The sequence below is a fragment of the Carassius auratus genome, chromosome 1, assembly GCF_003368295.1.
Source record: "Carassius auratus strain Wakin chromosome 1, ASM336829v1, whole genome shotgun sequence".
Taxonomy (NCBI): Eukaryota; Metazoa; Chordata; class Actinopteri; order Cypriniformes; family Cyprinidae; genus Carassius; species Carassius auratus.
In genome coordinates this window covers 25,247,226-25,300,292 of record NC_039243.1, presented here as the reverse complement: position 1 = coordinate 25,300,292, position 53,067 = coordinate 25,247,226, and the positions used below count along the sequence as shown (strand labels likewise).

The 53,067-nt window shown below is 35.9% G+C and overlaps 3 protein-coding genes across 6 annotated transcripts; 2 read left to right on the top strand and 1 right to left on the bottom strand.

The window, feature by feature from the left end:
- The first annotated feature begins 592 nt into the window (after positions 1-592).
- LOC113105596 (caspase-3) lies at positions 593-4,642 on the top strand. Its single transcript, XM_026266756.1, has 8 exons — positions 593-711; positions 1,215-1,301; positions 1,386-1,449; positions 1,819-1,961; positions 2,675-2,803; positions 2,986-3,161; positions 3,297-3,405; positions 3,796-4,642. The coding sequence occupies exons 1-8, from the start codon at positions 687-689 to the stop codon at positions 4,023-4,025; spliced, it is 963 nt and encodes a 320-aa protein (XP_026122541.1). The 5' UTR covers positions 593-686; the 3' UTR covers positions 4,026-4,642.
- A 2,814-nt stretch (positions 4,643-7,456) lies between these two features.
- Positions 7,457-22,930, bottom strand: LOC113105582 (long-chain-fatty-acid--CoA ligase 1-like). 2 transcript variants are annotated; one of them, XM_026266743.1, is made up of 21 exons: positions 22,750-22,930; positions 21,654-21,875; positions 20,060-20,174; positions 19,893-19,957; positions 19,632-19,733; positions 19,077-19,176; positions 16,412-16,587; positions 15,220-15,252; positions 15,037-15,088; positions 14,545-14,618; positions 13,781-13,858; positions 13,134-13,268; positions 12,915-13,049; positions 11,658-11,753; positions 11,491-11,563; positions 11,306-11,394; positions 11,048-11,164; positions 9,276-9,419; positions 8,958-9,059; positions 8,699-8,770; positions 7,457-8,143 (listed from the first exon to the last, which is right to left on the bottom strand). In XM_026266743.1, exons 2-21 carry the CDS (start codon positions 21,846-21,848, stop codon positions 8,003-8,005), a joined length of 2,094 nt encoding a protein of 697 aa, XP_026122528.1. In that variant the 5' UTR covers positions 21,849-21,875; positions 22,750-22,930; the 3' UTR covers positions 7,457-8,002. The 2 variants fall into 2 exon arrangements, with proteins under 2 accessions (XP_026122528.1, XP_026122520.1); XM_026266735.1 differs by lacking the exon at positions 13,781-13,858 and adding an exon at positions 13,905-13,982 and having other exon boundaries at positions 22,750-22,928.
- A 3,248-nt stretch (positions 22,931-26,178) lies between these two features.
- LOC113059852 (hairy and enhancer of split-related protein helt) lies at positions 26,179-31,407 on the top strand. 3 transcript variants are annotated; one of them, XM_026230245.1, is made up of 5 exons: positions 26,179-26,210; positions 26,300-26,389; positions 30,396-30,500; positions 30,591-30,687; positions 30,874-31,407. In XM_026230245.1, the coding sequence occupies exons 3-5, from the start codon at positions 30,483-30,485 to the stop codon at positions 31,317-31,319; spliced, it is 561 nt and encodes a 186-aa protein (XP_026086030.1). In that variant the 5' UTR covers positions 26,179-26,210; positions 26,300-26,389; positions 30,396-30,482; the 3' UTR covers positions 31,320-31,407. The 3 variants fall into 3 exon arrangements, with proteins under 3 accessions (XP_026086030.1, XP_026085382.1, XP_026084684.1); XM_026229597.1 differs by having other exon boundaries at positions 26,300-26,459; XM_026228899.1 differs by lacking the exons at positions 26,179-26,210; positions 26,300-26,389 and adding an exon at positions 29,630-29,847.
- Positions 31,408-53,067: the final 21,660 nt, after the last annotated feature.

Genomic DNA, 53,067 nt, shown 5'->3' with positions numbered 1-53,067 from the left:
TTGGACCACTGTGCTACAGTCCAGTTCTTCTTCTCCTTAGCACAGGTAAGACGCCTCTGACGATGTCTGTGGTTCAGGAGTGGCTTAACAAGAAGAATATGACAACTGTAGCCAAATTCCTTAATACTTCTGTGTGTGGTGGCTCTTGATTCCTTGACCCCGGCCTCAGTCTATTCCTTGTGAAGTTTACTCAAATTCTTGATTTTGCTTGACAATCCTCATAAGGCTTTTTTACCACAGCCTTGTATATATATATATATATATATATATATATATATATATATATACAAATAAATAAATGAAAAATCAGGGTTGTGTTTTATGACATTTTATATTATTAAAAACAAAGATAGCTACAGTGAAGATTTTCAGAGTATGCACATGTTTCCTGAACCACATATTAATATTTTTTAAATGTAAACATTTAAAATGGTTGTTTAGCACATAGCTGATAAAGGCTTGTAACTGAGCTGACTCTTAGCGCAGAGGATCCTGAACCTTTTACTGTCTATGTCCTGAACGTGTGCAGAATGTTTGTGTAACAAGCCATCTATCCAGTAGATGGCGATATTGTAGCGCAAAGGCTTCTGGGAAGTGTAGTTCAATCCCACAGAGAAAGAGCTGTAGTCTGAGCGCACTTCCTAGATGCTGAGCAGCCGCTTGGTCGTCGGAATCTTCTATATTACATGCTCCAAATAACACTGGACTTTGGTAAGCGTCTTCTTGATTGTTTTCTTACATCTTAATTTTAGCTGTTGTGTTTTAGTCAATCTTCACTTGTTATCCGTTCAACATTGAAAAGCAGACAAAGAAACCCCATGCATACAAACACGCCTGCATATCTTTAATTTTTTTTGGGGGGGGGGGGGGGGGGGGGGGGTTCACTTGTGCAGCTGAGTAGTTTAAATTTATTAAACAGACATTGCAATTTCTCAAATGTATTGTTATGTTCACGATGCATTAGCAGGGCACACGGAACTTGACCTTCACCACAAAGGCAGTGTTTTAAAACCTAATGTTATAACGTTACAGTCCAGTTGGGCGCTTTGTGAACGCGCACGTTTGAAACACTAGAAAGACGGCTCACTAGGGTTTGGCACACAGCCATTGTGTGAATTATCTACCTCTGTAAGATAAATCTTGCTTGTTTTGACTTTGAAAGTTGATATTACGCTGCATTTTTTCCATGTGTTTTTTTTCTCCATCTCGCGCAGCTTCTCATTGGCTGGTCGTGCGAGTCAACAATCAACAAAGAAAATCCATCCGGCTTGAGAGTGCAGTGATCATTCTACCGAAGGCCGGTTAATAACTAACGCATTATACGCCTCCAGTTAGATTTCCATCCGCTTCCTCTGGAGAACAAACCTTTTTTTTATCCTTAAAAGTGATCTTTAAACGTTTGGAGATGAACGGAGACTGCGTGGACGCGCGGCGCGAGGATACTCAAGAGTAAGATGATCATGACGACTGTTGCTGGGCAGCTTTAGGAAGTGATTGACAGTTTAAAAACAGCATTGAATTCACTAACACTTGATTTTCTTTTTGTTACTATGGAGTTAAAATATATAGACTGACGTTTTGCTGCTTGCTTTATTATAGCATTTGTGTCTATTAACGTGAAGGGTTTAATTTAACCTATTTTATTTTTATGATCATTATTATTATTATTTATGTGTTTAGTCCATGATTTTTCATAAACATTACAGGTTCTAAATGAATCAAGTATAAATGGGACTAAAGAGAAGAGTCCTACATGATTCTGAGTAATGGCATTAACAGTATTAAATTATGTAGAGTTAAACAGTAATGTTTGTCCAGTGCTGCTGAGGTCGGGGCATCCGGACTGCAGAACATGGAGGTTGATGCTAAAGCTCAGTCACATGCCTTCAGATACAGCCTGAACTACCCCAGCATTGGCCACTGCATCATCATCAACAACAAGAACTTTGATCGCAGCACAGGTAACATATTGAAAATTTCACTGACAAATATGAAGGTGATTGTTTATTTTGATGTTATGGCCTATAATTGTTCAGTGGCCAGAAAAGCCCCGACCTAATTTGGTGTTCCTGCACAGGTTTTTATTTGTATTTTTTGGAACTGATTAGTGGTAGACCTCACTGATCTGATCTTATGCATCTAAGCATTTTCAGTTTTATACAAAAACCTGTGCTAACTGACAGTAAACAAGTTAATTAAACAAAGATTGCATTAAGATTTGTTAATAATGTAGCAGGAGAAATTGATACAGTTTTGTAGAATGGTCATTTTTGACAGTGTAGAGGGAAAAAGTACAAAGACGGTCAAAAAAGGTTATTATACCATATGTGAGTCAGTAAGTTTTAACATTACCTAGCATTTGTGGGTGCAAGAAAATCCTCTCTGGGTCAAAATGACAAGAAAACAATATGAGGTTAAACAAAATAAATAAAATCTATATTAATGCTACTGGTGACGTTAAACAGAATAATACTATATTACTCTTCTAAATATTATATATGTATATTATGATAGATATTATATATATATATATATATATAATATTAGTATTATAAATGTATATGATATATATGAAAATATTTAAATAATTTTGAAAAGAACCAAAAATAAAAATCATGCTTTGTACATTCATGTGTAATATAGCTGATGGTTATTTGTTCTTCACCTCTTTCAGGCATGAACCAACGCAATGGCACTGACGTAGATGCAGGAAATGTAATGAATGTGTTTGGAAAGCTCGGATACACTGTGAAAGTCTACAATGACCAGACAGTCGCGCAGATTAAACAGGTTTTAACAGCAGGTGTGACATATTACACTCAACACAGATTCTTCAAAAAAAAAAAATATTATATTCCATCTCTTAGCTCTCAGACCTGTTGGCATTGAAGCTGAAATATTACAAAATGACACTGAGTCAGTTATCTATACCCAGTTTTCATGCTAATTGATTTTTATTCATGGCTGTTTGTTATTTGATCACAGTTGCCCGTGGTGACCACAGCCAGTGTGCTTCATTAGTGTGTGTGATGCTCAGTCATGGAGATGAGGGGGTGTTTTTCGGCACTGATACGTCTGTGGAGCTCAAACAGTTAACTAGCCTGTTCAGAGGAGACCGCTGCCCATCACTAGTGGGAAAGCCTAAACTTTTCTTCATACAGGTACATCCCCAATGTCTGCTGTCCTCTTGTGTGTGTGTGTGTGTGTGTGTGTGTGAACAGATGTTAGTGTGAGGTTTGTTTACTTGGAGTACTTGTTTTCGCTCTCTAGATTTATGAAGGCTAGGTTTTTTCTAGGCTTGTAGAGGTACAGAACTGGATCCTGGTGTGGAGACTGACAGCGGGGATAAATCTATAAGGATCCCTGTGGAGGCGGACTTCCTCTATGCGTACTCTACTGTATCAGGTACAGACACAAACTAACCTGACAAACACTTCCTGTGAGCATCGGATACAATATTCACAAACAGTGAATGTACAAAAAGTAGGAAAAAAAAAAAAAAAAAATTCTTGAAAGCAATCAATTTTTTGATACAGTCAAGAACACATTAAAATCGTTCACTAAATGAAAGATGCTGAAAATTCAGCTTTGCATGAAAGGAATAAATTACATTTGAAATATCTGCTGACATAGAAAACTGTAATTTAAAATTGTAATAATATTGTTTTTATTATTAAATAAAATTAAATGTACAGGTGTATTTTTATGTATAAATGTGGCTACTGATAGTATTTATTTTTTAGGACTGTCAGTACATGGAGTCTTTTTCCTAATGGGGTTTCTTTTCTTTGTCAGGTTACTACTCCTGGAGAAACACCATGACTGGATCTTGGTTCATTCAGTCTCTTTGTGAAATGATAGCAAAGTATGGCAAAGAACTCGAGCTCATGCAGATCATGACCAGGGTCAATCATAAAGTGGCACTCGACTTTGAGTCGACCTCCAACCTGCCTGGCTTTGATGCCAAGAAACAAATCCCCTGCATTGTCTCAATGCTCACCAAAGAGATGTACTTCACTGCTTGAAGGGACAAGGGACCCGTTAGAGCTTTTCCAGCTTTTTATGGCAGTATCACAGCTATAATGTACGGATCTAGGTTTGAGTTTTTTTCACAGGAGCATTAGCTGGACATGCTCAGTCTCAGGACTGTTATTGCAGTTCTCATTGGCATTTTAAACATTATATGTGAATATAGGTACTCAGGTTTTTGTTATTGTGACTATATACTGTTTTTCTTGCCTTTTTCTCTGGGTTTCTAATCAAAATCTAATTAAGAACAATCACCAGTGGCAGTCCATTTGGGATTTTTTGAATTACAGTAATCAGGGACTTTTATAGGCTATTGCACTAGTCTGACTGTTGAAAGGGAATCAGAGTTGGGCATTAAATCGGTAAGATCTGAGATTCATCTAACTGAGGAAGAGCCAGTGTGCCTATTTAAATATGAAAAGCAAAAAACAACAATCAGAACTATGTTAACAGATTTTGATATCAATTCTGAAATGTCATGTGTTGGTTTTCATTAAGACAAAAAAAATGCATTTTTACAGACATACTTGGGGTTAAATCAAGTTAAACTGTGGATGGTATCAGTTACATCTGGTGCATTCCCACCGAAATAAAACCTTGTATATGCATTGACCGCTATGAGTTGAAGTTGAAGTCTGTGGGTTTAAAGGGGTCATATGATGCAAAGTTTTCCTTTCTCTTTGGAGTGTTACAATCTCTTGGTGCAAAATTAAGATCTGTATAGTTCCAAAGACTAAAGTCTCCAATCCAAAGAGATATTCTTTATAAAAGTTAAGACTCGTCCACACCTACCAAAACATCTCAATGTCCCTATGTGGGAAGATTTGCATAACACCGCCCAAATCAGTGGTTAAGTTGTATTTACAACACTGTTCCAGAACTACTGGGCAACAAAGTAGCCTTTTTATACAGCAACTCAAAATTTTCTTGTGAATTGTAGATTACTAATGTCTTTTGTATTTTCTTTTGAGTTTTTAACTTACAAACTCAACTTGATTTTATGCTGTTCTAACCCATTTCAAGATCACTCCCACTGTCTTGGCTATTCTGTGGTATATGAACAATAATTGTTTTTATTTGTTTGTGTGTGTGTGTGCATGTTTTTGTGACATATCAGGACACAACTCTGTATAATGACATGGGTATGACACAGGTATTACAAGGAGAGGGTGACTTATGAGGACATAACCCATGTCCCCATTTTTCAAAACACTTATAAATCATACAGAATTAGTTTTTTTGAGAAAGTAAAAATGCACAAAGTTTCCTGTGAGGGTTAGGTTTAGGGGTAGGGTTGGTGAAGGACGATAGAATATACAGTTTCTACATTATAAAAACCATTACACCTATGGGATGTCCCCACTTTTCACAAAAACAAACGTGTGTGTGTGTGTGTGTGTGTCAAGTGCAAGGTTGGGGGTTCGATTCCCCGGGATAAAAGTGTCTGCTAAATGCATACATTAAATTTGTTATTTTTTATATATATATATATATATATATATATATATATATATATACATACACACATATATATACACACACACACACGCATGACACTAGGATCATTAATGAATAGGAATACTATTAAAAGACAATGCCATCAGTTTATTTTTCTCTTCAACACCCACATGCTTACAAAAATTGCGTGCACAATTTAGTTGAATACATTAAAGATGTACAAACATAAATAGATAACCTATATACAAGCATTAATCTCCAGAAGAGAGGCACATTTGAGATGTACCAAGATTTCTAAATGCTGTTAGGAGAATCTGAGTATCAACAAGAACCAATTTATGATGTCATTCCCCTGTCAATTTCAGTGAAAATCAATTATTTAAATATAGAAAAGGCCAGATGTCAAACATAACCTTACCATTTGTATGTTATCATGACAAAAGCATCGTGACTCGCAATAAAGAATATAGATTTAAATAGTAAACACTGATAAATATTAGTGGTCGACTGATAAGTTTTTCTACTTGGCCGATGTGTTCAAGGACTTTTGGTTGTGGGAACGTTATTTTAAACATTCCAAAAATGTGGAAATGTCCAGTTTGTTTAACGTTCCCAGAACGTTATTTTATGGTCAGTATAACATTCTTACAACGTTCTTGAAACCAAAATTTTATTACAAATATAACGTTCTATGAATGTTTATTTAGAATGTTCCAAAAACATTTAAATTTCCAGTTTTCTTAATGTTCCCAGAACGTTATTTTATGGTCAGCATAATGTTCCTACAGCGTTCCTGAAACCTAATTTTAATAAAATAAATATACATATATAACGTTCTATGAATGTTTATTTAGAACGTTCCAAAAACATTGAAATGTCCAGTTGCTTAACATTCCCAGAATGTTAATTCATGGTCAGCATGACATTCCTACAACGTTCTTGAAACCTAAATTTCATAAAAAAAATAACATTCTATGAACGCATATTTAGAATGTTCCAATAACATTAAAATGTCCAGTTTGCTTAACGTTGCTAAAACGTTATTTTACAGTATGGTCAGCGTGACGTTCCAGCAACCTATTTGCATTGTTCCTACAATGTTCTTCTTCAAAGTCGTGGCCTAATGGTTAGAGAGTTTGACTCGCAATTGAAGGGTTGTGAGTTCGAGTCTTGGGCCGGCAGGAATTGTGGGTGGGAGGAGTGCATATGAACTTTTTATTATTGAAAACTTCTATATGAATTTGTGTGGGGGGGTGTGGGTGCTGAAAAACTAGCACTGTGGGAACTGTCCGATCTACAAATAACGTCCTAAAGATGTTCCAAGAAAGTTGTTCTAAGAACGTTTTCTATCAACTTTACAAGAACATTAACAACGTTATAAGAACGTTACAAAAACATTTTGTACTAACATTTACACAACTTTTAAAGAACGTTAGTGAATGTTCTGGGAACATTCCCTGTTAGCTGGGAAGCAAATTCGCAATTATATAATTTAACAAATCTTGAATGGCTTAATGAACATTAGAATTTCACAAACCTTGCAAACTTAGTCGAATCCAGCTGTGAGATCTTGTCAAGTGTGCATATTTATCCAGCATGATCGCGTGTTATCTGTGTGGTGATCGGTCCGTGTGAATCGAATGCTTTAAACTTTAAACTCATGATTTTAAATTATGCTGCGCTTTATGCATTTGCCCACTGTCATATTCATGACATTTTCTCTGTGTGATGCATGAGTGTTACCCTGGCTTTATTGGAAAAATATGATTCCCAATGCACAAAAACTTCCCAGAATACGGAGTGCCCTGTTGGTTACAGTGTTAACTTCCTTTTTAATTATATTGTTTTATTAAATATTTATGTATTTGTGGAAAATACTTTGTCATCTAAAGTACGTTTATATTACTCATTTATTTTTTTAATCCATTGTCAAATTATTACACATTTCTTAAATATTAATAAAAAATATATATTATATCGGCTTTATATCGGTCCCTCTGAATTGCAAGATACTGTATCGGCCTCAGGATCGGCTGTCAAAACCCAATATTGGTCGACCACTAACAAATATCCATTTACAGAAGTTAAATGAAAACCAAACTATTTCAAATAAGTGTTAAGGAAAATATCTGCACATGATTAACCTTTTTGGCATATTTCGTTTTGTTTTATATGATTTTGCAGGTTGTGTTCTGGGTTATTACACTCAAGGCATTCACTGGCCTAAGGCACTGGTGTGGTTCACTTCCAATTGTCAGCACAGATGAACAGCAGGGCTCATGAAATGTTTGGCATGTGCTTCACTGGTGAGACCGCACTTCACCTTGTCTGAGAGACTACGGTAGCACCTCCAAGTGATAGAAATGAAAAAAGTACCAGCCTTCTCTCCCCCAGCTCACCATGGAACAACATGACAGAACCGGAGTACGTCCTTCATAATCATCACCACACTGCATGTTTGGGGTGTTCTAGGTGTAGACAGGGTGTCTCTCTCTCACACTCTTTCTCTAGTTGATCACATTTTGATTTTAGAGTAGAGCTGGTCTAACTGCTGTCTGAAGTGTTTTCTCAGCTCGGTTCTCTTTGCTTTCAGTGTTGGCGTGAGGAGTCCATTCTGAACAGAGAACATTTCCACGTGCAGGGCAATGTCTCTCACCTACACACACACACACACACACACACACAGTCATTCTTGTACACGGGTCATCAAAATGTTCTGACAATTAACTTAATTTTATAGTCCAACAGAGAGATTTTAACATTAATATATTGTTATATTTACATACTAATATGTTTACATGTAACATTATTTTAATCATTATTTTTAAGAGTGCATAAGCTTGTTAATATCTCTTTTCGACAATAAAATTAATTTAATAAAGAAATTGGATGAACGGCAATAATTACATTACATAATGTACATAACTTATATTATGCTACTCTTATGTTTTTGATATTTGTATTCTGTATAGAAGTAATAAAAGTAAATAAATGACATGAAGGTTTTTATTTTTAATTTTTGGTAATATAATTATTTAAAAAGGTTATTGCAAAAACTATTTAGAAATTATTTCTTATTATTTAAATTTAGAAAATACATGATGAAATATGCTACATCAAAGATTGTGTGTGTTATTTGTGAATTAGCAGACAAACAGTATTTAATGGACAACCAAGGATCCTGATTAAGAATTGTGTTCTTTAGATTCACCTGTTCAAAGGACTTCAGTCCGGCTTCCTTGCCCAGCTGAATCATATCCTCTAGGATGGCATTTTTCAGTTCCTGTTTAAACACAAAATTAGACATCAGTTCTTCAAGGATGGCACAGGCTATTCAAACACTACAGATCATTCAAAGTCCTAATGCTTTCACCAAAAAAAAAAAAAAAAAAAAAAAAAAACATTGTCATCAACTATAAAACAGCTTGAATCCAGAGCTTTCACCTTTTTTTTCTGTGTAAGTGTTTTACCTTGCTTTTGCACATTTCAGTGTAGGAGCCCACAATGCCTCTTTTCTTTGCCCATCCTGGCAGAAAGTCTGGATCAGGAACCACAATACCCACTAAACATGCCTACGAAGACATAGGATGGGTTTACTCTCATTTATAACACATACCCACAAATATACTGTCCTCTGACCCACCAAACCACATCCACACGCTCTGATTCACTGCAGTGTAGAAGTGACAAAAGGCAAGAGTCCTGCAATATTTGACCCATTACATCTAATATTAATGGTATGGTTCACCCGTCCACGTGCAGGACTCTCATTCAGTCCTGTCTCTCACCTGCAGACTGTCTCCATGAACAAAGACCTGAGCCACAGGGTCACTGCGGATGTAGATGTTCTCAATCTTCTCTGGAGCAATGTATTCACCCTGAGCCAGCTTGAAGATGTGTTTCTTCCTGTCTATAATCTTCAGAGCCCCATTCTAAAACAATAAACACTCGACTTTACTAATTAAATAAAGAAGAAGGTGCAAGGGTTCTGTTATCTTAAAACACAAGCATTAACTTCAAAATATTAAAGGGGTTGTCGGATGCCCATTTTCTACAAGTTGATATGATTCTTTAGAGTCTTGATGAAGTCTGTCACATAGTTTGGTTAAAATTTCTCAATGGTAGTATAAAAAAACAAAACTTTTTTACCCTGTCGAAAACCGCTCTTTTCAGAGCAAGCCGTTTTGTAGACTTTTCCTTTAAATGTTAATGAGCTCTGCGGACCCCGCCCCTCTCTTACAAGCAGCTCTCTGAGGGACAGTTAACTTTAGCCGCATTCATTGTGAAACTTGCTAACTAGCACATTATTAGGAAAGGCGATTTACAAAGATAAAAAAAAAAAAAACGGTTATACTAACTTTTTGTCTGTTGGTGAAGCTGGTTCACAAATGATTTGCGTGAACATAAATGCTTTTAGGTAGATCGGGGACACATTCTCTTAAGAACATTGGGTGGATTTTTATTATAATAGGGTGATTGTGTACTAGGGGTGTGCCATATCATACCGTCCAAGATACTACTGGTATACATTTTTACATGATAACAAAAAAGTGTTATATCGTGACATCAATGATGTAGCGACGCAATGATGTATTTAGGCTACTAGGGATGCACCGAATATTCGGCAGCCGAAATTATTAGACCGAAAATAGCAACAACAACAAAAAACTATTTCGGTGTTCGGTCGAATAAGCAAAAAGACAGAATAAATTGTACTGAACAATGAAATGACGCGATCAAACAGAAGTGCGCACTAATGTAGAAACTTGTGGGCTGTGTGGAGGCATTTAAAACTGCCATAGAAAGACGCAAAAAGCATGACAAGCACCGAAAGTGAGGGACTGTTTAGTATTGCATCTCAAATACTTCAGGCAGATCTCAAATAAATCAGGCAGATTCTGATTGGCTGTCAGTGTGTTTATTGTTCATTAGCTGACAAAATCGTTTTGAAGATCATTCCAGTGATATTGTTCCTCTGTGTCATTATCCTCATAGCTGTGGTGTGTACTATTCTCGTAGAATTAGAATGATTATTAAAACTTTATAACTATAGTTATAATCCTTGAATGGGCCTTTAGACATGAAAATCTCTAACTTAGTTTTTTCAGTATTTCTGATTTTACAGTAGTTATGACCAAACAGCATTATTGAATGTCAAAATAATGTTGGCCAATCAAATCAAAGTAGGCGGGGATTAATGTCCACAGAAGCCGAACGCAAACGTTGAAAGAGAGCGAGATAAGATGGTAATTTGCAAGATGCAAATCATTTAATATGTCAACTAGTTTACGATGGAAATTTTAAATGACTGACAGTGATAAACAAGTAAAATTCAAAATGGCTCTTCATACCCAAAAGGTTTTCGAAGATTTACAGAAATAAGGACACTGATTAAATTAGAACTGAACTGGGAGACTTTATATATATATATATATATATATATATATATATATATATATATATATATATATATATATATATATATATATATATATATACACATACATAGGAAAGAGAGCATATAAGGCACAGAAGTGCTATGAGAAGATAAGGAATTTACCGGGAGCCATTTGCCGATGTCTCCAGTATGCAGCCAGCCATCTTTATCTAAGGCCTCTGAGGTCTGCTCTGGGTCCTTCAGGTAACCTTGAAACACATTTGAGCCTTTCACACACACCTGTGGAAGACACACACACCCCCACACCAGTCAACTGAGTGGTACAACATTAACATTCACCACAAATGCTGTCAATAGAGCTCAACATGTTTTAAACCCGGAACATTCCTTCAAAATTCAATAATGTAACTGGTGACACACCTCTCCCTCTCCATTTGCTGCAAAATAATTCATTTCAGGCACATCCAATAGTTTAACGAAGTTACAGGGCAGCGGTGCTCCCACATGACCTGAGAACAGAGACCAAGAGAGTTTGTGTTACAGAACGTTTATACATTAAGTCTTATCTGTTTGTTCTATGTGTTACCACTTGCACATCATCTTACCTGCTGTCCAATCTCCAGGAAGTGACAAAGTGCAGCCTGCCGTACACTCTGTCTGCCCATAACCCTCATAAAACTACCAAAAAATATATTATGAAAAACAGTACCCTTAAAACCAGTTACGCGAATACTGGCAGCAGTAGAACAGTGGTCTCTGTGTGTTTGTTTACCTGGCAGCCCAGCGCTGCTCGCAGGAATGTGAGGACGGTGGGAGAGACAGGAGCAGCTCCTGTGATCATGAACCTCACACGTCCACCCAAACTGGCCTGTAGGGGGAGTCACAGGAGTCACTGTAGTTATGTTATATAGCACTGAAGCAGTTTGAATGTTCATGCACAGTTTAGTTACAAAATGTTATAAAGTTCAATTAATTAATAGCTGCATTTTATATTAAATTAAATTAAATTTATGCATTTAGCAGAAGCTTTTATCCAAAGCGACTTACAGTGCATTCAGGCTATCAATTTTGACCTATCATGTGTTCCCGGGGAATCGAACGCCCAACCTTACGCTTGATAAGGCAATGCTCTACCAGTTGAGCTACAGGAACACATCAGTCTATTCATAACAAGGCTCAATATTGCGGAATTATTAAATGTATTTCAAATAAACGTTCTATTCAATCAATTCTATTCATCAAAGAATACTACAGAACAATGTATCAGTTTTCACAAAAATAATAAGCAGCACAATGGTTTTCAACATTTATAATATGAAATATTATTTGAGCACCATAGCATATTAAAATGATTTATGAAGGATCACGTGACACTGAATATATATACAGTTATTTTCACTTGTAATATTTCATAATATTACTTTATTCTTGATTAAATAAATGCAGCCTTGAGTATAAGAGCCTTTTTGAAAATCATGAAAAAACTGCAAAAATTAGTACCAATATTTATAAAGATAACTATAAAAAATATTACTTTTAATGCATTAATTATGATTTGTAATGTATCTTAAAATGAATGTATGATCTGATCAATAACTGTCACCACAGTTATAATACTTTATAATACTTATCTATTGATTATTTTTCATTGTTAGAAAGTATAATGTATTTAAACACATTATGCATTCAAACATTTTACTTAAAGCCTTTATGTATAATGCTTTCTAAAGGTATTCATAATGTGTGTTTTAATGCATTATAAATAAATGCTTTAAGTAAAATTTTTGCTAAAAATCATTCAAAATATCAGAATGATCATTAAAACTACAGTTATAGTTGTCGTCCTTGGTGTGAATAAGCCTATATGAGGCTTTTATTGTTTGCTGTATAAATGTTAGATAGCTGGATGCGGAGTATTTTTGAATTTGTGTGTTGCTAGGCAACAGAGTCTTTATAGGTTCTCTATGGTTTCATCTGATCGTTCTGTCCTTCAGCTCTACCACACTCTTTCTTTGTTTCATCTGGTTACCTGCACTTTGCTGAAGATCAATTTATCCCACATGCTATCCTTCCTCACAACTCCACTTTTAAGCTCCGCCTCTTTCCTACTGGTAGCAAAATCCAGCAGCCATCTTTTGAGAGGAGTGTTCGCCTGTCCAAAGATCTTAATGCAAACATGTATGAATGTAAATTTAAAGCTGAAACATAAATGCAAATAGTTTATGTGTGTGTAACTAAACAGAAGTACCTTATCAAACATGCGGTTGAGTAATCTGGGCACTACAGGGAATACAGTGGGCTTAAGAGTCTTCAAATCATCCATCAGTAGACGGATATCACCCTGAAAATATCCAATTCTGGCCCCCTGGACCAAAAGCACACCCTAAACACAAAACAAACACAATTATACAACAAGAATATAATGCAAATTAATATATATATTCTGTAGCCACTGTTCAGATGCAGTCGAGAAATCTATTCTGTGAATTTATTCACAATCAGGCCATTCAAATGTAGAGTTTTTCTCTTCTTTGGAACAGATTTGGAGAAAATTAGCATTAAACCACTTGCTCAGTAGATCATCTGCAGTGTATGGGTGCAGTTAGAATAAGAGGTCAAACAGCTGATAAAAACAGCACAATAATTTGCACTTGCTTATTATGGACTCTCGTTCTGACGGCACCCATTCACTGCAGCGGATCCACTGAGCAAACTCATCCACATCTTGAATGGCCTGAGGGTAAGATTTCAACCAATATTATTTTATGGGTGAACTATTCCTTTAACCAAAAAACTCAGTTAAAAATGAACTAAATCAGCTTTTTTACAAGCTGCATAGAAACTATATTAAACTATTTTTTAAAGACTGTGAAAGTGTGCATGCATAATACATACCTCAATCACTCTCTCAAACATGTGTGCTAGTGGTAGGTAAGAAATGTGAATGTCTGTCTGGTTAAACATGCAGTGTACCTGTAAAACACACACACACACACGTGCAGTGTGAAATACAGCGTACCTCTACTACCCTTTGAAACATGTGTGCTAGCGGTAAGAAGGAGATTAGAACATCTTGAGGACCAAGTTTCAGCATCCCCTAACCACACACATATACAAACACATCAATACACAGGACACAAGGGAGGAAGGAACAGGAAACAGACACTTCAATGAGAAAATGAGGCACAAGAAGAGGTGAACATAACAGAAAGACAAAAAGAAAGAATTTCACTTAATTAACTGGCAAAATGAAGGTACATGCTCCTAAACACTGCACAGATCTGATCTGCCATTTACAATCTCACTGGCTGTGATTTTTGTTTACCAAGAAATGTACATAAACCATTATAGCTACACACTATATATATAATATATATATATATATATATATATATATATATATATATATATACATATATATATATATATATATATATACATATATATATATATATATATACATATATATATATATATATATATATACATATATATATATATATATATATATACATATATATATATATATATATATATATATATATATATATATATATATATATATATATATTAATTTAGCAAATGCTTTTATCCAAAGTGGCCTACAAACGAGAACAATACATTTTAAAGGATGCATAAGTAAAAATCTCTTGGCTTACCTCAGTAACTTTAATGAAAGCGGAACAATTGGAAACAACGTTTCCATGTGTGATCATTGCTCCCTTTGGACATCCTGTTGAAAAAAAAGAATCAAAATTATACATTTATTCTCTGAGTTGGACATCTGAAAGAAAGTAAAAAAAAAAATAAAAATAATCAGGACTATGGTTGTCAAACTCCAAAATTAGAAAAAAAGTATCATAAAAGATGTTCTGTACGACTAATTTGCTAAAAATTCATCTAAAGCATTCTATTTCTTATAAAGGAATAGTAGTTATTCACAAAAAATCTTGAAATTCACCCTAGTTTTTCTTGGCACATTCAGTTGATCAAGTTTATGAAACCAGTCTGAATGGTTTGTTCATGAATCAAACTTATACATTTCTCGAAAACAAATCAAACACATTTGTGCATAGTTTTGTTTTTTCATTAAGAAGGATTAGAATGCATTAATGTGTTAACTACAAAATAGTTCTGAGATTCACTTTTACCTGTAGTTCCACTTGTGAAACAAATCAGTGCCAGGTCCTCTGGCTTAGGAGGCTAGAAATAAAAAGTCAAAATGAGGACTTGTCGCTATGAAGCAGAAAATTAGTAATAAAGCATTCAAATAAAATTATTCATTATTCACAGTTATAAGTCTGTAAATCAATACACTGTTGAGTTTTACTCACAATGGGAGTCTTGTGGTTAGCTTTCCCAATAGCCTGCCAAAACAACGTGATTTAGTGCAGCACAAATACAAGATTAATGGGATCACTGCTTACCAAGGGTGTCTAAGGCCCAATCCCAATTCTACCCCTTAGTCTCGATTCTCTTTTGGTTGGAGGGGAAGGGGTAAGGGAAAGGGCCAGATAGCCCTTCAAACAAAGATTTTTCAGGACAACACTTCAAACGAAGGGGTATGAATTATCTCTGCAACATGGCTGCTACAGCGAACAAAAAGACACAATACCGTATTTTTCGGACTATAAGTCGCACCTGAGTATTAGTCGCATCAGTCCAAAAATACGTCATGATGAAGAAAAAAAGTCGCAGGACAAAGCAAACTATGAAAAAAAGTGCGACTTATAGTATACATTTTTTAATGCTTTTTTGGTATAAATAAAGATTTTAATGAAAAGTAATCATTTGTTTTATGTTACATTCAATTGTGAGTTCATATTAATGGTCATGTTACTCAAAGACATGTTTTAAAAAAATCCCCAATATTTGCTAACGTCGTATCATTACAGACTGCATGATAGCACAGCATATGTCTGATCAGGGCGATAACTGCTGTAGACATTGATGGGGGCTAATTCCCCCAATAATTCGAAATCGCTAAACCATTTTCTCAAATATTGCCTAATCGAGAGAGAGAGAGAGAGAGAGAGAGAAATGGAAGTTGCGTGTGTATCTTTTTAGAGTGAGTTTACTTAAAAACAGTAAAGTCGTTGCTGGAAAATATAATGTAGCGATTCAGTATTTAAACTGTATTTAATAAAAGTCGTGAGGCAGCGTTGACAAGTTTATTTTCTCCTGCATATGTGAGCTGCGTGATTTCCGATGTGTGTGTGTGTGTGTGTGTGTGTGTGTGTGTCAGTAAGCAGCTCATTAATACAGAACGATAATTAAAGGCTCTAATGCACACTAGCACACCAGTATATGTGTGTATTGTAAGAGCTAGATGACGAATGATGGCGTGTGACGTCATGGTAGTGGTGTCCAAATCCTTAGGGGAATATTTTCTCCCCTACCCCTTGATCCTTTGTTTCAAGGGACAAGGGGAAGGGGTGGGCGGAGGGGTAGGGGAAGGGGAAGGGGTATAAAATAGAATTGGGATTGGGCCTAAGTGTGTGTTTGTGTGTGTGTGTAAAATCAAACCTCCAGCTCCTTGAGGCTTAGGACCTCAATGCCTTTCTGTTGTGCTTGTGCTGTCAATTCACTGTCAAAGTTCCCCATGATCACTATGGTTGTGACACTGTGCTTGCGGCCAGACACACAGTCCAGGATCAGACGAGCCTTCTCCGGGAGGTCACAGATCACAGTGGAGATGGTGGCTTCAACAGAGGATGTTACTCATAACAAATTTCTCATAATTTCAACAACACAAATGTCAATACAATTTCCAACTTCATTCAAATCTTCAAGTGAAATGAAAAATAGCTTTGGTAATTAATTAATTAATGTGATTTATTATGAAATATTGTACAATAATTTAATTTTATTCCATTTTTTTTTACATTTAATTGTAATAAATATAAAGTTCAGCCTAAATAGTGCAGACTTAAACGTCCTTTACATGCAAATGGCTTGCATTCACGTTATGTATTGATTGTACATTTCAAGCTGATTGGCCTTTGCTGATTCTGAAATCAGATCACTTAAAGTGCCCCATTATGCCTTTTCGAATATTACCTTTCATGAAGTGTGTCATGTAGCTTTATGTGAACATAAAATATCTGCAAAGTTGTGAAGCCGACATCACGTGCACAATAAATAAAGTTATCGTCCATCAAAAAAAAAAAAAAGGTCTGCTCGCAATTGCCTAAACAGGTCGTCAGGAATTCTGATTCTGTTACGTACGTCACTTTTTCTTATTATTACCACAAAATTATTAACACTTGACCCTTACCACTGAGAAACATCCTGCTCAAGTCGTGCTTGCGAATCAGTCTCTTGTCGATCAGCCATTTCAACCGTTTCATCATCAGACTCCGGCTCGAAGTGGTAAGGTACCATCGATACCATCTTTTCTATGTATTGACAAGTCTCCATTCCGTCATGGCAATGAGCGTTTCATATCCGACATGCACTGTACCCGGTAGACCAATCACAAAAGACTGCGCCATCTGACCAGCAGTGAGGGCTCACAGAAAGGAAGGTTTTAGGGAGACTGATTCTTTAAACTGCTTCGCACAAGTCGTTTACAAATAATTTAGAAATTAGGTAAAATTAAATGTTTTTGATAAACTAACGTTTTTTTTTACCTTGCATGCATGAAAACCAGTTTTAGGAGATTGATAAAACAATATAAACAACCTTAAAAATGACATAATAGGGGCACTTTAAACAGGTCCGGTTCAGTGTTCGCTGATAGCTGGTCCTGCAGCATGCTAGTTCCTCTGAAACCCTCCACCTCCCTCAGCTCAACCTGTCTAGATCTGCTATGGGCAGCATATCATACATGCTATTGGCAAAGTCCATACTTGATGTACAGCAGCAGCAGCAGCGTGCAGTTAACCTAGCCCACCAAGACCAGGAACAATGAGACATATGCCGGTATTCGTTAATGCAATATATCACGATAATGAATATGGACAATATTGTTATTGTGGGCACTTCTAAATACTGTGAATAATTATATATTACAAATTATTCAGAATTTAGAATACATTTTAAGAATACTTTTTTGTACCACTGTATGCTGAAGAAGTGTGTGCACTCTGATGTAAACAAGCACGCATGTGAGATGCGCTGAATGAAAGCACGTTCACTCTCTGACAGCAGACGGTGCTAAATTGCAGAAAATTTAGCCATTTCCCTGCAAACCCCATAAATAAAGCAGCTACGCTACGTTCTAAAATGTATTTAAATAACCATTCATATTTGAGGATTTACAGTGTTTTTCATCACAGTGCCAAATACATAGATATTTAGACTTAGACTTTAGGCTATTTATTTTCAAAACAAATGTTTTACATTTCAGTCTGGACAACAACATACCCTAGATATTGTTTGAAAGTGTTTTGATTCTTTATTGTTCATTCACACTTTAAATTAGGCCTTCATTAGTTAACATTAGTTAATTCATTAGTTGACATACACTGCAAATGAAAAATTCCCTCTAATCTTAGGTATTACAATATTTAATAACACGTTGTTAAAATTAAAAGTAGCCGCTGTGTTATTTAATGAGCTAACTTGAACTAAGAGTTGTTGTTTTTTTTAACAAAGATGAATAACTTCTGTAGCAAATGTAACTACTTCTCATTGTGAATATTAATGCATTAACTAAGGTTAACTAATGATATCTTATTGTAAAGTGATACCTATTGGTCTTTATAGTTCTTTTGCACTTTAATCTGTGTAAAACTTTTAACTTTATATATGTTTATGTATTGTTATTTTATATATATATTACTTATGTTATTTTTGTTATAAGAAAAAAGTTATTAAACCTGTTATACTGTATTATGACCTCTTTTTTTAAAACTAAATTTCAATACCATATACCGAGATAAAAGCATTAGCAATTAAATCGCAACATGAAAATGTTATACCAGCATATCCCTAGGTACAATAACATTGTCATAATGATTAAAATGCTATAAAACTATTACAAGAGTTCTCACGATTTAAATATGATTACTAATGATCTAACTAATTGGATTTTAGTTCAGTGAACAAAACACTTTTCTTGTAAAGTACACAAACAATTTTGTAAGTCCTCAAAAAAAAAAAAATTGCAGAAATAAAAACTGAATAGAAAGAAGTATATCATAAAAGTATTGCAAAGAATCTTAAAAAATGCTGTGCGCTTGCTCACCTTTATCAATGATATGGCTGATGGCCTCTGTACCAAGTGTATCATACAGCGGCACTGCCACCAGTGAATATGTGTAACACGCCAGCTCTGAAATCATCCACTACAAAAATGGTTCACACAATATACATACTGTATGCACAAATAAGATGATCTTACACAGAAATAATATAGAATAAACAAAACAGAATTAAGAAGTTGCCACACCTGCTGTATAATAAGCAAATAAATTAATGTAGGACGTAGGGCTGTCAATTAATATGCAACCTAAGTAATTGCATGATACTTAAATATATTATCGCATATATTGATATTGCTTACAAAGCACCTCAAATTAAGATAATTCAGAAGTTACTATATAATTGTGGCAGACAAATAAAGCCCTGAAAAGTCCAATTTCAAAGTCAATATATTACTTGTTTTATTTTTATATGAGTGGACATAAGCCTGTCATTCACCTACAGTCCACACCTCAATACTGTGTTTACCAAAACCATCATGTTTGAGGTTGAAGGTTTAAGTAGGAATCTGTGTAGGGGTCTGTGTGCTTGTGATTACCTCTGGCCTGTTCTGTGAAAAGATGCCAATGTATTTGTCTCCTGTTTGACTGTGTCCTCTGTGGAGTAATGCTGAACCTGCGAACTCTGCCCTGTCTGCTACCTACAAACATGAACATCATATGAATATACACAAATTACTTAAATGCACAGGACAATCAATAAAACATATAGAGAAAAAAAGGCTACAATAGTTTTGGAATAAGGATTCAAATTAATATATTAAATTAATATTAAATTAATATCAGACAAGCAATCTTACCTCTTTATACAAAAGCCATTTATATGACTTGCCCGGTTTTCGTGATCCCAAACAAGGACCATTATCTATATACAATAAACAATGTGAAGGTCTCACACATGATGACGGGCTTCTTTTTTGGGTGAACTATTGGGTGATTTTAATGCTATTCATACTAGTTGACTTACTTGATACTCGTAGTCCTCTTAAGAAAAACTCATACATTGTCTGAGCGTCTTTATAGAAGTATGTCATGTATGTGTCACTGTCCTGCAGAACGGACCGACGAGCATATCTACAGCCCTGAAAAACAAACCAGATAATCTATTATGTTCTATACCAAAAAAAATCTAATAACTCCCTACTCCAGGCAAATCCTCTCTCACTTCGCTTTCACACCAGACAGATAATCTGGCCTGTGGATTTTTTTTTTTATATTTTGACAATCAAATTTGAGGACCAGCAACATTAATTTGTAAAAAAAAAAAAAAAAAAAAAAAAAAGACTGACAGCAGGAAGAAAATACAAATAATTTTTTCTACATTAGGGGTTTGATTTAAAAAAGACAGGCCATTAACAGCAGAAGAAAGTAAGACTTTATCCTTAAGCAATTTACAGATGGTCCATGTCCAGAAAGGTAAGAAAAACAACATCAAAGTAGTCCATGTGACATCAGAAGGTCAGTTAGAATTTTTTGAATGGTAAGTGGTAAATCCAAAAATAGCAAAAACTAGGACTTTATTCAGCATTGTCTTCTCTTCCGTGTCTGCTGTGAGAGAGTTCAAAACACTGCAGTTTAGTGATATCCGGTTCGCGAACGAATCATTCGATGTAACCGAATCTTTTTCAACCAGTTCACCGAATCAAACTGAATCATTTTAAACGGTTCGCGTCACCAAAACGCATTAATCCACAAATGACTTAAGCTGTTAACTTTTTTAATGTTTAACACTCCCTCTGAGTTCAAACAAACTAATATCCCAGAGTAATTCATGTACTCAAATCTAAAATATCTTAAACTGTTTTCCAAAGATAAACAGAGGTCTCACGGGTTTGGAACAACATGAGGGTGAGTTATGGCATAATTTAGATTTTTGGGTGAACTATCCATTTAATTACCACTAGTAAAGTATTGAGTGCCTCCAGTCGGTCCTCTGCTATTTTCAATATACATGTTGCCCCTTGGTAAAATTATGTTGTCAGTTTTTGATGCAGAAAAGCTAGTTCATGCATTCATGACCTCTAGACTGGGCCATTATAATGCACTGCTAGGTGGTTGTCCTGCACCTTCATTATACAAGCTACAGGTGGTCCAAAATGCAGTGGCTATGGTCTTTAACAGGTCAAGAAAATATTATCATATTACCCCAATTTTACGGTATCTGCACTGGATACCTATTAAGTACTTTATCAATTCCAAAACATTATTACTTACTTTTACGATTACCTTACAAGATATCGTCAAGTGCAAGTGTATATTCTGCTTTCTGTACCAAATTATGGCGTAATAGTTAATAATCTCAAAATTAAAAAGTCACCACATTGCTGCATGCAAGAGTATTAAAGTGTCATCATCTAAACAGTAGTTGGTTGTTTTGCATGTAGGTCATATGGGTCCCTGTTCATATGGACTGAAAAATACTAATGTAGACTACCCAACGTTTACGTTTTACACATAGACTGACTTTGTAAGACTTTTCTACCTGAACCATTTCACCTCACCATTGCTCTTCAAATTGGTTTTGTGAAATAATATATTTATTGAAGCATTTTGACACCTACCTGTACCTCCACAGACTGCATGTCGAGGTCACAGGGTGGTTTAAGTGCTTTTGGACGGGTGGCCAGCCAGTATGTGGTGATGGCAGCGAATGCGCCCATGCCCATGAGGGTGTTGGTGGGTAAACTGCGCACATACTGCCTCAAATCATCCAGCTCAGGTATCCGCAGGTGCCGGATCAGATCCTGGGCCTGCATTGCTCTACCAGTTCTGCTTGTTCAAGTCTATAAAAAGAAAACAGACAGGGACGACTTTAGTGAGACGAAAAGCCTGATTGCGTGCTAAAAATCAGTTTGAAATTCATCCATTTAAGTAAATGCTTTATTTGTAAAAAATTGGGGTGAATATCTGACATTACTTTTATGTATGTGTTAAGCCATACTGAGTGAATGACAAAGAAAAATACATTTTGTACAAAAATAAATAAAGCAGGAGATTGTAGTCAGAGAATAATTTAAAAAATTAACTATAAATGTACAATAGTCCTTCAATATTCGTACAATATTCTATATCTACTGTAATATATATATATATATATATATATATATATATATATATATATATATATATATATATATACACACACACACATACATATATCAAAAGGTTATTTAAAAATGTCATGTTTAATTCAGTAAGTTACTTGAAAATCACTTCTACAAAATGTACAATAATAGACGACAGTAATGAACAGGTCAGTTTCACTACTAAACTTCAGTTGTACTCACTCTGACATAGGGTTTATCAAAACAAGAATATATTTCACAGAGTAAAAATAAACCAATAAAAAATAAAAAAGCCACTATCAGCTGATAGCAGTAGCCAATGTCTAGTTTCCATTCTACTAAAGTCCCAGTGCCTCTGACCTTGAACTAACCCAAACTAAAGATCAAATACACTTATAAATGAGAACATTCAGTAAAGATTTTTTGCTTTATTTATGAATGGATTGTCCCACGGAGGATGCCGAATTTCACTTACATTTCCCTTACCTCTGGGACAATATTACACCCAAAGTATTACACGCAAACACACACAGAGCTTGACATTGTCCCCTTTTCTGATGGAATCAAAACTGAAGGACAGAAAAATACTTACCCTGCAGCTCTAGTTGTTAAGTTTCTTCTGTGTGTGGGTGAGTATTAGCTGTAATTTAATATTCTGTTTTTTAATGGACACTTCAGTGTGTCTGTTATTGTAGTTAAACTGAGCTAAGCAGTACTGAAGGAAACCATTGGCTATGAATAGCAGAATGACCCTCACGTACAGCAATACCACCACGTGGGTCTCTCTCTCTCTCTCTCTCTCTTTCACTCTAAACTTTCAGTGAATTTTCCCTCTCGATTTCTCCCTTTATTTTTCTCATGCATCTCCCATGCACCTTTCATTTCAGACTGATTGTTTTTAGCCATTGGCTCCGGTTTTTAAGCCCTGTAGTCTGTTTTAGAAGATGCAATCGTGTGTGTGTGTGTGTGTGAGAATGAAGTAGTTCTTCTGAAATGCTCCAAAACACACAGAGATTCTGGCATCCCACACATCAATACAAAGTGTACTGATGCTCTTCTTATCTCCGAAACAGAAGCACACAAATCCAGTCAGATGTGAGAGCTGACACTGCTGTGTGTTTGTGAAATTCCTGCTGAACAGCACAGTAGCTGATAGTCGTGTAGCACATCTGCTCTGTAATACAAGAACGAGAGATGTGCGGCAGCTCAAACACAGTCCTGCTCAAACACAATACAGTAATTCACAAAGATAAAGAGAAAGAAAATAAGGACAGCATTCCACATGTGCCAGAAAGCATAAGCTCTCTTACAAATCTCACTGAGCTTGTCAAGAGCATGTGTGGGTCACATTTCACACTAATAATCAAAAGTAGTCAAACTATTTGTGACAGGCTGACAGATGAGTGTTGTTAAAGTTGACACTATAACTATAAAAAATAATTTTCATTAATTGAAATAAAGCTTAAACAAAAATCGATGAAACTAATTAAAATAAATTTAAGTTGGATTTACTCAAATTACAATAACTTAAAAATAAAAGCTAATTTAAAATATGAATAAATACTATAATAGTATATAAATAACACTAAATTAATGCTTGAATTGACCATTACGATTTTTTACAATATTATTTTTTAAAACGCTCATTTACTCCCAAACGATAATTTTCACTCATTACTTTGAAGTAATAATGATTTTATTTAATTTTAAAAGTATTTAGCGATACACAATATATCACCATCATATTAGCTCATGGTTGATACGAGTGATTTTTTTTCTTTAATTTTTTTTGGTGGTTGTACAGTTTATATAGAATATTTATGTGCATGCTCAATAAATTTTTTTGAAACATTTTTTTTATATAATTAAAGGTTTAAATATTTGTGTATTGCTGCACAGTGTTATTATATAAGAGAATTATTCCTAAAATATGTACACATGAATGCTTCTGAGAGGGTGAAACTGACTGTGTCTGTGTGTAAATGTTCATGTCAGCAGCTGTGTGTATCTGGCTCACAGATGGGTAAAGTCATGCTGATCACATGGCAGATTGGCAGTGCTCGTCCGCCGAATGAAAGCTGACCTCTCTCCATACTTGGGCTGCAGATAGCACAAACCAATGACAGAGCTACACTCACTATCAGCCCACTGAGAGAGAGACAGTGAGAGTGAGACAGACAGACAGACAGACACACAGCAGGAGCCAGAGGAACATTGCATGGCTCACACGACTAAATAAAGTTTAATTTGAGTATCAGTATCAATAATTGCAAATAGATACAAACCAAGACACTCATTTTCTCAGGAAAAACATCAGGAAACTCTACCAAGGTTTTCTGCAAAGCTCTCCATTTACTCTTGAAGCTGAATGAGAGAAACAACTGAGATATTGAAAAGAGACTGAGAAAGTTCTATAAAGCTCTATGTCACATAAATGGAACCCCATGAAAAGAGAGAGAGAGAGAGAGAGAGAGAGAGAGAGCGAGAGAGTAGAACAAACAGCTGTTATAACAAATGGTACTTGGGATACCAAACTCATGACACAACACACACACACACACACACACACACAGAGAGACCACACTGTAGCTCTGGAAAAGCTTCCTCCGCTGGAACATTTCAAGGTGAATGAAGGCTTTCTTTAAAAACCTTCAGATTAACAGAGTCCACTTAATACCACAGATTCACATGCTGTCATGTATATTTGGTGGGTTTTTTCTTTCTTTCATTAAATCACTTGACATGAACTAAGACTGTTTCTGAAATACCCAATGGTTTATCAATGGTATTGAACTGTTGGCTTTGTGGCCTCCAATTTTACCTTTAATCTCTTGTTAGCACATTATTGAATCAACACAGATTACTTGACCAATAATGTGTGCATATGCCACAAAAAAATCACGATGGCACATAAATAAAAAATAACCTTCCTGCAAAAAGAACCAAAATATTGATGAAAACTCTGTCCAGTAGTACGCTTTCTGGTGTCAGAAAGTCCACCCCCATTCCACCTACCTTTGCAATTAAAAAAAAAAAAAAGGATTTTTGGTCATAGTGCAACATAAATCAAAAACAATTTTCCTTACACAAATATCTGACTTATCTATCTCTGAGTTACTGACCCAATTCAGTCCGGAACTGAGAATGATTTGTTTGGGTAATGGGTAAAGAAAGAAGAGAGACCAAGGCAAATTGCAGACAGTGACCCTGCTGCAAAGTTATCACGTACACATACGTTAACTGACAAGAAGCAAAAGGACAAGGGACAGTAACTATTTAAAACACTAAATGATTTGTGGAAATGACTAGTGCTGTTACTCATTAAAGGAATAGTGAAAATAAAAAATGAAAAATTGATGAAAATTATTCACCAACAGGCCTTCCAAGATTTAGAGGAGTTTGTTTCTTCTTCTGAACAGAGCCCCATTTCAGAAAGGAGGTTGAGTGAAAACTGAGTATGTTAACCCTTGTCACAGTCTTCAGCTGGTGTGCCCAGGATGGCCACCAGATGACACTGTGTTTTTCTGAGAGCACATGGCTTGTGTTGTGTTTGTTTGGTGTCATGTGCTCTCTCCTGTCCCTCTTGATAGTCATTATTGTTTTAGTTGCTCCATTATCCTCCTGTCTGCAGTCCTGAGCTGATTCATTGTCCAATGTTATATATATATATATATACACTATTAATGAATGCCCTTATCTTCCTGCATTTGAGTCCTCACCTCATCCCTTCACCTGACCCTGACCACCCTGAAATGAGGGGAAACTCTGGGTTTTCTGTTTCAAAATGCAAACAAAATGCAGAACCCAATCTGAGTGATGCAGTCCAAGAGACTTGGTTATGACTCTAAGTGATGCTTAAATACTTTATTCATTCATGCTGCAACAATGCTTTCCTTAGTGAGTATTTTGGAATCTAAATTAAGTGCATTTTATTTAGAACAAGAAAAATAACCTCGATCCAAATGGAAACAATGATCTTTGCAAAATAACAAAAATACACTTTTTGTCTCCCTCTACTGAGCAATGTGGCGCCAGGAAACCTTACAAGGAAATGTATGTTTCAACCTTTTAAATATATTCAGTGAGCAGTAATTTTATATTTGATTTCGGACGTTTTTTTTTTTGTTTTGTTTTTTTTTAAGGATGCTATATTGTAATGCTTGAACAATGCTGAATGTCTCGTGTGAAGTGATGCAGAGGAGACTCACGGTGGCGCGCGAAGCTAAAGGATTGTGAGTGTTTCTGGCCCGGGGTCACCACGGGTCACGTCGTCTGGAGGATCAACTTTTTTTTCCCATCAACGTAGGGATTTAAAATCTCGTAAATGTGTTCAACATACTAAATGACAAATGTTTATAGTAGGCTATATAGGGTAGTTGCAGATGAACTGTAGCGACAAAACTATTTTGGTAACTAAAAGGAACTAATAAATCTAATGAACTAATAAATGTTGAAACCAAATAGCCAAGCCAATAAACAGTAATAAATTAACACACATTCTTCATAGACCCAATTAAAATGACAAATTATTTTTCAGATTTCTGTTAAAAGTCGACGTGTAAGTTTTGTTGAAATCTCCACACGATGGCGCTTTGGATTTAGTAGTTAATACAGAAAGTTAACGTTAGGCAAAAGGCATCTTGGAAGATTAGTTTTAAATAAGTTTTCTAATCAAGTTCTGGGAAGGTAATGGAAAAAAAAACTGAATCGCCAGTACATCACAAATTTTTAGCGTACATTATTTATCTTATAGGCCATTTATTTTAAACCCTAAAGTAACCATTACACTAGAACAAGTTATACAAAATTATATTTTCTATCAGAAGTTTCGAAATGGCCAGACTGGGAAAAAAGCGTAAAGGCAGTAGCAGAGGGCAATGGGCAGAATTTGAAAAAGATTTGCCGTAGCGACCCTTCAGACAAGCGAAAACATCCCATCCTGTCCGAAAAAGCCCAGACTTGTTAGTGTGTCTGTGAGAAAGTCTTCTGTTTGTCGGAATATAAGGCGAACTGTACCGCTGTAATCAGGGTGACATGCATGACTGCGCTCCTCAATTCTCTTTCACATGGACAGATCCTTACAGACAAGAGTTCAGCTTTCAGGTATAGCTTCTCTTTAAGACAAGGCAAGTTTATGTAGCACTGCGATCCCCATACAGAAGCGCGTTTGGACCGATTTATTAAACCGTTATATATGGCACAGTAATTAAACATTGATCCAACAATTAGGGGAGTTTATGACTTTTATAAATGTATAAATTGTATAAATGTTATATTAATAATTAAACAATTTAAGTCAATTGTGTGTTATTATAGTTTTTAAAAAATAGCATTACATATTCAAACGTTTTATAGCTTTAATTGTGTGTGAAAAAAAGTGAAAAATAATCTTGTAATTCAGAGGACGTAGTCTATAAATTAAATGAGTCATAAATATCATTATTTTAAAAACGTATTTTTTAACGTTTAAACGGTAACATACAATAAATAAACGCACTTAATAATAAAACAAACAAAAGTTTTGTTTTGTAGTTTTATATTTTAAATTTCATATTTTAAGAGGAAAAAATATTATACATTTTGTTATAATATAGTTTATAATTGTATAATACTGACAGTTTATAAATATGTTTTTATGTGAACGTTTTACGCAAAGTTATATTTGTTAGAATATGCATCGGGAATACGTATAAAACATTCAAAATCAGGAGCTTGAGAATACAATTGTGTTTGGTGTTTTTATAACCTATGGTTATCAGCGCTAAATATAGAAACTTGTTGCACAATGATGCTTTGGTTCACGTTTTCCAGCTTTGTGCAGTCTTTTTGTTCTTTAAATCTTCCACCAAAAAAAAGAAGAATGCAACACAGCTCATTTTAACATGTTAAAATACTGTAATCTTTTTTTTTTTTTTTTTTTTTTATCTGGTTGTTTGGTGTAATGTTGGGCAATTCAATTACGCTGCGATAGGAGATGGCGTACTCCGATCATAAACAGTCACATTACAGAACTTATGAATTCGAAAGAAAGTTAAAAAGGTTTGTTGTATTTACACCAAAAAGCGTTTGCATAAAGTGCTAAATTTAACAATAAAAGTAATGGGATTTTATGCTTTAGTCTATTTCATTGGTGCGTTTCTTTTGCGCGCTACATAAATAAGTCTCAACTGCTTGTGATATCCAAAGGGCTTGAATTCTTTAAAAGAAAAAAAAATCCTCACATCTTTGATTTTTTTCCTCCACGATGCAACACGATCTCGCACTTTAAAGCATAGCCAATCTTCAGGATTAAAAGGTTCCCAGTGGAAAAAAAAGCAGAAGATCCAGGCGTTGGCGCATGAAGTCTGAGGCTGGGAGCCTGGGAGAACACAATAAACCTGTTGTTAACCTTGCTGTGAAAATATGTTTGATGAAAACAGCCAATTGTTGTATGAAATGTATTCAAGTATAAAATAATGCCCTTTGTTGGGCACAAACTTGAGCAATGCGGGGGCACAAAAGTCCCCTGTGGCATGAATTGCGCTTTGGCGTCGCCACTTGGCGCGCTACCCAGACTCCTCTATACGCGATTGTTTCTTTCTTTCTAATGACATTTACCGGATCAAAACATGCTGTTAATTCGATCAGAAAGCTTCACCCTTTACAACAATACCAGAATAATTTCTTCCAAAGTTTGTTAAGTTGACCGAAATTAGGCAAATGAATAGAGGTCTCCAGGCGCAGGTGACGGAGAATAATGCGCGTCAGGACCAGCTGCATTCTTCTTTATTTCTCCTTTTCTTTCACTGCATTATTAAAATTTAGGCCAATGAAACTATTCATTCCGCTCAATAGACATTTTCTTATAGGATAATAGGATACAAATTGAGCCCCTCTGAAGGGAATCCAGCGGTGGGTAACCCTCGTGTGCCAAAGACGGCTGGAGTCTCTAACATGGACGGAGGGGCCGCTCGTGTGCCAGGCCGGGTCCCCACACCTGCCGAGGCCCCTAACAAAACTAGAGAATGTAAACAAAAACCCGGCCGTAGCCCATGAAAGATGGACGTGTCACCTAGTCGTGTGAGAAACGCCGCGAACAAACGGGGGGACTCCGTCTCCAAAAGGTCTCCCCTGAACTCGGCGGAACAGCCTATTATGTGCTTACTTAATTACTATAATAACAGTAGACAGGCTTTAAACCTGAGACGGGCTTGGGATGGAAGTTAAGATGGCTTGCTGGGACCCATAAACAGGCGATCGTGTGAGAAACGCGACGTGGAACAGAAAGAGACGCCTTGCTCCAGGGGCTTTGTTCTCATTGCGCGCGCTGAGTTGCGCTCGCGAGCCATCTCCAGCATGGCCTGTTACTATGCAAATAATATTCTACAACCCATCACGTGTCTTTAGACAGGCCACGTGGATTAACAAAGTAGGTCTGCCCCCCGCTAGCCCACGGCTTCAGGTTTTACTATTTCTTTAACTGATCCTAAGTGCACACATTAAGCAAAAAAAGCTCGCCTTTAATCCTATGGAATAATTTAGGGCCATGAATGCGCGAGCGCTTTATAAGCGGCCGCCGCCAGTCAGCTCATCTCACTCTGGAGCGGCTGGAAAGTGGAAAGCCTACTAGTCTATCTACAATAGTTTCACAATTGTATCATTTCCCCTAGTTTTTAACCAAATGATGGCGTCTAAGATGAAGGATCGCAAGGTATGTGGATACTTTCGTGGCGCACACATGATGCCGGAGACTGCTTTTTTTTTTTTACTGAATGGCATTTCTCGCATGATGTTAGTGTTTTCAGAAGGCCATAATATTAATATTTCGAACTAAAACGATTATTTTCAATACATTTCAGTTTGGGGAATGGTGCATTAGGCTACGGTATAGACATAGTAGTTGTTTTATTTGTATGGTCTTACATTAAATGTAAGTTAGTGTTTTATTCTAAATCAATTAATTTCTTTACTTTGTTGCAGTGAAAAAGCGTTTTCATTAAGTGGCATTCTAGCTCGATTTTGCGCGCGGGGAAGCGGAGCGCAGCGCGGCTCTCATAGCTTTTGACAAATGTAATTTAATATGGTAATTTTACCGACCGAATAGACTATCCTCCCGGTTTCATTATTATAGCTTCATTTGCATTGATTGCTTTTTTACATTTAGTCAAACGTATGCAACACGCAATGCAACCAAGCTTTGTGTTTGGTAATGGCACTTTTCTTCCCTTAACCTGTTATCTCTACGTTCCCTTCCCACAGAAAACGCCTGTTTCTCACAAGGTCATTGAGAAAAGAAGAAGAGACCGAATCAACAGATGTCTAAACGAGCTGGGAAAGACGGTTCCTATGGCACTGGCGAAACAGGTGAGTTTAAGCGCTCTTAGTTTAAGCGCTCGCGTTTGCCTTGATTTTTAATTTAAAATGACGACTGATAGACGTTGTGTGTTAAAACAGAACTCTGGGAAACTCGAGAAAGCCGAAATCCTGGAAATGACGGTGCAGTATCTGCGCGCGCTCCACTCCGCAGACTTCCCGCGCGGGAGAGAAAAGGGTGAGTAGGAAATAACCAAGAAACCGGTTAACATTCACTAACATCAACAAACCAGAATACAAATGTTAACAAACTTCCACACGACTACTTAACGACATCTCAAATGTAAAACGACTCCGCTTTTAAACCGTCAAATCTAGCATTTTATTCCCTGCTAATTTCTAACGACGTTCTTTGTTTTTACAGGAGAACTGCGGACAGAGTTTGCAAATTACTTTCACTTCGGCTATCACGAGTGCATGAAGAACCTCGTTCACTACCTGACCACCGTGGAGCGAATGGAGACCAAAGACACCAAATACGCACGCATCCTCACGTTCCTGCAGTCCAAAGTCGTTACCGAGCCCGTGTTTGGCTCGTTGGGCACCATCTCACCAGATCCTACGGACCTTCTGTGCCAGCTGGAGTACCAGAGTCCAAGTCCACCCGAGTCAGTGTTTCAGCAGAGCCCTCCCGGACACTTTTCCTGGCACAACTCGGCGCGGAGCCCGACGCTCGCGTATCCAGCCATGTCTCAGCACAGCGGATACTTATCACCGGTCCAGGGACTCGATCATCATTACATGAACTTCATCGGGCACTCACACCCCAATGCATTCAGTTTATACAATGCACAACACGCTGCACTGTAAATACGTCTGCAAATGTCCTTAATTTATATATGTGTACATGCTTTATTTTAATATGTAGATATATCATGAAATAAATAATGTTGGAATACGACTCGATGTGGGAAGTCCTTAGTTGGTATAGGCCACACAGTGAGATATCATTGGGATGAAGAAATCAATAAAATCAGCTTCTGAATCCACTCATATCCAGAGAACATTATCAGCACTGCAAACCTGAGGGTTCTTTCTTTAACAATTCATCTAAATAATTAATAATTTGTGCAAATTTAGAGACAAAACAATAATGGGTATGAACAAAAATGATATTTAGAGAGAGTAAAATATCATATTCTTACATAATTCAAATCTTTAAAATCATCTAATGGTTCCACAATCATCAAATGAAATCATAGAGTCACTGAATTCCTCATTTCAGTGGCATGAACAAATTCTTATGTAGACACCATTGCTAAATTGGTCTTTCTATCTAGACAGTTTTGTCTCTAAGATTAACCCTTAGTGTAACGGTCTGCTGGTCTGAAACCCCTTGATTGACAATAAGCCTTTTTTTAGGGGGATCCATTTGGACATAAATCCAGCCCCAATCCTATCCCAGTGTCTCTTCCACCTATATTTAAATAGGACGAAAATAATAAATCAAACTGGTAAATACTAAGTATTCTGTAGGGAAGGAGTCTGATGGATGTGAGAGGCAATGTTCTTTTAGGCTGCAGTTGCAATACTTATATGGATATATACAAAAAAATATATGGATTTCTGCATTGCTTACTCATAAAATGTGGTCTTAATTCAAGTCACCATCATATACGAATACACTTTGACTGGACTAATAACACACAAAAAAGCACCATTATACTCCTTCCACACATTCAGTGGTCTTTTTGCTCTAAGCTAAGCAGTTTTTGCCACAAATAGCTTTGTAGGACGCTGCTAGGTAGAGTACTAACAGTCCATCATTTTCTGTATTGTAGACAGACACACTTACACACTTTCTTGAGAAGAGCAGATATGTCAGTAACCTGGCTTTGTGTGCTTTTATTTCATCTCTTTAATTGACTCCGATTATACATTTTGAAATACAAAAGGATTCACAAAACTACTCACACTCACACACACACACACACACCTTCTCACAATTTTATAAAAAATTATATATTAATGACCCTGTTCATTACCATTTGTTACGTTCCCACTTTCTAGTCTTGGGGCCGGAAAGAAGCGGAACAAAAAGTTGGGGGGAGAGTTGATGAGCACAAATATCTATCTATCTATCGAACACAATATTTTATTTAGATATATTTTAACATGTAATTTATTTCTGTACAGTCAAAGCTGAATTTTCAGCAGCCATTGCAGTCTTGTAAAAAAAAAAAATTGGCCATTTTGTTTTTACATTTTTTTTACTTGTATGGAAATGGAAATAGAAATCGTTTGTAACATTGTGGAGGCATTATAAAGCATGAATTTCTCAAATATATAAAAATAAAAAATAAATAATACTCTATACTGACCCCAAACCTTTGAATGGCAATGTAGGGTTTATTTTATTTTAATTTTTTTGCATTTTCTGAGACAAGTATTATTTATCCCAGCATGTTCTTTATGCAGACATTACCCCTATTTAAAATAATGTTTATTTATTTTTATTTAATTTATTTTTCTGACATAATCCAGCGAAACAGTTCAACTTATGTTATGAGAAAATATCATAGTGAAGCATTGTGACAAGAATATTGACTGTGAATAATGAACAGAGATATATGCTAAGGCCGTATTATGCTGTTAAATATGTAATATGTGAATCAGTCTGGACAATATGTGTAATTTCCATACATGACTTAAGCAAATCATACAGACAGTTGTTCACTGTGGTCAGGATTAGCTTAGGGGAGAAATGGCCACCATGATGGAAAATAATAGAACTCTACACACATTGCATATAATTTTACCAGGTTCCAGTCAGCCATGACACTGATTGTTTCTGAGATGTTGGGGTGTCCCTCCCTCTTTAACTGTAGAGGGTTTACTCTCTTTAGCCTCTACAATGGCACAGAAGAAGAGAGCCACGCCCCTCTCCACCCTCGTCCCACATGCTTTTGACACAACAAATAATACCAGAAACCAAAATCAATCAGATCACCTCAAAGAAGACAAATTGGAGAGAGAGAGAGAGGGACAAAGATAAAGAGCATTGAAATATCACTAAGTGGACATACTGTCCTAGAATATCACGATGGGTACAAAACAGGTGTGATTCTTTCCAGACAGGGGACCTGGGACCCCTCCTTCTCAAGGCTTGAATTCATCCCATCGCCTTTAAGTCCTTTAAGTAAGTTGTATGGAACCAGTTTCCAAGAAAGCACGAAGGAAAGAGAAAGGAAGCGTGAGGGAGAGGGATTCTAGAGAAGGCGGGAGAGGTTGTGGTACTTTGGCGGGGGTTGCTCCATTGTGATGGAACTGAAAGGAAGACAATCTTGGGTTCCTTGGGCTTCATCCTTGAGTGGACCCGAAGAAAAATAATCAGCCCCAAGAAATCAAATCTCCTAAACACAGGGCCAGAATTCAGGCATGAGACTGGGATGCAGGACACAACCACTCCAATGCATATTATATTATATTATATTATATTATATTATATTATATTATATTATATTATATTATATTATATTATATTATATTATATTATATTATATTATATTATATTATATTATATTTAAAAGGTTTTTTTATTATTCTTTGAGAAATCTCTTTTATTATAAAATATTATTACAATTTCAAAAAAGTGTTTCCAATTTAAAACATTTTAAAATGTAATTTATTCCTGTTATGAATGGAATTTTCAGCATCATTACTGTAGTCTTCAGTGTCATATGATCTTCAGAAATCATTCTAATATGCTGATTTGCTGCTGAAGAAACATTTCTTGTTGAAAACAGTTGGGCTGCTTCATACTTTTTGTGAAACTATTATGTTGAAAATATTGTTATAAATGTCTTAACTGTCACTTTTGATCAGTTTAATGCTTCCTCAAAAGTATTATTAAGAAATGAAGAAAAAAAAGGATCAACAATGCATCAAAACTCACCCTCTCATGTCTAAAGTGAAAACCAGGTTCTGTCTTTCTGCGTATACAACACAAAGAAAAGCACAGGTATCGGTCATCCAACTGTCAGAGTGAGTAATTGATGGATGAACAGACAGATAGATGAACGGATGATTGGGTGGATAACACAAAGCTGTGTTTGAAATACTGGTGCGGAAAAGAGGAGAGAAGACGGACAGAAGACAAAGAGGGCATGCAGATGGGAAAACGATAATGCCATGAAAGACGAAAGCGATGAAAGAGCACAGAGTGACCAACAAGCCAATATTAGTTTAAATCCGCAGAGGGAACACTGTGTTAAGCGGAGGGAGAAAAGCTGGTAAAATTAGAGTTCTTTAGCTTCATCACACAGTATGAACCAAAACAAATGAAGCAGAGCTAAAATGGCTCAGGGTTTTATTCTATTGTCATGTAAAATATTTTAAAATGCCAAAGAAAGCAGCCAAGAAAGTTTCTTCTCATCTGAAGTTTTATTTATATATGCAAGCAATTTTGTTAAGAAAACTGTGGGTCTTTTCTAAACTAAACACATCTGACACCGCAGGGAAGCACATGAAACACCGTCAGGGTGGTGTGGTGTTTCATCTTCCCTTGTTCACTCAGTATGATGGACACTTTTACAAATTACACAAGAGAAGGCCTAGTCAGACCTATAGTAGTCCGAATTTTCCAAAATATGTTTGAGAAGATTTTAAAACCTCAAACAATCTCAATCAACAATATGAAATATTGTACTTTATATTATTAATCTAGAAAAAGAATTACAAAAAAAAAATCATTATCAGACAGTTTTAAATAGTTTTGGTGCAAAAAATGTTATAAAAAAATTTCAGAATTTGTGTCATTTTCTTTTTCAGCATTATTGGGTTCAAATTTGCATAGTACAAATAATATGCAAAATAATCATGCAAATCAATGACAATCGACTTAATTTCATTATACCCTGCTTTGAGCACACTGTACTATAAAGCAATGAAACCCAAGTCATAGAATCTAACCAAATCTAATATAAAGCAATGCAATACAATACTAACGTTTAGGTCATGATTATAACTTGAATATTAATTGGGCATCTTTATTTCTGCAAGAAGCCAATAGGGTTAATGTGTTTTGCATCTCTCTTTATGTGAAAGAAATTGTGACATCTCCAATTCACAAATGTACTAAGCCAGTGTAACCATCATTTGTTTGAAACCTCTGACCTATTGACTCCTTTGGCTGAGCTGGTGTTTGGCCTGCTGGCTGTGACTGGATGTCCCGTGTTTGTCCATTAGCAGCGGGCGGTAATCTAGGAGTCCAGACGGGTGTGAGTGAAGGGTAGAGAATACACTGCCATATTGGATCCGTGCTTCCATATTTGACTTTGGGATAGGATAGGCTTGAGGAATTCTGTGTAGGACACGCTGTTCAGAGAAAGAAAATTCCACGAGAACATGAAATGCTCAGTTATGCCTCATCATATAGATGAATGTGAATTCTCTATAAAATGTATAGGCTAAATCTAAATTCAGCAAAAGCCACTACTCATCACAAACACAACTTGATACTAAGCCATTAAGTAATTAATAACGATCAGTATTACCAATAATATCATCATATTATTTAATTATTATTCATCTCTGTTTACTTAAAATGGATAAAACATTGCTGGTTTTGGACCTGGTCACAAATGATCTGTCTGTTTATGCATACGTTTCACAGGTAGACCTTATTATGCATTATAAAATATGTAAAGCTGCAGAAGGGTCTTGAACTTCAAACAAGACAGACAGACAGACAAATCCTTTTCACACCAAGAATTCTACACCATGGCAGAGGTATTTTTACACCCCCACCTTGGCCCGTGAAGCATCCACGAATATATCTGAGACGCAGTTGAGTGTTTTGGAGAGGCGCATGAAGTCATTGTCTCCACGTTTGGGGGGATTGTGCTTGGCATTGGGGTAACAGCAGGATTTGGGCGATGGGCCAAAGTGACTTATAAACTGTTGAAAGTCCACAGTTCCATCCTGCTGAGTGAACAAGCAGGACCACAACCTTCTGACCTCTCCACGAGTTACCTCAGGATGGAGCTCTAACCTGAGCAGGGCGAGAGGAAGAATGACAAACTAAGAGAGAAGAATAAATGATGGGAGGAGGGAAAGGGAGAGGACAGTGGGATTCATGAGTCCTCTACATGAAGAATACACCTCAAATTCTTAGAAGAATGTGAACACTGTATCCTTTAACCCCCTTAACCGCCTTATTTAAGCAGTATTAAAGTTAAAACTTTCCAACCAACAGCAAAGCAGCAACATTTTCTCTCACACTGTTACACAACACAATGTCACGCCTAAAGAAAAGACAGTACTGGGAGAAAACACAGGCGATCTGACCGCAAACAAACACATCTGTATCATACAACCCTGCTGTATACTATGCATAGTTTTCAGCCTTGCGTTGAGTACAGTATGTGCATACAGTACATGTGAACAAACACGAATGTGCTTGTCACTGCCTTATACGAGTCGATCAAGGAAGCAACAGTTTCTGTGAGAGCCAGAGAAGCTGGCACTGATATGTCAGGCAACCCCTCTGTGAACTCGGCTGCTGTAAAGCCTGTTAGTGTCACTAATCTCTGAGCTGGCGAGGAGAGTTCAGTTCACCTTGGACCGGTTGGCATCGTCTCTCTCGGTGTCTGTGCACCAGTGCCACGCCACAGATTATGCAAATCCACCACGATGCCCCTCATTCAGACCACGACTCCTTTTAGGCCTGCTGCCATATTCCAGCCAAAAAATGAATAGAGAGATAAAAGAGGGTGATGTAGAAAAGGAATGAAAAAGGGTTGGAGAGAAAACACAAAAGGGTCAAAGGAAGAGCTGCAAAAACAGCACAGGGAGGGAGGGACGAGAGTAAACAAACAAATAAATCATTTATAGAAATGGAGGAGTTTCTCACATGGGGTGAACAGTTCAGAAGAGTTCAGGACTCTTAACTCGGTCACCACAACAACATGTTTAGTTCACAGACTCAAAGAGAGAAAAGAGAAAGATGTGGGGAAAGAGAAGTTGTTAAAAGAAAAGAGACAAGGGTTGAAAAAAGAGATGACAGGTACAAGAGCCTAAGAGACTGAATCGCTTAAAAACAATTAGATGATGCTACAATGCAAACCCTTACGAAAGGAAAATATATTTACCAATATATTTCTTAAAATATATTGTGATATATTGTAATATATTATTTTCCCTTTTTATTTTCTAATATTTTATATATTTGAATACATTTAATAATCTATTGATGATACATATATTATATAATATATTGCAAAATATACAAATGATTGCCCCTTTCAATATATTGCAATGTATTGGAAAAAATAAATATACATAAGAATATATGCCTAATATATTATATAATATTTTCCAATATACTGCAATATATTTTTGTTTCATAAGGGAATAATAGAGACAATGACAATCAACATGTTGTTATTTCTTGCAGTTTATTGATTATTAATTCATTTTGATATTTTTGGTAGGGCATACATTCAATAATGTGTAGCTGGTAAAATTCTCAAAGAAGAAATAAAATCTCATCAAACGGTTCAAACTCTCAGGAAAAACTGTAAAATCAAAGTTTCAAAAGATCTTTTAGTTTATGTGCAAAAGGCAATACAATTCTTCAAAATATCAGGAATATTTCAAATTAATAAAAAATAAGTATTACTAATATTGAAAATAAACAAGAATAAATTAAATACATATTTAAAAGATAATGTAAGAAATAATGTAGTAGTTAGTAGTCATGTAGTAGTTTAATACTAAGGGCTAGAGCTTAAGTAAAAAAATAAATAAAAAATATATGTGAAAGATTAATAGTAATGGTTGCAATACCTCTAACTAAAGGAGCAGCAGAGATACATATGATAGTACAGCAGTGTAGCTCAACATGAAGCAGGCATGGGAACATCTAAACAAGCGTGCAGTAGGCCATAGAAAACCAACGGCCTCAGAACTTCACCGTGCCAACAGCTCTCTCAGTCTCTGTACACCAAACACATTGTTATTCATAAGAGAGAAGAAGAAAAAAAAAGAGTAGGTTGTTGACTTGCACAATTAAGGCATCATTTGCCAAGAGAAAAGGCCTGCTTTCTGTTGGCGTTCTCTTTGGAGACAAAAGCGTCCAAGAGCTCTGTAAAAACAAGGGCTGGGAGACTCGGTGGACTGCATGGGTCTTGTGAGACACACAGGGAATGCATGTGTCACAAACGCTGAGTGGGAGAGACCCAGGACTGAACACCATGGAGAAAAACTCAGTGATTCGACATGGTGCTAAAGACAATGAGAAGCAACACATTCCAGGACATCTTCAATAGTGTGTGTGTGTGTGTTGGAGACAACTATATAAACGTCCCCCAGATAATCATCTGAAGTACTGACTACCAAACTGAGGTACTCCTAGAACTAATGAAGACATTATGCCTGAAAACCAATTAATTATTCATTTGATTTTCATATATTCATTGGCTTTTATAGGCTGGTACTATTACTATTATGCTCTAGTGATAAATTCTGACAAGTGTGTATTGTGACCAGACAATAACATCTTTGCAATGTGGAAGAAAAGAAATCTGAGGGAACTTTTTTTTTCTTTTGTATATGTGGTCCATCACCTTTTAAGTAACTGGTACATGTCCTCCTGAGTGAGACGTCTGGTGTTTTTCTCACCCAGTATATAGTGTGAAGTAAACCCTTAAACATTATAAGACATCATATTTAAGAAAATGTAATAATAATTTATCATATAGATATTCTGAAATTTCTAGACAGTTATTTCTGGGAGAATGTGCACTGCTATTCAAAGTAAGTTTTATTTATACATTTTTTTTAAAGAAATTAATACTTTTAATCAACAAGGACACATTAAACTGAGCAAAAGTGACAGATTTTTTTTTTTACATTGTTACAAAAAAAACTACAAAAAAAACTAAAAAGTTTTAAAAATAAATGTTGTTCTTTTGAATCACAATTGCCATATAACCGTTTTCAACTTGTTTTTTGAGCATCAAATCAATGATGTCTGAAGGATCATATGACGCTATAGACTGGAGTAACAAAAAAATTCTCTATTGCAATATTATTTCACAAGATTACTGTTAAAAACATTGCATTTTTGATGAAACAAATACAGCCTTAGTGAGCATAAAAGGACTTAACATTAAGACATCTTACCATTACCAAACTTTTGAATTGTTTAGCTTGTAAAGCAGCATTGTCCACCTGGGAATTTACAACTGATGTATTATGAAGTCACATGAGATCATACCTCATGGTCACTCCGATCCTCCTCTGAGCCCTTCTCCTCGTCTGAATCATGGTTCAAGACAGGCTGTGCGTTTGTCTGGAAGAGGCTGGGAACTCCTTTCCTGAGGAAGCAAGAAAACGTCCTTGGGACCATGGCTTTAGTTTTTTAGATCTTTGATAAGTACTTCATACAATATAAGAGAAGCCCTGAGGAACCCTTAGAATGAGCGACCCGCTTTGTGTCGTTCTCGCTTGAGTGGCGAACAGGGACAGCTACAAGACCTGACACTGAAACAGCCTTGCTGTGCTGACCGCTTTGAGAGCAACTGAAGTGGTCAAACCAGGGAGACACCTGACGGTCTTGAAGTGTTAGTGAAACTATGAAGAAGCACATGAGAAAAATAGGACGCACAAAGCCCAGCCTAAGCTAATGCATTCTCTGTGCGCTTGGATGGGTTGATGGGGGCCGGACTCGGCTGAGTGGACGGCCGTGGCTCTTTTGTGCTCAAGAGAGGACAACCACTCCCTCGGCTTTAGGGCAGTGATCTGGGCCATCTTAGGGCCACAGTCCGAACGAGGTGGGCGGACTTGTGGCTTGAGGGGTCACGGGCTAGAGTAGAGTTAGACACACTGTTTAAAGGAAGAAATAGAAGGGAGGGACACAGAAAGATGGTGAGATTTAAAAGACAGATGCTTTAAATAATGTTGATAGTAGTTCAAAGAGACAAACGGCAGTGACACTGACTGCAAAAGGCATTAAGTTTGTGTTTGTGCATTGTGCCGATGACAACATGAACGTGCCTTCAGGATTTTCTCAAGAAAACCACTCTTTTCAACAGTTAAGCTGACCTGAATGAGTCAAAATAAGAGTTTACTGAAAGCTCTGTGAGAAAAGTGCTTGAAAAATGCAATTAACAAAGAGTGAGTCTCCATTTGCCAATCTGCATGTCACAGCAGAACAGATATAGAGGTAAATTCGGTTAATTCATCATATTCAGCGCTTGAGTCTATTAGTGGACCTGTCGGATGCTGAGGGAAGAGACCTTGTGACCCAGCCACGGACATCTCAGCAGGACACCCATGTCCAGCAGCCCTGCCACAAAACCAACACAGCAGGACATGACATCACACTAGCTTATACCACAAACAGACACTCAAACTAAAAGAGAAATGAGCCAAAGATCCACTGAGTTAAGTTACAAAGATTTCCAAAAAATGTTAACTCTAAAATATAAAATGCCTATGTTATGTACTCAAAAAAGTTAAGAATATATTTGGATGTGATGTTACATGTGAACTGAAGGACTAAAATAAAATAACTAAAAATAATTAAAGATAGTAAAAAGAGTATTTAATAGTTATGAAGTCAAATAAAACAGTAAACTATTTAAAGTCATAAAATAATAATAAATAAAATAAAAAATTATAATAAAAAAAATAAGCTTCTGAGTTATTTACTTACAGCTAGAATACACTGCTATAGACGTAAACAAATTATCAGCTTTTGGATTTGTTTTCCAGACAAGCACATGCATGTCTCTTTTATGCCCATAAGGGGGCACATGATTCTCAGTTTGACTTGCTAGAAAAGCAGAAAAAAGAAATGTAAAACTTTTTAGTAAATTGACCCTTTCTTTTTTTATTTATTTTTGCTAGGTGACTAATATCACAAGACTTACAATCCTTAAGGGAGCAACAACTTCAGTTTAACCTGATTTAATATTATATTACAGTTTATGTTACGGTTTATGTTTTTATTTTGTCAAAACCTCCAATTACTGAAACATTTTCATCCTGCTGATTGGAAGTGAAATGAGTGATATTATTCTTAAATTATTCTATAGCCTATAAGTTATTATACAAAAATGCAGCTGAGCAAATCTTTTATTATTGAGTATAGTTTTGCCTTTAAAAATGTTCTCCCTCATCTGCTCAGTTCTGCCTGTTCAAACTGTATGATATAGTAACGTTGGTTTTAAATTAAGACATGTTCACATGCTAGATATTGTTTAGATTACTTGAGATTCGGCTTGCCACCCAAGTTCAGTTGTGATTCAGAGTCATTGGCAAACCCTCTCTGCCTCAGACGACTGGTCTTCAGAGAGGAGAGAGAGCTTGTTGTTTCAACAGACGAGGGGTCGGTTGAACTCCTTGCGGACCCCCTGTTCTCCACAAGCTCAGATAGAGGGATTTGAAATTAAAAGAAGAGGGAGGAAGGAGTCCCATCACTCGCAGAGATGAGATACAGATTCCCACAGAGTTAACTGGTGAATGAATGGGCTGCTTATTTCACTTTCATTTCATCTCGTCTGAGGATGGATGGACTGAGTGAGGGAGTGAAAGAGAGGAATAAGTAGATGCACATTTATCACGTTTGGACTGTATTGTTCTGTTTAATCTGGGCCACCATCTGAGAACATGAGACGTGTGTGTGTGTGTGTGTGTGTGTGTGTGTGTGTGTGGAGAGAGAGAGGAATGTGTGAAAGAGACTACAAGAGCCACATGAGTGAGCTGCAGGAGCTCAGACTGAGAATGTGTGTCTGTGTGATTTACTTTTCAGAATTTACCCCCAAATTTAAATTCATTACAAGTCATCATTTCCTCTTTTCCATGTAGTTCAACATCTGATTGCATTCCTTTCTATACTACACTAAAGAAGATATATTGAAAAATATTGTTTGGGACCCGACTGACTTTCATTTTATGAACAAAAACGATTGGAATGTTCTTCAAAATATCTTCTGCTTTGATGTATGATGTGAATGATACAACAAAAATACAGTGTGCTATCACTTTTCCAAGCAATCAGTCTTTTGATTTGACTTAAGCAAGCACCTGAAACATCCTAGCAAACAGCCACAACAACAGCACAACCTGGTCTCACAGAATTCCGTGAAATGTCCACGGGTCCTTAACTCAAAATCCGTGAAGCCATCACGGAATTGCCCCAAATTCCGTGACCCGGCCACGGATATTTCTCCAACGCAAGTCAATGACACTGACCTCCCGTGATCCACACACGGATACCCGTTTCAATGACGGAGTACAGAACTCGCTGAACGGACGTGCTTTCTCATTTGGAAACGCAACATTTGACGTATTTGTTTCTTTTCCAATATCAAATGCCATAATGACATTAACCAGACAGCTGTTGTAGTTATTGCATTGTCCTGTCATCATAAAAATTACGTTTGTTTCAGTTACAAAAGTCCCGTGATGGCACGGACCTCCACAACCTGACCTCACTCACTTGTTTAGGAACTTACAAGCTTTTCGTCGACACTGTTGCAATGGCATGTAATTAACTTGGCATTTTTTCTCGTCCTGTCATCATAAAATCCAGTTTGATGGCGTTTTACACACATTTTGGCTATAGTCAGAACTAAAATCTGTGATAGGAGCACGGAGTGAGTCTGTGCTTAGATCACGGATAACTCTAACGCAAGTCAATGACACTCATCTTCCGTGGTCCGTACACGGATCGTTTCAGTGATGGAGTACAGACCTCACTCAATGGACGTGCTATCTCATCTGGAAACGCAACATTTGAAGTATTTATTTTTTTCAACACCAAATACCATGACCAACCTGACTGTTATTGTAACTATTGCATTGTCCTGCCATCATACAGATTCACTTTGATTCTGTTAGCCTAACTAAAATCTGTGATACGAGCACGGAGTGAGTCTGTGCTGAGATCACGGATAACTCTAACGCAAGTCAATGACACTCATCTTCCGTGGTCCACACACGGAAACCCAGTCTCACGGCAGTTCGTGATTTTGTCACTTAATTTAATCTATTTATTCGTGGCAGGCACACTTTTACTTCCTTACTTTCATGATTGCAGCACGTTTTTTTTAAACTAATGCATTTCAACTGGAGGCATCTTTCGTGCATCAGCACAATATTTTCTGATTAATTATTATTATTATTATTTAATTTTTCACAGGACAAGAGAAAAAACTCACTGAAACTTGAAAAAAAAAATCGGAGCTTAACTTACTGTACAAAACTGAGCAACATACTGTATTGCTGGTGACAAAAACACATTAAAACTTTTTTAGCTGTAAAATGCGCAATGGTTCTTTTTTTACTTTTTCATTGATTTTTATTTTTTTCATAGGCCTAGATTTAATTTTTTTTAATTACAGAATTCAATATCAAGTCCTTGACACATAACTGTAACACATTTTCATATTAAGAAACAATTTAGTTTAAATAAAAAGAACAAGAAATATCTAAAAATAAATAAATTATTTATTAGCGATGGGCCTACAGATTTATTTATTTATTTATTTATTTATTTATTTTTACTTTAGACTCTAAAGTTAAAAGTTTTTATTAAGGCTATTGTAAAGGCTTCTTAAAAATGATGTCGCTGATGAGCCTCTCAGATTCTGTGATATGAATGTCCGCTAATGGGTTTAGAATGAGCCCCGCTCGGCCCGTGTTCTGGCTTACTGTAATATTTCACCTGTAATAAGACCGAAATAATATAATTAAAATAAAGAAATGAATGAATACATGATAACATCTAAATAAATGTTGATAAATTTAGCGTTATAGTTTTAAAAATATTAATAAACAGCAAATCAACACAGAAAGACCTAAATAATAATAATACATAATTAATAAACAGCGCCGCCCCTCCCACTACGCGCATCACGCGCTGTGCGTCAACCCCAAAGCGTCAAAAACTGAAGCGTGGTCAAGCGCCTCTAGCGTCACTGACATGAGATGTTTATCGCTTTGAAATCACGTTCAAGAAGTCTCATTCAGCACACATCGCGATACTTTCCATCAGTTTGCAAGAGCCGCAGGTTGGGTGAGTTATACAGTCTATGGTGAGTAGTAGTAAATATGCTCTTTTAATGCCTGTCCTAAAACGTATTCTGTCTTCTTTATTAATCAGATGAGCGCCTTATGTTTACTCTCTGTATTACATCGGTCATCCGAGGCTGTCTTTGAGTTTCATTGAGTTTAACTAAATGAACACAGCTGCTAACTGGTTAAACCATGTCGGTCACGTGACGTGACGTGACGTGACGTGCCACAGACCTGGGATCCGTTTTATATTCATTTCAGGTTCAAAGATGTAAGTTGTATTTGTAGTAAAATCATGGTAACCATGACACCTACAAAAGTAGGTAAAACCCAGTAAACAAGACATTTACCATGTTTTTTTTTTTTTTTACCACAGTAACTGCAGCTTTACTGTAGTATAGTAATAGCACATTAATCACCAAATTAACTATAGTTGTACCACTGTAATGGTAGTGTTTTAATGTGCTTTTATATGACTTATTTCACAGTAATCACATTTACTGTACCATGCTTGTAATACCTTTTTAATGTAAAAAAAAAAAAAAAAATTCCCATCTTGCAATTCAATTCATATTTGTTTATATCTTAAATATTTTGCTCACAGATCACTATTAACATTCTGTATATAATTCTGTTTTATTTTCTTTCCCCTTGTATTAATTTTTTAGCTGAAAAGACGTAAAGTAAGCAGTCACCCCAGTGGTGTTTGTGGAGAGGTATTCCTTCAGAAATGGAGAAGACAGAAAGCTGCAGAGGCAGGTTGGTCTGTGATAGTTTGTCCCTTTTATCAAACATTCCTGTTGTTATCATTTGCACAGCATTTTGTTGTTTCTTAAACTGTTGTACGGTCCAAATACCCACACTTGCCATCTTTGCACATTTCCTTTATTTGGCCCAAGTGAGCATGAAGATCACAATGTGTGTCGATCTTAACATGACAAAGTTCGTTTCAACTTTGTATTTTAAAAGAAACTTCTAAATGTCTTTTCAATAGTCCCTAATAATACATTTTAATGCGCTTTTCTAGAACCCAAAGCGCTAAAATTAGCGCCCTATTAACCCTATTAAAGATGACAATTTATTTTGTGGTGCTTCTAATTAAGTGATAAAAAGAAGTTACAAATGATGTACAAAATAAATATACTTTTCTGTGCACCAAGAAAACATGCAACACTTTGTTTTACTACTAAATTAGTCTCAATTTCTAATTATTATAATTAATATTTCACAAACATTGGAAAGTTGCCTGACCTCCTGTGAGATCTCTGCAAAAAGTCTCACATTAATTCCAAAACATGATGCATGATGGGATACACTAAGCGTTGTATAGCGCTCCGGAGCAGTATTGGAGAGGTTTAGTGTGTGTTAAGGACACCGTGCTTTGGCATTATTAAGACCGGGGACAGTCTCATAGTCACGTACACACACTCTCAAGTGAATAAGACCTCAAGTGTGGGTAACTGGAAAGGGGAAAAGTCTTTAAAATGATCCCTAAATACAGTCGCACGTCAAAGTCTTAATAATTCACTAATTCAATTTAACACTTGTATGATATTGTACAAGCCCCTGGACAATCTAATCTGACACTATCACAATATTGGAAAATCAGTTGCCCCACACAGTCAGAAAGTTTATATTGTTCATTGGCTTCTCATTAAATTACTTCAAATAAGCCCCATCAGTTCATGTTCCCACTATACGTGATCTCCATGACTAGATATTGCTATTAATGACTTGCTTTTAATAATGGATGCATTTAACATTTAATTATACAGCATCTTTGCAGATTATGCTTTCATGGTCTAAAAAAAACACAGTAATGTTGCATTTAATTACATAATATTTCTATCCTTTCTGTCTTACAGGATTGTTTCCAGATAACACTGTAGTTCTCCGTCATGCACAAGGACTCACCTCTTTAACCCCCCCCCCCCCCCCACCCACACACACACACACACAGAGAGAAATGGTTCCTGGATCAGTGACTCAAGACTTTGCAGTGGTTTGATTTCTGCAGAAGATGTAACTTTGTTTTAATTAACCTTATAATGAATACATTGTGACCTTCCAGCAACCCATATACTGTACTGTATACAGAACCAGTGATGACAACAATAGTTAAAAAATAGCATTTATAATATTGATAAAGCATTGTGTTCTCTTTGTCAAGCTTCATACAGTAAACTTTACTTCTGGTGCTTTTATCATAAAAAAGCTTCAGTTCTCATCAGGAGTTTTAGTAAAGGACATATTCATGCACAGCAATCCCCTAGTTCCAGTCATGAAGTGAATGATGTTATTGTTAAAGTTATATTTCTGCATTTTTATGTAGCAGGTGTTTGTTTTCCTGAACACTTTATCTTTCTTCCATTGTTCGGACAATCAGTGTTTACGTGATGCTCTGCTGATTGAGTTTTATAGATGATATTGCACACTTGACATGCATGTCTTCATGATGTTATTTTGTGAGTTTGAAACATTAAGTGTTGTATCACTTTTTGGTCAATAGAATCTTTTAAGAAAATGTATAGTTTTACGGTGTTCTCTGAAAGATATATACCATATTTATAATGTTTTGTTTTTTAATAAAAGAATTTGCACACTGAAAAATGTTAACGTTTACAACATAACTGCCTTTTTTTTCTTCATAGTTTTATTCTTTAAAAACGAGCTTGGTGACAGTGCAGTAATATGCGCACTTTGTCTTTAAATGAGTTTGACATATCTATAAATACTGGAAAACTCTTACAAAATTATGTATGTTCATTATGCTTTATTTCAGTTTTTATTCCTAGAGATTAATTGGTAAAGCAAGGCAAATCACAGAAACAAATTTAAATAATTTAATAACTTAATAATTTCACTCTTTACTTTTTATTAGTAAATGCTCTTGTCTTTGGTCAGGAAAAAATTTATCTTTTAAATTGAATGAAATGAATCTATTGGTTATATAAGATACAACTGTGACTGTGCAGTTCACATCACGTGTTGTACACACACATGTACACATCGATATTGCTAAATTGCTGTCAAGCTGAATAACAATAATTTCTGTATTTGCATTATTGTTGGAAGAAGGTGTAGACGTTAATAAAACACTATCTAATAGGTGGCTAATTTAATTTATTGTTAACCAATCTATCCCTTTAGCCGAAAAACGGAAAACAGCGTTCATGAATGACAATAAATGGTTAAGGAAGTGTGATGACGCTGCTCAGCTTTGATGTCATTGGCTGTGAATGTCCCTTGTCATCGCAGGACTGTCTGTGGTTGGATTATCTTTTAACCCATATTAAACAGCGGATCATGTTACAAAAGTATGTTTTGCTGCTATTATCACATTAGTAAATATATTAAGTCAACATTGGGTGTTTCTATGTTGAGAAAAATCACCTTTTTACCGAGATCCTAACACTAACCCTAAGAATAACTTCAATGAACTACAAAAAACAGCGCCTAGTATTCCCTTTCCATAGATAGAACGATGGAGGCTTATGGGTAATGTAGTTTAAAAAGTTTTATTAACGAAATGAAATAAATAATATATTGAATGGTAAACTAGACATATAAATATGTTCACTGTGTAAACCACTATGATATATTTGAGAGGCATGGTGAAATTTAGTATTTTAGAGTATGCAATATGTAAAATGCCTTTATGCCACCTTTCCATTCATTTCTGAAAACTGTGCCCAACATTATTTTATCAGCATAGCATAAGTAGTAATCATGCTGATTTTCGCTTTGATATGTTAATTGGACTCTGATTTACAGCCTTTTGAAATGTACAGTTTTTGGCTCTTCCGGGGGGTGCTACTGGGCCCCTGGGGGTAGAAGGGCAGTAAAACCTACATATATGTATTCTCCTCATCATGGACAACAAACTGAGCTGAGTCACATTTATATCTGACAGTTTTCACAGTCCTCTGTTTTCTAATTCTTACATCATTGCTATTATACCTTTTGACAGGACATTGTGAAGCCATCTGATGAAACATGGAAAAATTATAAAGAAATGTTTTGATAATAAAAATAATAGATTATTTATTTGATTTTTGAAGTAAACATCAATAAATATAATGGATGAACCTGCAACAACATGCCATTATCTATTCCCCACTGTTAAGCAGTAATCAAGGACAATGTATACACATTGTGATACTTCACTATTACACAAGGACAAATTCATTCATATATATATATATATATATATATATATATATATATATATATTACTAATAACTAATTAGCAAAAATCAGTGTAAAAATGTCCTCTCACCCCTGTCTCTTGCTCCTCATGTGCTGGACATCGGTAATGTGTGTGCTCTTGGTTTTAATGCAGTACAAGATCCACGTTGATCATTCCTGCTACATTCTCAGTTATCCCTCAAGTGTTTGTAACTATAAAGCCCATGGCACCATCTTGTAATGCAAAATAATTAATCTCGTAACTCCCTTTCTTTCACAAAACAATTGGCATTTGTTACTAAATATAAACAATAATAACTTTCTGGTGTACTGATGTCCCAGATGTCATTAATCTGATCAAATATTTTTATGTCTTAAGTAAAAAATAATCCCAATAATGATTATGTAGTTTTTCCAAGTCTAAAATAAACACATATGAGCCTACCTAGTAAAATTATGTATTTACCAAGAATCTTCAGAACACAATATTCATCATATTCATTTTATTGAAGCATAGACTATAAAGATGATAAAGTAGCATCAAGACAAATAAGATTCAAGGAAAATAATTATTCATCATCAAAAATACAGATGAGTGATGAAATGTCCTTAAAAGTCACAGTCCCATTCAGTCAACTGTGATACAGATCATGTGATACATATAAGACATTGGATACTGTTTCAGAAAATAATGATTCCCATCATCACATCTAAACTGGTTTCATCGTGATCTTCTGTCGTGTCTGGAAACAGTTTGTGGTTGATATCCAACACTGATGTGGTGTAGCTTGTTCTCAGCCAGAAGATTAGATTAGATTAGATTAGATTCAACTTTATTGTCATTATGCAGAGTACAAGTACAGAGCTAATGAAATGCAGTTAGCATCTAACCAGAAGTGCAAGAATATAGTGTTTTATATACATAAAAGTGCAGAGTAAGTAAAGCTATGATATACAGAATTTACAGTGGAGTTGCTATATACAATATTGATCAGAGTATATACAGAATATAAATATGAATTTAATGTAGGGATTGTATGTACATTATGAACAGAGCAAAGAAGAATTATATATACATTATGAATAGCAGGAACTTGAGAACAGTGGAATAAATACAGTTGAATGAGTGTGCAAAAGTATAGTTTAACTTTTTTATTATATGCAAAATAATAGTAGTGCAATTATATTTATTGTAGAAATAGTTTACTGTGCTTGTACAGTAACAGCTTTAGACAGTTTATAGTGTAATGGATTTAACCATGTGCAGTCTGTGCAAAATATGAGTAGTGCAATACATGTATGTAAAGTACTGTGACCAGTGCAGTAAAAGAGCAGGTACTAGTTCGAGAGCGTAGGCTCCTGTAACGCCTGCCGGATGGAAGGAGGGTGAAAAGTCCATGGTTAGGGTGAGAGGCATCCTTGATGATGTTTCTTGCCCTACCCAGACAGCGCTTCTGATAAATGTTCTCTATGGAGGTTAACTGGGTGCAAGTGAGATCTCCCAGTCCTAAGATCCCAGACCTGGTCAAAGTGAAACAAACAATCCAGATGAAGTTGTTTAATGGACATAGAGCTCATCTTATGAGTAACTATGACCCTTGTAGTACTATACACTTACCATTCTTCAAGCTGTTTTAAGATCTTTTGAGAAGCTTTTTCTCTGAAGACAATTTACCACATCCTCTTCTTTCACTCCTTTCAAGAGCATCACTTGGTCAAAACCCCTCATTTGGTTGATGAGATCATCTGTACAAAGTAAAATTGTTAAAATACTGCAATAAACAATTTCATTATGCAAGAATTTAGAAAAAGTTACAGAGGCAAAGGACTTGCCCATGAGACTCCATTAGCATGTGTACTTCTCAGAGACTCTAGAATTCATCTTTTGTTGCAGTAAATGTGTTTTCTTCCTCTAGAGTCTTTCTCCAGAGCTAATGACTTCTCTCACAAATGTGTTTTAGTCTGTGCAGTGTAAGGCTTTGCTCAAACCAATCAACTATCAATTCACAATTTATAACACAACATTCACAAAACAGTGAGATAATGTCAATTGGTGTTTATATCAATTAAACCACTTTTATGACACTTGTATGCTTTTAAGAATAACAGGTGGTGTTTTTTTTTAAACTTTAGATTAAAAATGTTCCAGTCAAACTTTGCTAACATGCTATAATTATTATAGCTGTATCAAATAAAATAAAATAAATATAAAAACATTGGAAAGAATAATTACGGCTGACATGACCAGTCCTGTGAGAGATCATCATAAAGTCCTGTAACACAGCATTGCTTAACACACACATACCAGAGGACTTCTGTTTGCTTGAGCACAAGATGACCATCTTCATTTCTCATCCTGAGCAAATCATTTCCTTGGTCTTCCTTCTCTTCTGTGAAACAAGATAATCTTACTCTGTGTGCAATGAGCAATATTTCTCATTAAACATATAATTAAGTTAATTTAAAGTAAGATTCAGACCAGAGCATTTGATGAGTAAACAAATGTACCTGGGAAGAGCTGATCGTGGCAAGAGTCGCTGAGACTCAGTAATAGCTCTTTTAGTTTTTAGGAAGGTTTGTGAGGGTTGGCTCCCCAAAAACTTCTGAAAAGAAGAACAGCATTATCTGCAAACAATCCTGTAAGACAGAAAGAAAGGAAATATTATTTCATTACATGCAACTTATACATTACTATATACACTTTAACTTATACATTACTTACATACATTATTTTTTAGACCATGAAAGCATTAGTGAATTATTAAGACTTTGACGTGCGACTGTATTTAGGGATCATTTTAAAGACTTTTCCCCTTTCCAGTTACCCACACTTGAGGTCTTATTCACTTGAGAGTGTGTGTACGTGACTATGAGACTGTCCCCGGTCTTAATAATGCCAAAGCACGGTGTCCTTAACACACACTAAACCTCTCCAATACTGCTCCGGAGCGCTATACAACGCTTAGTGTATCCCATCATGCATCATGTTTTGGAATTAATGTGAGACTTTTTGCAGAGATCTCACAGGAGGTCAGGCAACTTTCCAATGTTTGTGAAATATTAATTATAATAATTAGAAATTGAGACTAATTTAGTAGTAAAACAAAGTGTTGCATGTTTTCTTGGTGCACAGAAAAGTATATTTATTTTGTACATCATTTGTAACTTCTTTTTATCACTTAATTAGAAGCACCACAAAATAAATTGTCATCTTTAATAGGGTTAATAGGGCGCTAATTTTAGCGCTTTGGGTTCTAGAAAAGCGCATTAAAATGTATTATTAGGGACTATTGAAAAGACATTTAGAAGTTTCTTTTAAAATACAAAGTTGAAACGAACTTTGTCATGTTAAGATCGACACACATTGTGATCTTCATGCTCACTTGGGCCAAATAAAGGAAATGTGCAAAGATGGCAAGTGTGGGTATTTGGACCGTACAACAGTTTAAGAAACAACAAAATGCTGTGCAAATGATAACAACAGGAATGTTTGATAAAAGGGACAAACTATCACAGACCAACCTGCCTCTGCAGCTTTCTGTCTTCTCCATTTCTGAAGGAATACCTCTCCACAAACACCACTGGGGTGACTGCTTACTTTACGTCTTTTCAGCTAAAAAATTAATACAAGGGGAAAGAAAATAAAACAGAATTATATACAGAATGTTAATAGTGATCTGTGAGCAAAATATTTAAGATATAAACAAATATGAATTGAACTGCAAGATGGGAATTTTTTTTTTTTTTTTTTACATTAAAAAGGTATTACAAGCATGGTACAGTAAATGTGATTACTGTGAAATAAGTCATATAAAAGCACATTAAAACACTACCATTACAGTGGTACAACTATAGTTAATTTGGTGATTAATGTGCCATTACTATACTACAGTAAAGCTACAGTTACTGTGGTAAAAAACAAAAACAAAAAAAAAAACATGGTAAATGTCTTGTTTACTGGGTTTTACCTACTTTTGTAGGTGTCATGGTTACCATGATTTACTACAAATACAACTTACATCTTTGAACCTGAAATTAATATAAAACGGATCCCAGGTCTGTGGCACGTCACGTCACGTCACGTGACCGATAGAGTTTAACCAGTTAGCAGCTGTGTTCATTTAGTTAAACACAATGCAACTCAAAGACAGCCTCGGATGACCGATGTAATACAGAGAGTAAACATAAGGCGCTCATCTGATTAATAAAGAAGACAGAATACGTTTTAGGACAGGCATTAAAAGAGCATATTTACTACTACTCACCATAGACTGTATAACTCACCCAACCTGCGGCTCTTGCAAACTGATGGAAAGTATCGCGATGTGTGCTGAATGAGACTGAA

Excerpts from the sequence above, each read along its gene's own strand:
- LOC113105596 (XM_026266756.1), top strand. The coding sequence starts at position 687 with ATGCTCCAAATAACACTGGACTTTG. Across the intron at positions 2,804-2,985 it reads TAAACAGGTTTTAACAGCAG|TTGCCCGTGGTGACCACAGC; the intron begins GTGTGACATATT and ends ATTTGATCACAG. Across the intron at positions 3,162-3,296 it reads CTAAACTTTTCTTCATACAG|GCTTGTAGAGGTACAGAACT; the intron begins GTACATCCCCAA and ends GGTTTTTTCTAG.
- LOC113105582 (XM_026266743.1), bottom strand. The coding sequence starts at position 21,848 with ATGCAGGCCCAGGATCTGATCCGGCACCTGCGGATACCTGAGCTGGAT. Across the intron at positions 13,269-13,780 it reads TGTTTGAGAGAGTGATTGAG|GGTGTGCTTTTGGTCCAGGG; the intron begins GTATGTATTATG and ends TTTTGTGTTTAG. Across the intron at positions 11,564-11,657 it reads GAGCAGCGCTGGGCTGCCAG|TTTTATGAGGGTTATGGGCA; the intron begins GTAAACAAACAC and ends ATTTTTTGGTAG.
- LOC113059852 (XM_026228899.1), top strand. The coding sequence starts at position 29,818 with ATGATGGCGTCTAAGATGAAGGATCGCAAG. Across the intron at positions 29,848-30,395 it reads CTAAGATGAAGGATCGCAAG|AAAACGCCTGTTTCTCACAA; the intron begins GTATGTGGATAC and ends CCCTTCCCACAG. Across the intron at positions 30,501-30,590 it reads CTATGGCACTGGCGAAACAG|AACTCTGGGAAACTCGAGAA; the intron begins GTGAGTTTAAGC and ends GTGTTAAAACAG.